The following is a 72,089-nucleotide window of genomic DNA, read 5'->3' as shown; positions in this document are numbered from 1 at the left end:
TATTTTCAACGGTGGAGTTTCTACACACCATAGATTAAGGTGTGGAGCTCTGCTGTACCTTGAGTATTAATGCAATTACTATTGTTCTTCTATTCAATTCAGCTTATTCTTGTTCTAAGATATTTATTCACACCCAAGAACATGATGAATGTGATGATTATGTGACGCTCATCTTTCATTCTCACTTATGAATGCGTGCTTGACAACCACCTCCGTTCTACATGCAAACAAGGCTTGAATGTTTATCTCTTGGATTCCTTAATCAGAATCTTCGTGGTATAAGCTAGAATTGATGGCGGCATTCTTGAGAATCCGGAAAGTCTAAACCTTGTCTGTGGTATTCCGAGTAGGATTCAAGGATTGAATGACTGTGACGAGCTTCAAACTCACAATTGTGGGGCGTTAGTGACAGACGCAAAAGAATCACTGGATTCTATTCCGACATGATCGAGAACCGACAGATGAATAGCCGTGCTGTGACAGAGCGCGTTGAACATTTTCACTGAGGGGACGGGACTGTAGCCATTAACAACGGTGATGCCCAACATACAGCTTGCCATGGAAAGGAGTAAGAAGGATTGGATGAAGACAGTAGGAAAGCAGAGAGACGGAAGGGACAAAGCATCTCCATACGCTTTATTTTATGTTTTATTCATCTTTTAATTATCAATCCTCCATAACCATTTGAATCCGCCTGACTGAGATTTACAAGATGACCATAGCTTGCTTCATACCAACAATCTCTGTGGGATCGACCCTTACTCGCGTAAGGTTTATTACTTGGACGACCCAGTGCACTTGCTGGTTAGTTGTGCGAAGTTGTGACAAAGAGTTGAGATTACAATTGAGCGTACCATGTTGATGGCACCATTGATGATCACAATTTCGTGCACCAAGTTTTTGGCGCCGTTGCCGGGGATTATTCGAGTTTGGACAACTGACGGTTCATCTTGTTGCTTAGATTAGGTATCTTTTCTTCAGAATTTTTAAGAATGAATTCTAGAATTTCAAGGTGATATTCTTATCATCACAAAAGCTGATTGATTCTGATCAATTTAGCTATTGAATGTAATGTCCTGCTGGAGCTTGGCCAGACATGTCTAATTCTTTTTAGACTGAAGCTTTAGACTAACATTGCATGATTTTTGGAATTCTTAATTAAAAGTTTTGATCCTCTTTATTTTCTTTTCCATATAATTTTTGAAAAATCCAAAAAAAAATTATAAAATCTTAAAATCAGAAAAAAATATTTTTATGTTTCTTATTTGAGTCTAGTGTCTAATTTTAAGTTTGGTGTCTATTGCATGTTTTTAGTCTTCTAATTTTCGAAAATTACATGCATTATGTTCTTCATTGATCTTCAAGTTGTTCTTGTTGATTTCCTTGCTCTGATCTTTAAATTCTCTTGTCTTGAGTGTTTTGTTGTTTCTCATATGCATTCTCAATTTGTTAGTGTCAATAGTATACAAACTTCTAAGTTTGGTGTGTTGCATGCATTGTTTATTTGATTTTAGTTGCATTTTGATTATTCCTCATCAATAAAAATTCAAAAAATTTTTTTAATTCGTGTCTTTTCAAGTCAATAATACAGAGAATTGAAGATTCAGAACATGCAGCAGAGAAATTACACAGAAAAAGCTGGGCGTTCAAAACGCCCAGTGAGGAAGGAAAACTGGCATTTAAACGCCAGCCAGGGTACCTGGCTGGGCGTTTAACGCCCAAAAGGGTAGCATTTTGGGCGTTAAACGCCAGAATGGATACCATTCTGGGCGTTTAACGCCAGGATGGCACAAGAGGGAAGATTTTGTTTTTAATTCAAGTTTTTTTTTTCAAGTTTTCATAATTTTCCAAAATCAAATCTTTTTCAAATCATATCTTTTCAATCATATATTTTCAAAATCAATTTCTTTCCATTTTTCAAAAATACTTGCTAACAATTAATGATTTGATTCAACATTTCAAGAATGTTGCCTTTTCTGTTCAGAAAGGTTCAATGTCTGAATCATATCTTTTCTTGTTAGCCAAGTCATTAATTTTAAAAATCAAATCTTTTCAAAATAGTTTTCAATCATATCTTTTTTATTTCTAATTTCAAAATCTTTTTCAAAAAAAAAACACTTTATTTCTTTCCAAACTTTAATTTTCGAAAATCATTATTCAGTTTTTCAAGATTTCTTCAAAATCTTTTACTTTATTTTCAAAATTCTTCCCCTCTTCTCACATCCTTCTATTTAAGGACTAACACTGCTCCACTATCAACAATTCGAACTCTATCCCTCTTGATAAGTTCGAATTCTTTTTCTTCTACCTCCTCCTTCTATTATTCTTTTCCTCTGACATCTCAAGGAATCTCTATACTGTGACATAGAGGATTCCATATTTTTTTGTTCTCTTCTCTTTCATATGAGCAGGAACAAAGACAAAAGCAATCTTGTTGAGGCTGACCCTGAACCTGAAAGGACCTTGAAGTGAAAGCTAAGACAAGCTAAAGCACTACTCTCTGTAGAAGACCTAACAGAAATCTTCAAACGAGAAGAAGACATGGCAGCCGAAAACAACAACAATGCCAACAATGCAAGGAAGGTGCTGGGTGACTTTACTGCACCTACTCCCGACTTCTATGGGAGAAGCATCTCTATCCCTGCCATTGGAGCAAACAACTTTGAGCTTAAGCCTCAATTAGTTTCTCTAATGAAATAGAATTGCAAGTTCCACAGACTTCCATTGGAAGATCCTCATCAGTTTTTAGCTGAATTCTTGCAAATCTGTGACACTGTCAAGACCAATGGGGTTGACCCTGAAGTCTATAGACTTATGCTATTCCCTTTTGCTGTAAAAGACAGAGCTAGGATATGGTTGGACTCACAACCTAAAGAAAGCCTGAACTCTTGAGAAAAGCTAGTCAACGCCTTCTTGGCAAAGTTCTTTCCACCTCAAAAATTGAGTAAGCTTAGAGTGGAAGTCTAAACCTTTAGACAGAAGGAAGGTGAATCCCTCTATAAAGCTTGGGAAAGACACAAACAATTGATCAGAAAATGTCCTTCTGACATGCTTTCTGAATGGAGCATCATAGGTATCTTCTATGATGGTCTGTCTGAACTGTCCAAGATGTCATTGGACAGCTCTGCTGGAGGATCTCTTCATCTGAAGAAGATGCCTGCAGAAGCTCAAGAACTCATTGAAATGGTTGCAAATAACCAACTCATGTAACTTCTGAAAGGAATCCTGTGAACAACGGGACAAATCAGAAGAAAGGAGTTCTTGAGATTGATACTCTGAATGCCGTATTGGCTCAGAATAAAATATTGACCCAACAAGTCAATATGATTTCTCAGAGTATGTCTGGAATGCAAGCAGCAACAGGCAGTACTAAGGAAGCTTCCTCTGAAGAAGAAGCTTATGACCCTGAGAACCTTGTAATAGAAGAGGTGAATTACATGGGAGAACCCTATGGAAACACCTATAACCCTTCATGGAGAAATCATCCAAATCTCTCATGGAAGGATCAACAGAGACCTCAACAAGGTTTCAACAACAATAATGGTGGAAGAAACAGGTTTAGCAATGGCAAGCCTTTTCCATCATCTTCTCAGCAACAGGCAGAGAATTCTAAGCAGAGCCACTCTGACTTAGCAACCATGGTCTCTGATCTAATCAAAACCACTCAAAGTTTCATGAATGAAACAAGGTCCTCCATTAGAAACTTGGAGGCACAAGTGGGTCAGCTGAGTAAGAAAGTTACTGAACTCCCTCCTAGTACTCTTCCAAGTCATACAGAAGAGAAGCCAAAAGGAGAGTGTAAGGCCATCAACATGGCCGAATTTGGAGAGGAGAAAGAGACAGTGATCGCCACTGAAGAAGACCTCAAGGGACGTCCACTGGCCTCCAATGAGTTCCCTAATGAGGAACCATGGGAATCTGAGGCTCACACTGAGACCATAGAGATTCCATTGGATTTACTTCTACCATTCATGAGCTCTAATGAGAATTCTTCCTCTGAAGAGGATGAAGATGTTACTGAAGAGCAAGTTGCTAAGTACCTAGGAGCAATCATGAAGCTAAATGACAAGTTATTTGGTAATGAGACTTGGGAGGATGAACCTCCTTTGCTCACCAAAGAACTAGATGACTTGACTAGGCAGAGATTACCTCAAAAGAGACAGGATCCTGGGAAGTTCTCAATACCTTGTACCATAGGCACCATGACCTTTGAGAAGGCTCTGTGTGACCTAGGGTCAAGTATAAACCTTATGTCTCTCTCTGTAATGGAGAAGCTAGGGATCCTTGAGGTATAAGCTGCAAGAATCTCACTAGAGATGGCAGACAATTCGAGAAAACAGGCTTATGGACTTGTAGAGGATGTCTTGGTAAAGGTTGAAGACCACTACATCCCTGCTGATTTCATAGTCCTAGAGACTGGGAAGTGCATGGATGAATCCATCATCCTTGGCAGACCCTTCCTAGCCACAGCAAAAGCTGTGATTGATGTTGACAGAGGAGAACTGATCATTCAAGTGAATGAAGAATCCTTTGTGTTTAAGGCTCAAGGATATCCCTCTGTAACCATGGAGAGGAAGCATGAAGAGCTTCTCTCAAAACAGAGCCCCCACAGTCAAACTCTAAGTTTGGTGTTGGGAGGTTCCAACATTGCTCTGAACATCTGTGAGGCTCCGTGAGAGCCCACTGTCAAGCTACTGACATTAAAGAAGTGCTTGTTGGGAGGCAACCCAATGTTATATTTATCTATTTTCCTTTGTTATTTTATGTTATCTGTAGGTTGATGATCATGTGAAGTCACAAAAACAATTGAAAAAGCAAAAATAGAAAGAAAAATAGCACACCCTGGAGGAAAACTTGCTGGCGTTTAAACGCCAGTAAGGGCAGCAAATGGGCGTTTAACGCCAGAAAGGGGCACCAGACTGGCGTTTAACGCCAGGAATGGGCAAGCAGCTGGCGTTAAACGCCAGAAAAGGGCAGCAGCCCCGCGTTTAACGCCAGGATTGGCAGAAAGGGCGTTTTGCACACCACTTGGTGCAGGGATGAGCTATCCTTGACACCTCAGGATCTGTGGACCCCACAGGATCCCCACCTACCCTACCACTCTCTCTCTTCTTCACTCATTCACCAATCACCTCAATACCTCTTCCCCAAAAACCCCTCACCTATCAAATCCCACCATTCTCTTCACCACTCACATCCATCCTTCATAAAATCCCACCTACCTCACCATTCAAATTCAAAGCACTTTCCCTCCCAAACCCACCCATAATGACCGAATCCTACCCCTCTCTCCACTCCTATATAAACCCTTCTTCACTCCTTCATTTTCACACAACCTAAACACTACTTCTCCCCCTCAGCCGAACCACAAAAGCCCCCTCCATCTCCTCTATTTCTTTTTCTTCTACTCTTTTCTTTCCTCTTTTGCTCGTCCTCGAGCAAACCTTCTAAGTTTGGTGTGGTAAAAGTGTTGCTTTTATTTTTCCATAACCATTTATGGCACCTAAGGCCGGAGAAACCTCTAGAAAGAGGAAAGGGAAGGCAAAAGCTTCCACCTCCGAGTCATGGGAGATGGAGAGATTCATCTCAAGGGTGCATCAAGACCACTTCTATGAAGTTGTGGCCATGAAGAAGGTGATCCCTGAGGTCCCTTTCAAACTCAAAAAGAGTGAATATCCGGAGATCCAACATGAGATCCGAAGAAGAGGTTGGGAAGTTCTTACCAACCCCATTCAACAAGTTGGAATCTTAATGGTTCAAGAGTTCTATGCCAATGCATGGATCACCAAGAACCATGATCAAAGTGTGAACCCAGACCCGAAGAATTGGCTTACAATGGTTCGGGGGAAATGCTTAGATTTTAGTCCGGAAAATGTAAGGTTGGCATTCAACTTGCCCGTGATGCAAGGAGATGAACACCCCTACACTAGAAGGGTCAACTTTGATCAAAGGTTGGACCAAGTCCTCATAGACATTTGTGAAGAGGGCGTTCAATGGAAGAGAGATTCAAGAGGGAAGCCGGTTCAACTGAGAAGGCATGACCTCAAGCCCGTGGATAGGGGATGGTTGGAGTTTATCCAACGTTCAATCATTCCCACTAGCAACCGGTTCGAAGTTACTATAGACCGGGCTATCATGATTCATAGCATCATGATTGGAGAGGAAGTAGAAGTTCATGAGGTTATATCCCAAGAACTTTATAAGGTGGCGGACAAGTCCTCCACCTTGGCAAGGTTAGCCTTCCCTCATCTCATTTGTCACCTCTGTAATTCAGTTGGAATTAACATAAAGGGAGACATCCTCATTGATGAGGACAAGCCCATCACTAAGAAGAGGATGGAGCACACAAGAGATCCCATTCATGGACATGAGGAAATTCCTCATCATGAAATCCCTGAGATGCCTCAAGGGATGCACTTTTCTCCACAAAACTATTGGGAGCAAATCAACACCTCCCTAGGAGAATTGAGTTCTAACATGGGACAACTAAGGGTGGAGCACCAAGAACATTCCATCCTCCTCTATGAAATTAGAGAAGATCAAAGAATCATGAGAGAGGAGCAACAAAGACAAGGAAGAGACATTGAGGAGCTCAAGCACTCCATAAGATCTTCAAGAGGAAGAACAAGCCACCATCATTAAGGTGGACCCGTTCTTTAATCTCATTGTTCTTTGTTTTTCTGTTTTTCGAAAATTATGCTTTATGTTTATCTATGTTTGTGTCTTTATTACATGATCATTAGTATCTTAGTGTCTATGCCTTAAAGTTATGAATGTCCTATGTATCCATCACCTTTCTTAAATGAAAAATGTTCTTAATTGAAAAAGAGAAGAATTACATGAATTTCGAATTTTATAACAGATTAATTATTTTGATGTGGTGGCAATACTTTTGTTTTCTGAATGTATGCTTGAACAGTGCATATGTCTTTTGAATTTGTTGTTCATGAATGTTAAAATTGTTGGCTCTTAAGAGAATGATGAAAAAGGAGACAGATTATTGAGGATCTAAAAAATCATAAAAATGATTCTTGAAGCAAGAAAAAGCAGTGAAAAGCTTGCAGGAAAAAAAGAGAGTATATGCGAAAAAAAAGAGAGAGAAAGAAAAAGAAAGAGCAAGAAGAAAAAGCCAATAGCCCTTTAAACCAAAAGGCAAGGGTAAAAATAAAAAGGATCCAAGGCTTTGAGTATCAGTGGATCGGAGGGCTCATATCCTGGCCTAAGCGGCAAAACAAAGCTGTCCCTAACCATGTGCTTGTGGCGTGAAGGTATCAAGTGAAAACTTGAGACTGAGCGGTTAAAGTCGTGATCCAAAGCAAAAAGAGTGTGCTTAAGAACCCTGGACACCTCTAATTGGGGACTCTAGCAAAGCTGAGTCACAATCTGAAAAGGTTCACCCAGTTATGTGCCTGTGGCATGGATGTATCCGGTGGTAATACTGGAAAACAGAGTGCTTTGGGCCACAGCCAAGACTCATAAAGTAGCTGTGTTCAAGAATCATCATACTTAACTAGGAGAATCAATAACATTATCCAGATTCTGAGTTCCTATAGAAGCCAATCATTATGAACTTCAAAGGATAAAGTGAGATGCCAAAACTGTTCAGAGGCAAAAAGCTAAAAGCCCCGGTCATCTAATTAATACTTATCTTCATAGATATTTTTGGAATTCATTGTATATTCTCTTCTTTTTATCCTATTTGATTTTCAGTTGCTTGAGGACAAGCAACAATTTAAGTTTGGTGTTGTGATGAGCGGATAATTTATACGCTTTTTGGCATTATTTTTAGTATTTTTTTATTATATTTTAGTTAGTTTTTATTATATTTTTATTAGTTTTTATTTAAAATTCACTTTTCTGGACTTTACTATGAGTTTGTGTGTTTTTCTGTGATTTCAGGTATTTTCTGGCTGAAATTGAGGGACCTGAGCAAAAATCTGATTCAGAGGCTGAAAAGGACTGCATATGCTGTTGGATTCTGACCTCCCTGCACTCGAAGTGGATTTCCTGGAGCTACAAAAGCCCAATTGGCGCGCTCTAAATTGCGTTGGAAATTAGAAATCCTGGGCTTTCCAGCAATATATAATAGTCCATACTTTGCCCGGGATTTGATGGCCCAAACCGGCGTTCCAAATCAGCTCAAGACTGCCCGGCGTTAAACGCCAGAACTGGCACAGAAGTGGGAGTTAAACGCCCAAACTGGCACAAAAGCTGGCATTTAACTCCAAGGAAAGTCTCTACAGGAAAATGCTTCAATGCTCAGCCCAAACACACACCAAGTGGGCCCGGAAGTGTGTTTTTACGTCATTTACTCATTTCTGTAAACCCTAGGCTACTAATTCTCTATAAATAAGACCTTTTGCTATTGTATTTTCATCTTGGTTCTTCTGGTTCCCTCTTTGGGGCCGAAGCCAATGATCACCATTATCACTTATGTATTTTCAACGGTGGAGTTTCTACACACCATAGATTAAGGTGTGGAGCTCTGCTGTACCTCGAGTATTAATGTAATTACTATTGTTCTTCTATTCAATTCAGCTTATTCTTGTTCTAAGATATTCATTCGCACCCAAGAACATGATGAATGTGATGATTATGTGACGCTCATCATCATTCTCACTTATGAACGCGTGCCTGATGATGAGCGGATAATTTATACGCTTTTTGGCATTGTTTTTAGGTAGTTTTTAGTAAGTTCAAGCTACTTTTAGGGATGTTTTCATTAGTTTTTATGTTAAATTCACATTTCTGGACTTTACTATGAGTTTGTGTGTTATTCTGTGATTTCAGGTAATTTCTGGCTGAAATTGAGGGACTTGAGCAAAACTCTGAAAAAGGCTGACAAAAGGACTGCTGATGCTGTTAGAATCTGACCTCCCTGCACTCGAAATGGATTTTCTGGAGCTAGAGAACTCCAATTGGCGCGCTCTCAACGGCGTTGGAAAGTAGACATCCAGAGCTTTCCAGCAATATATAAACATGAAAGATTTCTAAGTTTGGTGTCTTGCATGTTTTCTTTGCATCAAAATTTTTTCAAAAATATGTTCTTGATGTTTATCATGATCTTCAAAGTGTTCTTGGTGTTCATCTTGACATTCATAGTATTCTTGCATGCATCATTGGTTTTGATCCAAAAATTTTCATGTTTTGGGTCATTTTTATGTTTTTCCTCTCATCATTAAAAATTCAAAAGTAAAAAAAAAATATCTTTTCCTTTTTTCTCTCAAAATTTCGAAAAATTTGAGTTGACTTAGTCAAAAATTTTTAAAATTAGTTGTTTCTTGTAAGTCAAGTCAAATTTTCAATTTTTAAAAATCTTATCTTTTCAAAACTTTTTCAAAAATCAAATCTTTTTCATTTTTCTTACTATTTTCCGAAAATTTTTAATTTAATTTTCAAAATCTTTTTCTTATCTTTATTTCAAAATTTTGAAAACTTTACTATCAATTAATGTGATTAATTCAAAAATTTGAAGTTTGTTACTTTCTTGTTAAGAAAGGTTCAATCTTTAAATTCTAGAATCATATCTTTTAGTTTCTTATTAGTCAAGTAATCAAATTTTGATTTTAAAAATCAAATCTTTTTCAAAATATCTTTTCCATCATATCTTTTAATTAAATCTTTTTCATCATATCTTTTTATCTTTTTCAAAATTTTTGATTTCAAAATATCTTCCAACTTCTTATCTTTTCAAAATTAAATTTCAAATCTTTTTCAACTAACTAGTTGACTTTTTGTTTGTTTTAACTATATCTTATCTTTTTTTTTCAAAACCACTTAACTACTTTTCCATCTCTAATTTTCGAAAACTTCTCCCTCTTTTTCAAATTTCTTTTAATTAACTAATTGTTTTAAAATTTAATTTTTAAATTTTAATTCTTCTTTTATTTTCGAAAATTACTAACCCTTTTTCAAAATTAATTTTCGAATTCTCTCCCTCTCATCTCCTTCTATTTATTTATTTAGTTACTAACACTTCTCTTTATCTTAAGAATCTGAACCTATCTTCACCCTTGTGTTTGGATTCTTACATTTTCCTTCTTCTATTCCTTTCTTCCACTAACATAAAGGAATCTCTCTACTGTGGTAAAGAGGATCCCTATTATTATTTTCTGTTCCCTTCTTTTTCATATGAGCAGGAGCAAGGACAAGAATATTCTTGTTGAAGCAAATCCTGAACCTGAAAGAACTCTGAAGAGGAAACTAAGAGAAGCTAAATTACAACAACCCAGAGACAACCTTACAGAAATTTTCGAAAAGGAAGAGGAGATGGCAGCCGAAAATAATAATGCAAGGAGGATGCTTGGTGATTATACTACACCTACTTCCAAATTTGATGGAAGAATCATCTCAATCCCTACTATTGAAGCAAATAACTTTGAGCTGAAACCTCAACTAGTTGCTCTACTGCAACAGAACTACAAGTTCTATGGACTTCCATCAGAAGATCCCTACCAGTTTTTAACTGAGTTCTTACAAGCTCATGCTTTTCCCCTTTGCTGTAAGAGACAAAGCTAGAATATGGTTGGATTCACAACCTAAAGATAGCCTGGACTCATGGGATAAGCTGGTCGTGGCCTTCTTGGCTAAGTGATGAGCGGATAATTTATACGCTTTTTGGCATTATTTTTAGTATGTTTTTAGTATGTTTTAGTTAGTTTTTATTATATTTTTATTAGTTTTTAGTTAAAATTCACTTTTCTGGACTTTACTATGAGTTTGTGTGTTTTTCTGTGATTTCAGGTATTTTCTGGCTAAAATTGAGGGACCTGAGCAAAAATCTGATTCAGAGGCTAAAAAGGACTGCAGATGCTGTTGGATTCTGACCTCCCTGCACTCGAAGTAGATTTTCTTGAGCTACAGAAGCCCAATTAGCACACTCTTAACTGCGTTGGAAAGTAGACATCCTGGGCTTTCCAGCAATGTATAATAGTTTATACTTTGCCCGAGTTTTGACGGCCCAAACAGGCGTTCCAAGTCAGCTCAAGAAATCTGGCGTAAAACGCCGGAACTGGCACAAGAATGGGAGTTAAACGCCCAAACTGGCACAAAAGCTGGCGTTTAACTCCAAGAAGAGTCTCTACACGAAAATGCTTCAATGCTTCATTTACTCATTTTTGTAAACCCTAGGCTACTAGTTCTCTATAAATAGGACCTTTTGCTATTGTATTTTTATCTTTGGACGTATAGTTCTTAGATCATGGGGGCTGGCCTCTTAGCCATGCCTAGACCTTGTTCTTATGTATTTTCAACGGTGGAGTTTCTACACACCATAGATTAAGGTTTGGAGCTCTGTTGTACCTCGAGTATTAATGCAATTACTATTGTTCTTCTATTCAATTCAGCTTATTCTTGTTCTAAGATATCACTTGTTCCTCAACTTGATGAATGTGATGATCCGTGATACTCATCATCATTCTCACCTATGAACGTGTGCCTGACAACCACCTCCCCTCTACCTTAGATTGAGTGGATATCTCTTGGATTCCTTAATCAGAATCTTTGTGGTATAAGTTAGAATTGATGGCGGCATTCTTGAGAATCTGGAAGGTCTAAACCTTGTCTGTGGTATTTTGAGTAGGATTCAAGGATTGAATGACTGTGACGAGCTTCAAACTTGCGATAGTGGGGCGTTAGTGACAGACGCAAAAGAATCACTAGATTCTATTCCGACATGATCGAGAACTGACAGCTAAATAGCCGTGCTGTGACAGAGCGCGTTGAACATTTTCACTGAGAGGACGGGACTGTAGCCATTGACAACGGTGATGCCCAACATACAGCTTGCCATGAAAGGGAGTAAGAAGGATTAGATGAAGACAGTAGGAAAGCAGAGAGACGGAAGGGACAAAGCATCTCCATACGCTTATCTGAAATTCTCACCAATGAATTGCATAAGTATCTCTATCTTTACTTTATGTTTTATTTATCATTTAATCATTAATCCTCCATAACCATTTGAATCTACCTGAATGAGATTTACAAGATGATCATAGCTTGCTTCATACCAACAATCTCCGTGGGATCGACCCTTACTCGCGTAAGGTTTATTACTTGGACGACCCAGTGCACTTGCTGGTTAGTTGTGCGAAGTTGTGATAAAGAGTTGAGATTGCAATTGAGCGTACCATGTTGATGGCGCCATTGATGATCACAATTTCGTGCACCAAGTTTTTTGGCGCCGTTGCTGGGGATTGTTCGAGTTTGGACAACTGACGGTTCATCTTGTTGCTCAGATTAGGTAATTTTATTTTATGTTTAAGCCTTTTTACTTTTTATTTTCGAAAAACTCTAAAAAAAATTATTTGTTCTTCAGAGTTTTTAAGAATGAATTCTAGAGTTTCATGATGATTTGTTGAAGTCTGGCTGGTTGTGAAACCATGCCTAATCTTTTGGACCGAGGTTTTAACTTATCATCACAAGAGCTTGTTGATTTCTATCAATTTTGCTATTGAAAGCAATGATCTGCTAAAGCTTGGCTGGCCATTGGCCATGTCTAGTGTTTTGGACTGGAGCTTTCTTTAAAAGCTTGGCTGGCTAGTAAGCCATGTCTAATTCCTGGACCAGAGTCTTAGACTAGCATTGCATGATTCCTGGAATTCTTATTAAAAATTTTGATATCCTTATTTTCTTTTCGACATAAATTTCGAAAAAAAATTCAAAAAAATTACAAAATCATAAAAACCAAAAATATTTTATGTTTCTTGTTTGAGTCTAGTGTCTCATTTCAAGTTTGGTGTCAATTGCATGTTTCTATTCTTCTTGCATTTTTCGAATTCATTCATGTGTCTTCATTGATCTTCAAGTTGTTCTTGATGATTTCCTTGCTCTGATCTTTAAATTCCAATTGTTGTGTGTTTTGTTGTTTCTCATATGCATTCTCAATTTGTTAGTGTTAGTAGTATACAAACTTCTAAGTTTGGTGTCCTGCATGCATTGTTTATTTGATTTTAGTTGCATTTTGATTATTCCTCATTATTAAAAATCCAAAAAATTTTAATTTGTGTCTTTTCAAGTCAATAATACAGAGAATTGAAGATTCAGAACATATAGCAGAGGAATTACACAAAAAAAGCTGGGCGTTCAAAACGCCCAGTGAGGAAGGAAAACTGACGTTTAAACGCCAGCCAGGTTGCCTGGCTGGGCGTTTAACGCCCAAAAGGGTAGCATTTTGGGCGTTAAATGCCAGAATGTATACCATTCTGGGCGTTTAACGCCAGGATGGCACAAGAGGGAAGATTTTGTTTTTAATGCAAATTTTTTTCAAGTTTCCATAATTTTTCAAAATCAAATCTTTTTCAAATCATATCTTTTCAATCATATCTTCCTAATCACATCTTTTTCAAAATAGTTTTCAAATCATATCTTTTTGATTTCTAATTTCAAAGTCTTTTTCAAAAATCACTTTATTTTTTTTTCAATCTTAATTTTCGAAAATCATCAATCATATTTTCAAAATTTCTTTTAAAATCTTTTTAATTTATTTTCAAAAATTTCTTCCCCTCTTCTCACATCCTTTTTCTTTTGGACTAACACTCCTCCACTATCAACAATTCGAACTCCATCTTTCTTGATAAGTTCGGATTCTTCTACCTTTTCCTTCTATTCTTCTTTTCCTCTGACACCTCGAGGAATCTCTATACTGTGACATAGAGGATTCCGTACTTTCCTTTTTATTCTCTTTCATATGAGCAGGAGCAAAGACAAAAGCATTCTTGTTGAGGCTAACCCTGAACCTGAAAGGACCTTGAAGCGAAAGCTAAGAGAAGCTAAAGCACAACTCTCTGTAGAGGACCTAACAGAATTCTTCAAAGAAGAAGACATGGCAGCCAAAAACAACAACAATGCCAACAATGCAAGGAAGGTGCTGGGTGACTTTACTGCACCTACTCCCGACTTCTATGGGAGAAGCATCTCTATCCCTGCCATTGGAGCAAACAACTTTGAGCTTAAGCCTCAATTAGTTTCTCTAATACAACAGAATTGCAAGTTTCATGGACTTCCATTGGAAGATCCTCATCAGTTTTTAGCTGAATTCTTGCAAATATGTGACACTGTCAAGACCAATGGGGTTGACCCTGAGGTCTACAGACTTATGCTATTCCCTTTTGCTGTAAGAGACAGAGCTAGGATATGGTTAGACTCACAACCTAAAGAAAGCCTGAACTCTTGGAAAAAGCTAGTCAATGCCTTCTTGGCAAAGTTCTTTCCACCTCAAAAATTGAGTAAGCTTAGAGTGGAAGTCCAAACCTTCAGACAGAAGGAAGGTGAATCCCTCTATGAAGCTTGGAAAAGATACAAACAATTGATTAGAAAGTGTCCCTTTGACATGCTTTCTGAATGGAGCATCATAGGTATCTTCTATGATGGTCTGTCTGAACTGTCCAAGATGTCATTGGACAGCTCTACTAGAGGATCTCTTCATCTGAAGAAGACGCCTACAGAAGCTCAAGAACTCATTGAAATGGTTGCAAATAACCAATTAATGTACACTTCTGAAAGGAATCCTGTGAACAATGGGACGAATCAAAAGAAAGGAGTTCTTGAGATTGATACTCTGAATACCATATTGGCTCAGAACAACATATTGACTCAGCAAGTCGATATAATTTCTCAAAGTCTGTCTAGAATGCAAGCTGCACCAGGCAGTACTAAGGATGCTTCATCTGAAAAAGAAACTTATGATCCTGAGAACCCTTCAATGGAAGAGGTGAATTACATGGGAGAACCTTATGGAAACACCTATAATCCTTCATGGAGAAATCATCCAAATCTCTCATGGAAGGATCAACAGAGACTTCAACAAGGTTTCAACAACAACAATGGTGGAAGAAACAGGTTTAGCAATGGCAAGCCTTTTCCATCATCTTCTCAGCAACAGACAGAGAATTCTAAGCAGAGCCATTCTGACTTAGCAACCATGGTCTCTGATCTAATCAAAACCACCCAAAGTTTCATGACTGAAACAAGGTCCTCCATTAGAAACTTGGAGGCACAAGTGGGTCAGCTAAGTAAGAAAGTTACTGAACTCCCTCCTAGTACTCTTCCAAGCAATACAGAAGAGAATCCAAAAGGAGAGTGTAAGGCCATCAACATGGCCAAACTTGGAGAGGAGAAAGAGGTAGTGAGCGCCACTGAGGAAGGCCTCAATGGATGTCCACTGGCCTCCAATGAGTTCCCTAATGAGGAACCATGGGAATCTGAGGCTCACACTGAGACCATAGAGATTCCATTGGATTTAATTCTGCCATTCATGAGCTCTGATGAGTATTCTTCCTCTAAAGAGGACGAAGATGTCACTGAAGAGCAAGTTGCTAAATACCTTAGAGCAATCATGAAACTAAATGACAATTTACTTTGTAATGAGACTTGGAAGGATGAACCCCCTTTGCTCACCAAAGAACTGGATAACTTGACTAGGCAGAGATTACCTCAAAAGAGACAGAACCCTGGGAAATTCTCAATACCTTGTACAGTAGGCACCATGACCTTCAAGAAGGCTCTGTGTGACCTAGGGTCCAGCATAAACCTCATGCCTCTCTCTGTAATGGAGAAGCTAGGGATCTTTGAGGTACAAGCTGCAAGAATCTCACTAGAGATGGCAGACAATTCAAGAAAACAAGCTTATGGACTTGTAGAGGATGTTCTGGTAAAGATTGAAGACCATTACATCCCTGCTGATTTCATAGTCCTAGAGACTGGGAAGTGCATGGATGAATCCATCATCCTTGGCAGACCCTTCCTAGCCACAGCAAAGGCTGTGATTGATGTTGACAGAGGAGAATTAATCATTCAAGTGAATGAAGAATTCGTTATGTTTAAGGCTCAAGGATATCCCTTTGTAACCATGGAGAGGAAGCATGAAGAGCTTCTCTCAAAACAGAGTCAAACAGAGCCCCCACAGTCAAACTCTAAGTTTGGTTTTGGGTGGCCACAACCAACTTCTAAGTTTGGTGTTGAAACCCCACATTCAAACTCTAAGTTTGGTGTTGGGAGGTTCCAATGTTGCTCTGAGTATCTGTGAGGCTCCATGAGAGCCCACTGTCAAGCCACTAACATTAAAGAAGTGCTTGTTGGGAGGCAACCCAATGTTATATTTATCTATTTTCCTTTGTTATTTTATGTTTTCTATAGGTTGATGATCATGGGAAGTCATAAAATCAAATGAAAAAGCAAAAACAGAATGAAAACAGAAAGAAAAATAGCACATCCTGGAGGAAAACTTGCTGGCATTTAAACGCCAGTAAGGGCAGCAAATGGGCGTTTAACGCCCAGTCTGGCACCATTCTGGGCGTTTAACGCCAGAAAGGGGCACCAGACTGGCGTTAAACGCCAAGAAGGGGCAAGAAGTTGGCGTTAAACGCCAGAAATGGGCACCAGCCCGGCGTTTAATGCCAGAATTGGCAGAAGGAGCATTTTTGCTCGCCACTTGGTGCAGGGATGAATTTTTCTTGACACCTCAGGATCTGTGGACCCCACAGGATCCCCACCTAACCCACCACTCTCTCTCTTCTTCACCCATTCACCAATCACTTCAACACCTCTTCCCCAAAAGCCCCTCACCTATCAAATCCCACTACTCTCTTCACCACTCACATCCATCCTTCCTAAAACCCCACCTACCTCACCATTCAAATTCAAACTACTTTCCCTCCCAAAACCCACCCATTATGGCCGAACCATACACCCCCTCTCCACTCCTATATAAACCCATCTTCACTCCTTCATTTTCACATAACCTAAACACTACTTCTCCCCCTTGGCCGAACCACAAAGCCTCCTCCATCTCCTCTTTTTCTTCTTCTTCTACTCTCTTCTTTCTTTTTTTGCTCGAGGACGAGCAAACCTTCTAAGTTTGGTGTGGTAAAAGCATTGCTTTTTGTTTTTCCATAACCATTTATGGCATCTAAGGCCGGAGAAACCTCTAGAAAGAGGAAAGGGAAGGCAAAAGCTTCCACCTCTAAATCATGGGAGATGGAGAGATTCATCTCAAGGGTGCATCAAGACTACTTCTATGAAGTTGTGGCCATGAAAAAGGTGATCCCCGAGGTCCCTTTCAAACTCAAAAAGAGTGAATATCCGGAGATCCGACATGAGATCCGAAGGAGAGGTTGGGAAGTTCTTACCAACCCCATTCAATAAGTCAGAATCTTAATGGTTCAAGAGTTCTATGCCAATGCATGGATCACCAAGAACCATGATCAAAGTGTGAACCCGGACCCAAAGAATTGGCTTACAATGGTTCGGGGGAAATGCTTAGATTTTAGTCCGGAAAATGTAAGGTTGGCATTCAACTTGCCTATGATGCAAGGAGGTGAACACCCTTACACTAGAAGGGTCAACTTTGATCAAAGGTTGGACCAAGTCCTCATAGACATTTGTGAAGAGGGCACTCAATGGAAGAGAGATTCAAGAGGGAAGCCGGTTCAACTAAGAAGGCATGACCTCAAGCCCGTGGCTAGAGGATGGTTGGAGTTTATCCAACGCTCAATCATTCCCACTAGCAACCGGTCCGAAGTTACTATAGAGCGGGCTATCATGATTCAAAGCATCATGATTGGAGAGGAAGTAGAAGTTCATGAGGTTATATCCTAAGAACTTTATAAGGTGGTAGACAAGTCCTCTACCTTGGCAAGGTTAGCATTCCCTCATCTCATTTGTCACCTCTGTTATTCAGTCAGAATTGACATAGAGGGAGACACCCTCATTGATGAGGACAAGCCCATCACTAAGAAAAGGGTGGAGCAAACAAGAGATCTCACTCATCATGAAATCCCTGAGATGCCTCAAGGGATGCATTTTCCTCCATAAAACTATTGGAAGCAAATCAACACCTCCCTAGGAGAATTGAGTTCCAACATGGAACAACTAAGGGTGGAGCACCAAGAACATTCCATTCTCCTCCATGAAATTAGAGAAGATTAAAGAATCATGAGAGAGGAGCAACAAAGACAAGGAAGAGACATTGAGGAGCTCAAGCACTCCATAAGATCTTCAAGAGGAAGAACAAGCCGCCATCACTAAGTTGGACCCGTTCTTTAGTCTCCTTGTTCTTTATTTTCCTGTTTTTCAAAAGTTATGCTTATCTTTATCTATGTTTGTGTCTTATGATCATTAGTGTCTTAGTGTCTATGCCTTAAAGTTATGAATGTCCTATGAATCCATCACCTTTCTTAAATGAAAAATGTTTTTAATTGAAAAAGAGAAGAATTGCATGAATTTTGAATTTTATAATAGATTAATTATTTTGATGTGGTGGCAATATTTTGGCTTCTGAATGTATGCTTGAACAGTGCATATATCTTTTGAATTTGTTGTTCATGAATGTTGGCTCTTGAAAGAATGATGAAAAAGGAGACATGTTACTGAGGATCTGAAAAATCATAAAAATGATTCTTGAAGCAAGAAAAAGCAATGAATACAAAAAAAAAGAAAAAAAAGAAAAAAAAAGGGTCATGATCCAAGGCAAAAAGAGTGTGCTTAAGAACCCTGGACACCTCTAATTGGGGACTCTAGCAAAGCTGAGTCATAATCTGAAAAGGTTCACCCAGTTATGTGTTTGTGGCATGTATGTATCCAGTGGTAATACTGGAAGACAGAGTGCTTTGGGCCACGGCCAAGACTCATAAAGTAGCTATGTTCAAGAATCATCATAGTTAACTAGGAGAATCAATAACACTATCTAGATTCTGAGTTCTTAGAGAAGCCAATCATTCTGAAATTCAAAGGTTAAAGTGAGATGCCAAAACTGTTCAGAGGCAAAAAGCTAAAGCCCCGCTCATCTAATTAAAACTGATCTTTATAGATGTTTTTGGAATTAATTGCATATTTTCTTCTTTTTATCTTATTTTATTTTCAGTTGCTTGGGGACAAGCAACAATTTAAGTTTGGTGTTGTGAAGAGCGGATAATTTATACGCTTTTTGGCATTGTTTTTAGTATGTTTTTAGTATGTTTTAGTTAGTTTTTATTATATTTTTATTAGTTTTTAGTTAAAATTCACTTTTCTGGACTTTACTATGAGTTTGTGTGTTTTTCTGTGATTTCAGGTATTTTCTGGCTGAAATCGAGGGACCTGAGCAAAAATCTGATTCAAAGGCTGAAAAGGACTGCAGATGCTGTTGGATTCTGACCTCCCTAGACTCGAAGTAGATTTTCTGGAGCTAAAGAAGCCCAATTTGCGCCCTCTCAACTGCGTTGGAAAGTAGATATTCTGGGCTTTCCAGCAATGTATAATAGTTCATACTTTGCCCGAGATTTGACGGCCCAAACAGGCGTTCCAAGTCAGCTCAAGAAATCTGGCGTAAAACACCGGAACTGGCACAAGAATGGGAGTTAAACTTCCAAACTGGCACAAAAGCTGGCGTTTAACTCCAAGAAGAGTCTCTATACAAAAATGCTTTAATGCTCAGCCCAAGCACACACCAAGTGGACCCGGAAGTGGATTTATACGTCATTTACTCATTTCTGTAAACCCTAGGCTACTAGTTCTCTATAAATAGGACCTTTTGCTATTGTATTTTTATCTTTGGACGTCTAGTTCTTAGATCATGGGGGCTGGCCTCTCGGCCATGCCTAGACCTTGTTCTTATGTATTTTCAATGGTGGAGTTTCTACACACCATAGATTAAGGTGTGGAGCTCTGCTGTACCTCGAGTATTAATGCAATTACTATTGTTCTTCTATTCAATTCAGCTTATTCTTGTTCTAAGATATCACTTGTTCCTCAACTTGATGAATGTGATGATCCGTGACACTCATCATCATTCTCACCTATGAACGTGTGCCTGACAACCACCTCCGTTCTACCTTAGATTGAGTGGATATCTCTTGGATTCCTTAATCAGAATCTTCGTGGTATAAGCTAGAATTGATGGTGGCATTCTTGAGAATCCGGAAGGTCTAAACCTTGTCTGTGGTATTCTGAGTAGGAGTCAAGGATTGAATGACTGTGACGAGCTTCAAACTCGCGATTGTGGGGCGTTAGTGACAGATGCAAAAGAATCACTGGATTCTATTCCGACATGATCGAGAACCGACAGCTAAATAGCCGTGCTGTGACAGAGCGCGTTGAACATTTTCACTGAGAGGACGGGACTGTAGCCATTGACAACGGTGATGCCCAATATACAACTTGCCATGGAAGGGAGTAAGAAGGATTGGATGAAGACAGTAGGAAAGCAGAGAGACGGAAGGGACAAAGCATCTCCATACGCTTATCTGAAATTCTCACCAATGAATTGCATAAGTATCTCTATCTTTACTTTCTGTTTTATTTATCTTTTAATCATTAATCCTCCATAACCATTTGAATCTACCTGACTGAGATTTACAAGATGACCATAGCTTGATTCATACCAACAATCTCCGTGGGATCGACCCTTACTCGCGTAAGGTTTATTACTTGGACGACCCAGTACACTTGCTGGTTAGTTGTGCGAAGTTGTGATAAAGAGTTGAGATTGCAATTGAGCGTACCATGTTGATGGCGCCATTGATGATCACAATTTCGTGCACCACTAAGTTCTTTCCTCCTCAAAAGCTGAGCAAGCTTAGAGTGGATGTTCAGACTTTCAAACAAAAAGATGGTGAATCCCTCTGTGAAGCTTGGGAAAGATACAAACAGATGACCAAAAGGTGTCCTTCTGACATGCTTTCAGGGTGGACCATTCTAGATATATTCTATTATGGTCTATATGAGTTCTCTAAGGTGTCACTGGACCATTCTGCAGGTGGATCCATTCACCTAAAGAAAACACCTGCAGAAGCTCAAGAACTCATTAACATGGTTGCAAATAACCAATTCATGTACACTTCTGAGAGGAATTTCATGAATAATAGGATGCCTCAGAGGAAGGGAGTTCTTGAAATTGATTCTCTGAATGCCATATTAGCTCAGAACAAAATGTTGACTCAGCAAGTCAACATGATTTCTCAAAGTCTGAATGGATGGCAAAATGCATCCAACAGTACTAAAGAGGCATCTTCTGAAGAAGAAGCTTATGATCCTGAGAACCCTGCAATAGCAAAGGTAAATTATATGGGTGAACCTTATGGAAACACCTATAATTCATCATGGAGAAATCATCCAAATTTCTCATGGAAGGATCAACAAAAGCCTCAACAAGGCTTTAATAATGGAGGAGGAAATAGGCTCAGCAATAGCAAGCCTTATCCATCATCTTCTTAGCAACAGACAGAGAATTTTGAGCAGAGCACTTCTAATTTAGCAAACTTGGTCTCTGATCTGTCTAAGGCCACTTTATGTTTCATGAGTGAAACAAGACATGAAAAATTAAGATCAAAACACATAATGCATGCAAGAACACTATGAATGTCAAGATGAACACCAAGAACACTTTGAATGTCAAGATGAACATCAAAACTTATTTTTGAAAAATTTTCAAGAAAAGAAAACATGTAAGACACCAAACTTAAAAATTTTTTTATGCTTAGACACTATGAATGCAAAAATGCATATGAAAAACAAGAAAAGACACAAAACAAGAAAATATGAAGATCAAACAAGAAGACTTACCAAGAACAATTTGAAGATCATGAAGAACACATGCATGAGTTTTCAAAAAATGCATAAATTTTAAAAACATGCAATTGACACCAAACTTAAAGATTGACACTAGACTCAAACAAGAAACACAAAATTATTTTTTATTTTTATGATTTTATGATTTTTTTTGTATTTTTTTTCGAAAATAATCTTTAGAAAAACAAAAAAGAGAATAAATTTTTGAAAGATTTTTGAAAACTTTTTGAAAAGAAAATTAGCTAATCTGAGCAACAAGATGAACCGTCAGTTGTCCAAACTCGAACAATCCCCAGCAACGGCGCCAAAAACTTGGTGCACGAAATTGTGATCATCAACAATGGCGCCAAAAACTTGGTAGCGCTCTCAAACGTGAATCACACTTCGTTACAACTTCACACAACTAACCAGCAAGTGCACTAGGTCATCCAAGTAATACCTTACGTGAGTAAGGGTCGATCCCACGGAGATTGTTGGTATGAAGCAAGCTATGGTCACCTTGTAAATCTCAGTTAGATGGATTCATATGGTTATAATGGTTTTTGAAAATAATAATAAATAAACAGAAAATAAAGATAGAAATACTTATGTAAATCATTGGTGGGAATTTCAGATAAGTGTATGAAGATGTTGTGTTCCTTCTGAATCTCTGCTTTCCTGCTGCTTTCATCCAATCCCTCTTACTCCTTTCCATGACAAGCTGTATGAAGGCATCACCATTGTCAACGGCTACATCCCATCCTCTCAGTGAAAATGGTCCAAATGCTCTGTCACAGCACGGCTAATCATCTGTCGGTTCTCGATCATGTCAGAATAGAATCCATTGATTTTTTTGCGTCTGTAACTACGCCCAACAATCGTGAGTTTGAAGCTCGTCACAGTCATTCGATCCCTGAATCCTACTCGGAATACCACAGACAAAGTTTAGACCTTCCAGATTCTCAACAATGGCCGCCAATAATTCTAGCTTATACCACGAAGATTTTGATTAAGGAACCCAAGAGATATTCGTTCTGTCTAAGGTAGAACAAAAGTGGTTGTCAATCACGTGTTCATAGGTGAGAATGATGATGAGTGTCACGGATCATCATATTCATCATGTTGAAGTGCATCGAATATCTTAGAATAAGAATAAGCTGAATTGAATAGAAAATAGTAGTAATTGCATTAAAACTCGAGGTACAGTAGAGCTCCACACCCTTAATCTATGGTGTGTAGAAACTCCACCGTTGAAAATACATAAGTGATGGTCTAGGCATGGCCAAATGGTCAGCCCCCAAATGTGATCAAAAGACCGAATGATCAAAAGACTAGATAGTCAAAGACACCTAGTACAATAGTAAAAAGTTCTATTTATACTAAACTAGCTACTAGGGTTTACAGAAATAAGTCTAAGTGCAGAAATCCACTTCCGGGGCCCACTTTGGTGTGTTCTTGGGCTGAGCTTGAGTTTTACACATGCAGAGGCTTCTCTTGGAGTTAAACGCCAAGTTGTAACGTGTTTTTGGCATTTAACTCTGGTTTGTGACGTGTTTCTGGCGTTTGACTCTAGAATGCAGTATGAAACTGGCGTTAAACGCCAGTTTGCGTCATCTAATCTCGAATAAAGTATGGACTATTATATATTGCTGGAAAGCTCAGGATGTCTATTTTCCAACGCTGTAAAGAGGGCGCCATTTGGAGTTCTATAGCTCCAGAAAATTCATTTCGAGTGCAGGGAGGTCAGAATCCAACAGCATCAGTAGTCCTTTTTTCAGCCTGAATCAGATTTTTGCTCAAGTCCCTCAATTTCAGCCAGAAAATATCTGAAATCACAGAAAAACATACAAACTCATAGTAAAGTCTAGAAATGTGAATTTTACATAGAAACTAATAAAAACATCCATAAAAGTAGCTAGATCCTACTAAAAACTACCTAAAAATAATGCTAAAAAGCGTATAAATTATCCGCTTATCAATGGTATAAGGCTTGTGAGTATGGAAGAGGGCTATATTAAGGAGGGGGCTCATATGCATATGATGATTGTGGTTGACAACCATAATGAGGGTCATCACATACATTAGATTGGTATGCATCAAGATTTGAATTATACCCATAAGAAGCCGTAGGAGGTTGTTGCCAAGAAGGTTCTCCATAAGCTTGGGGCTCCTCCCACCTTTGATCTCCAAATCCTTGATGCATATTGTCATTGTAATTTCCATCTCCTACAACATAGTTAGAACTAAACTCATAGCCAAAGTCGTGAGAATTCATAGTGAAAGAGAAAATAAAAACAAAAGCGAACAAGGAACAAAGAGAACAAATCCTAAAACTAACAAAACTAACAAACAAACCAAAAATTAAGCTATTCACAATATATACGATAGCCAATAACATAGCACCATTGCACTCCCCGGGAATGGCACCATTTTTGATGAACGGATTGTTGACAGTTTAGAATTTATCTAATGGAGTCTCGTTGTAAAGTATAGTTTCCAAACCAATCAATAATTCTTTCATACAAAAATTTTGGTTGTCACAAAGAACAAACCCCAAATAAGAATTAACCAGAGTATTTGGACTCCGGATCATCTCACGAGGATTGCAATGAAGTGAATGCTTATTGACTATGAGGTATGTTTTGGGGTTTTTGGAATAAGAGACATGAAAAGTAAATGATAAGGAAATTCAAATAACAAAAAGGCATTGGCAAGGGTTGGTGGTCAAGGATCTCTATCCTTATCACTAACCACAACATGAGAATTGGCAAGGATCAACCCCATTAAGTCATCCTCTAACTAATAAAGGAGAGTCAAATGAGCTATGTCAATCCAAGTCCATAAGTCCTAGTTCTCCACCAATTCAATTAGTGAGATCTAAGGTCAATGGCTCCCAATCATAAATCACTTGGACTTTAGCAACTCAAGAGTTCCTAAGTTACCTTCCCAAGCCAAGAGCATAAAATTCTACTCTAAAACCCAACCAAGCATTTTGTTAAACACTTGGTGGGTACAAACGGAAAGCATAGTAAAAGTGCAAGAAATATAAATCTACCAACTACCAATTGCAAGAAAAGTAAAATCACAACTCAAATCAACAATAAAAGAACATCAAACATTAAATTGCATTAAAAATAAACCAAATCCATCATGAATGCATGATTACAAAAGAGAGCAAAGAGGAAAATTAACACTACAAACCATGAGAATGAAATAGTAGAAGCAAGAAATCATAAAGGAAATGAGATAGAAACATGAAATTGGACCTAGATCTAGAAGAGATTAACCTAACCTAACTTAATTCTAGAGAGAAGAGGAAGCTACTTGATAAACCCCAATTTGACGGTTTATCTTGTATTGAATTTAGAGTATTTTGATGACCTTTTCTCGCATTTAACCTATGAATTAGCATGGTTTTGTAATCTCTCCCATATTTGTGTTCAAGTGTAAAAACATGCTTTTTAAGCCTTATTTTGATGAATTCTAATTCCTCTTTGATTCCATAAGATGCCTTGATGTGTTTGCTAGTAATTCCAGGATTGAAATAGGCTAGGCATGGATCAAAGGGAGCAAGGAAGGAAGCATACAAGTGGAGAGAAGCATGAAAAGTCAAAGAAGTGAAATCAGCCAAGCACGCGCACACGCACAAGGCGCTCGCGCGCACATTACAGAATCGGCCAGGGGCGCGCACGCGTACCGTGCGTGCACGCGTCGCAGTCCGTACATGACTTCATTAAAGCAACACGTGCCTGGCGATTTGGAAGGGTTTCTGAACCCATTTTGGCGCCAATTACTGATAGAAAGGAATAAAAGGATCAAGGATTGAAGGGGGAAAGGGAGGAGTTCATTACCATTAGTCATAGTTTTAGTTTTAGAATAGTTTTTAGAGAGAGAAGCTCTCACTTCTCTCTAAAATTAGGATTAGGTTTAGGTTAATCTCTCTTCTTAGATCTAGGTTTAATTCATGCTTTGATTCACTTTTCTTTTATTAATTCTTAATCTTCCCCTCTTCCTCTTTCTAGTTATGTGCTTTAATAGTTGTAATTCTTCATTTTATTTTGGATAGATTGTTGTTTCTTTGTTTTCTTTCAATAATGCAATTTGAGGTAATTCATGATAATTGTGATTTCCTTGATTGTTGTTGTTAATTCTTTGCAATAATTGTTGTTAGATTCTATTCTTGTTCTCAATTTACTATGCTTTTCTTTTGTGCCTTCCAAGTGTTTGATGAAATGCTTGGTTGGATTTTAGTACAGATTTTGTTCCTTTTGGCCTAGGTAGAGTAATTAGTGACTCTTGAGTTATCTAATTACTTTGTTGATTGACAATTAGAAGTTGCTAATTGATTTGAATGCCTCTAAAGCTAGTCTTTCCTTTAGGAGTTGATTATGACTTGAGGAATCAAATTGATTCATCCACTTGACTTTCCTCCATGGTTAGAGGTTAACTAAGTGGGAGTAATGGACAATTTGTCATCACAATTGAAGAGGATAACTAGGATAGGACTTCTAATTCTCATATCTTGCCAAGAGCTTTGTTAGTTGTTAGTTTATTTCCTTTACCATTTATATTTCCTGTATAAAATCTCAAAAACCCCAAAATAACTCACAACCAATAATAGGACACTTTATTGTAAGTCCTAGGGAGAACGACCCGAGGTTCCAATACTTCGGTTTATAAATTTTAGGGGTTTGTACTAGTGACAAACAACTTTTTGTATGAAAGGATTATTGTTTGGTTTAGAAACTATACTTTGCAACGAGATTTCATTAGTGAAATTCTAAACCGTCAAAAATCCGTTCATCACTACTCTCTCTAGAAACTAAACTACATGATGCTAACACTTCAAACAATTGCTCCCCCTTGCTTGGGCTTCAATTCTGCATGAAATACACTCAGAAACAGGTTGGAATTGGGCCTGGACTACTCAGAAATCGCCCCCAGTATTTTGCCATTAAGTGAGTCACATGCGAGTATCGGCGCATACGCGCCATGTGCGCGTGCGCGTCGATTGGCTATTTCTTCATCCGCGCGGACGCGTCATATACGTGTACGCATCTCTATGCGAAATCACTTTTGCGCATGCGCGCCTTGTACGCGTACGCGCCCATCGATGCATTCCCAATTCTTGTTTTCTCATGTATTCTCCACTTTGCATGCTTTTCTCTTCATTTCTTCCATCCAATACTTGCCTTATGAACCTGAAATCACTCAACAAACACATCAAGGCATCGAATGGAATTAAAGTGAGTTAAAATCACAAATTTAAGGGTCTAAAAAGCATGTTTTTACACTTAAGCACAATTCAATGGAGAATTATAAAACCATGCTATTTTATTGAATAAATGCGGGAAAAGGTGATAAAATCCCTTATATTAAGCACAAAATAAACCACGAAATTGGGGTTTATCAGTGGCATCTCTTACAGCTTCAGCTTGCTAGGGTTCTGCATTCCTTGGTTGGGCTGCTTCATCTTCAGCCATGCCTTGTGCTTCATCTTCCTCTTCAACGTTCTCTACCTCAACTATGTCCTCAGCTGGGGGGTGTTCTAGCAGGCTTGGCTCCTCAGGATTCCTCTCTTGTAGTGTGGTTCTAGACCTCAAGGTGATGGCATTGATGCCACCCTTGGGGTTGGGTAATGGTTGAGGGGATTCTACTGGAGCTCAAAGGCTGGTTGTTGGAGTTATTTAGTGATCCAATCTGTGAGACAAGAGCTTGCAAGGTAGAGTTCAGACCATTTAGAGTAGAAACAAGGTTGTTTTCCATGGCCTGCTGTCTCTGATCAATAGATTGTAGTAACTCATCATTAGAAGATGAAGAGGGATAAGTGATCTGAGGGGTCTGTTGAGATGCTTGGGGCTGCCTTAGATGAGGTGCTCTGTAGGCCTGATTCTAATTCTCCTGTCTGATGTTGTTATTGTTATTCCACCTCTGGTTTCCATTGTTATCTCTGCCTCCTTTGTTATGATTGTCCCTCCAACCATGGTTAGAATTATCTCTCCAACCTTTGTTGGAATTGTCCTGCCATCCATGATTGTAGCTGCCACCTTGATTGTATCCTTGATTTGGGCGGTCATAGAAGTTATGAGTGGCTGCCATAGTGTTGTCTTCCTGTTGGAGCTACGGACATTCATCAGTATAATGACTATAATCAGCACAGATATTGTATACTCTTTGTGGAACCAACTGTTGGCTTTGTTCTGGTGGGGAAGGCTGAGCATGCTGAGCTTGTTGTTGACTCAACTGCATCTGCTTCAATAAGTTGGTCATTTCACATATACTCTGAGTTAGAGCAATAGTCTATCTGCTAGAGGATACCTCTGCAACAGCTTTTGAGTGGCTTTGCCTCTGCCTATGATTCCTAGTGGATTTAGCTAAGTCGCTGATCAATTGCCATGCTTCCTCAGTGGTCTTGTACTTTTTCATAGACCCATTGCTAGCACCTTCCAATGTGGTCTTATCTTGAGGCTTCATGCCCTGTGTGAAGTAGCCGAGCAACACCAACTTGTCAATTATGTAGTGGGGACATGCTTCCAGAAGATTGTTGAAGCGCTCCCAATATTCGTAGAGAGTCTCAGATTCGCCTTGAATAATCATGGAAATTTCTTTCCTCAATCTATCAGTAACTTCAGCTGGAAAGTATTTCTCCAAAAATTCTCTTCTAAGCATATCCCAGTTAGCAACAGTTGCTCCATGTTGAGTGTAGTACCACTTTCTCGCCTTTCCCTCAGGAGAGAATGGGAAGGCTTTCAATAGAATAGAAGTTTCATCTGCACCATCACGCTTAACAGTAGAACAGGCTGTCTGAAAATCCCTAAGGTGCTAGATACGCTCTTGAGTAGGTAAGCCACGAAATTTGGGCATCAAGTTGAGTAGCGCAGTCTTTAGTTTGAAATCTGTAGCCACCGCTGGGTGATGCGCTTGATACGGCTGCAGTGTAAAATCTGGGGCTCCAGCTTCCTGGATAGTAACTCTCCAAGGTGCTGCCATGCTACCTGCACGTGAATCAACCGAATCAGTAGTAGAGGAGCTTGTTTCTTCTTCAAATGGTGGTTCAGGTTCGCCCTCAGATGAGACTGGTGAATTGATGACAATCACTTCACCACCCTCAGAGGCTAACCGACGCCGAGCTCGCCTAATACATGAAATTGTTCTTTCAATTTCAGGATCAAAAGCGGCTAAGCTCGGATCAGGCAATGAACACGTCATTCAACAGAAGAAACACACAGCTCATGGTGACAAAGACAAAATAAAATAAAATGCAAATAAATAAATTCCAATCAATAAATTAGCACTCTATTGCAACTCCCCGGCAACGGCGCCAAAAATTGGCAGTGGTGGGAATTAGCAGATTAAGAATTATTAAGGAAAACAGCGTTGCAAGTACAGCTCTTAACCAGCAAAAATCCACTTGTTAATTTAGAAAAGAGTTGTCACAAATTTAAGAATAAGATTACTGGGAGTATGAGTCTAGGTCGTCTCCCAACGAGTTGTAGAAAGATGTGATATTTTATTAATCAGCGGTTTTCCAAAATGTTTTTGAGTTTGATAAAAAGGAAATTAAATCAGAGAATTTATGTAATTCAAATAAGAACCTTGACCGGGAGAAGATTAATCAGAAGTTCTATCTTTGTTGTAATTTTCTCAAGATCAATTAATAATTAGTAGTTGTTTCTACTTAGTTCACCCTCAGAGATTTAGGGAAAATTTAAGTAGTTGGGAGTCAACTTCTATTCACAATTCCTAATCCTCTCCCTTGGGAAGGATTAGAGTTAGTGACTAACCAGCCAACCAACAACGAACCAATTACAATTGAACTCTTGAGTATCCCAACTCAAGGTTCTCCTTTTAACCTGCTCCCAATCAAGTTAGGGAACTACTCCATTATCATAAATATAGACTTCACAAAATTAAGGAGAGAATAAAAAGAAGACATGATAAATAATAATCAAAAGATTAATTAAAAATAAAATAGTTCTTGCATTAATAAATCTCAACAAGTCATAAAAGCTTCCCAATTATAACTCTGAATAAGGATTAAAAATATAAAGGAGTAAATAAGGTAAAGAAAACAAACTAGAATAATCAGTTCCGGAGGTAGACTATCTCAATAACTAAAGCAAAACAACCAAATTCTAAACTATGAGTGTAAAAGAAAAACCTAGATGAAGAGATAGAATTCTCTCTCTAGATTCAAAAACTAAAACTAAAATTATGCGGAATGAGAATCGTCTCTAGTCTCTGCATGTTCCCTGGCTCTAATCTGCGTTTCTGGGCCAAAAACGGGGTTAAAATGCGGCCCAAAATCCACACCAGCGATTTTTGTAAATTCTGCAGATTGTGCACATCACGCGACCGCATCGTCCACGCGTTTGCGTCATCTAGCCTTTTTCCTTACCACGCGTGCGCGTCATCCACGCATTCGCATCACTCGTACAGATTCCAATCCACGCGCTCGCGTGAGGCACGCGTTTGCGTCGTCGTGATTTTCTCCATTTCGCGCGGACGCGTGAGTCATGCGTCCACGTCGCTTCTCGTTGGTCATCTTCTCAATTTCTTGTGTTCCTTCCATTTTTGCAAGTTTCCTCTCCATTTTCTAAGCCATTTTTGCCCTATGAAGCGTGAAACACTTAACACACTGATCACGGCATCGAATGGTATAATGGAGAATAAAAAATATATAATTAAAAGATCTTTAGGAAGCAAGTTTTCAATCATAGAATAATTTTGGGAAGGACTTGTAATATCATGTTAATCATATGAATAAGTGGGTGAAAGACTTGATAAAATCACTCAATTAAACACAATATAAATCATAAAATAATGGTTTATCAGTACACGTCTACCACGCGTGCGCGTCTACCAAGTGTGCGCATCTACCACGCGTGCGCGTCGTTCAGCATTTTGGCGCTTCCATGCATACGCGTTACCCACGCGTACGCGTCGCCTTCAACGCTCTTAAGGAGAGCGTAGCATTCGCACCAAGACCGCTCTCCCACGCGTACGCGTCACCCACGCGTACGCGTGGAGTTCAAAATGTCACTTCCACGTTGTAGCTTCATCCATGCGTGTGCGTGCTTGTTCACAAATGCCACTTCCAAGCGTACGCGTCAATCATGTGTACACGTCGATAGCCAAATTTCAAATCCCTCTTCGAAGGTTATCATAGGCGCTCTTTGATGGAGAATACAGCGCTCTTGGTTGAAGATCATTGCTCCTTTCCACGCAAACGTGTCATTCACGCATACGCGTGCCCTTTCGCAAACGTCACTTCCACGCGTACACGTCACTGGTCAAATTTTCTTGGGTGAAGAACGTAACGCTCTTTGAAAGGGAGAGCATAGCACCAAGGTTTGTGCTGCAGGAGAACGTAGCGCTCCTCAAGCAAGCGTAGCACTAAGGTATTGTGCTATTCACCCCTGTCAAAATAAAATAGTAATACATCAGAGCTTTGCCTTTCCCCTACTTCTTTTCCACCAAATATCAACCAAACAATTGCATCAAAGTTTGCTATAATTATAAGGTTTTTGCACCATTTATATCATTAAGTAAAATTTGTATAAAATCTTATGAAAAATCACACAAACAACCATGTTTAATTGAATCAGGGGATGCATGAAATTCCAATCAAATTACTTACTTATTTCCTAAGAAATGCATGAAAACTAAGTAAAAATGAATGAAAAAGGCTTGTGAAACTAGCGTACGATGACTTGTCATCAGGGAGTGGAGTCACCTCCACCCCTCGATGGTGTATGTAAAATGATGAATCTAATGCCCTATTTATAAGCTACCTAAATTACAAATTCAAATGAAATTACACTCAAATGCAAATTTCCTAACTACTTCTAGATGATTCTTGTGGCCTTGATTGATTGTTAATTGTGGCTTGACTTGGGTTTGTGAAATTTTAATTCTCATCATGGAAGCTTGAAACATTGAAGAATAAATTAAGGAATTGAGTTATTTGGAAGTGGCCCAATGTGGAGTGTCATTGAAGTGGCACTTTGGGCTTTTGAAGGCTTGGGAAGCCTTACACGTTGAAAGATTGATCTGATGTGTCTCCAAAATAAATGCCCACTATAAAACTATTATATATCATTGGAAAGCCCTGGATCTCAGCTTTCTAACGCCGCTGGAAGCGCATTATTTGGACCCTTCTAGCCCAAGTTATGATATTTTGAAAGTGAAGAGGTCAGTCTAGCGTGCTTTCAGGAAATTTGGCCCAGGCACGCCAATACAAGAAAAAAATGATGCCTTAGGCTAAGGCTACACTTTTTGGGCTATGGAGACGCTTTAGTGAGGGATGCCTATTTGGCCGTTGCGTATTCTCAAAGGCTACGCTTTTTTGCACCAAGGACTACGCTTTTGGCGTTTGGGAATAGGGTGCGCTTTTTAATTGATGCTGTCTAGGTCCAAAGACTACGCTTTTCAGCTTCCATTTTTACTAGAATAGGCTACGCTTTTCAATGCTATTGCATCACTTTTGAAGTGTAGCCACATTGTATACCATGGCTACCGTTTATAAATGTAGGCTTAGGTCCCTCTTTTTTTTGTATTCTATAGCTATTATATATAAGTGTAGCCGTAGGTCCCTTATTGTTTTTTTTATTTTCTATATATATATATATATATATATATTAATAATAAAGAGATTTAAAGGATGAATAATGCTTACAGAAATGGACTTGTATTATTATTGCTTGCAAAGTTGATACAATTCTTGAAGATGATTACAAGTATTTGGAGAATATATGAAGTAAGAAGATATAAGAGTAGAGAGGTTTCTTGAGCTTTCAAGTATTTGATGCCCTTGAATGAGTGAGGCCTTTGGTATTTATAGACCCCAAATGATTACTATTTGGGTACTATTTGCCGATAGTACTATTTGCTTTTACTGTTTGCCGACATTCACTGTTTGCTTTTACTGTTTGCCGACATTTACTGTTTACTTTTTACTTTTTTTTACAGAAATCATTTTTCTTTATGATTGGGCTTTTATATTGATTGCATATACAGTACTTATTACATCTCAAATGGGTCTTGAGAATCTTGATAGTAATGAGCTGGGCTGGACTGGACCTCTTCGTCTTCTCCAAGAGGTACGGTTTGTATTGCTTGTAGAGAGCTTTGAATATCTTCCTCTGAGGTTGCTGCTGCTAGGGCTGCCATAATTTGTCGCTTCTGTTCTAAGAATTGGGTTTCTTTTTTATAAGCTGTTTGTTCATTGGTGGTGCTTGAGGCTGTAATTGCTGGACGCTTTTGTGAAGTTGTTAACCATTGATCAATAGCTACTTTTCTTAGTAAATTTATATCATATTTGTTCCACCATTTTATTTTTATTACTCTTACTAAATATTGTATGCTTGGAGATTCTTCATATGCTGCTGAATCATATTCCCATGTCATAATCCAGCTTATTCCCATGGCTACTATGAATGAAATGAATTTATATTCTTGTAAGAATGATGACTTGCTTTTAAAATATTCATACGCCATACTGGCTTCTTTTGGGAAGAAAGCTTCCATTGGTCAAAAATTCTGGAACCATGCTTGGAACCATTTGGGAAATTGTAATGATATCCCCTTTCTAAACCAAATGAACCATGAATGGGGACTTGGTGATAGAAATAGCATATGATTCCAGGCTTCTTGGTAATCATAGTAGGTATAGTTCTGGGGTTCGAATTTTAGTGAGAAACTCTTTGACTGATATGGAGGTATTTCCCATTCTTGTAAAGATAATATTTTTATGATTTTTATCTTTGAATAAATAGGCTGTTTGGTGTTCGAATCCCTATAATGGGTTAATTCAATTGATCCGGTGTCTACTAATATGAATTCATAGAATTTTTGGGTTTTTTGTGGGTTAATAGGAATGTAATGGAAAGTGTTTGGAAAAATAGTCTTATATAGGGTTTTCTTATCTTTTTTGAACCACTCTTTTTCGATGGTTAATATTTTTATAGGATTGGATTTTTCATAGTAAGGAAATTGTTCTTTCAGAAGTTGAGTGTCATAGAAGTTAGATGGTTGTAATAATGTGAATTTATTATTGGTAGTAATTAAAGGGCTCTTAGAAGGTGATGACGATGATGGTGCGACTTTCAGAACCTGTGACATTGTCATAGGTCTTAATGATAATTGTTTTGCTGGTACAACAGTAATAGGTAATTTCGTTTCTTTTATTTGGTCAAAAGGTTGACTGTAATCTTCACTGGAGGCTGCTTTTTGTTCCATTCTTTCCCTGCAAAAATTCTCAAGTAAGAAAGTCAGGGAATGAATTTAGTTCTCCTTTTATATGTTCAATAGTAAAATCGAAACATGATAAAATAGCTTGCCATCTTGCAAATATTTGTTTTGAAACCAAATTTTTGACATCATTTCCTAAAACATTTGGGGCTGCTTTACAATCAGTTCTTATTAAGAAGGTTTTATTAAATAAATCTTTTTGAAATTTTGAAACACATAATACTATGGCAAGTATTTCTTTTTTGACTGTTGGGTAATTCTTTTGAGCTTGGTTCCAAATTCCTGAGTGATATTTTGGTAATGAATTATAGGGAATCTGGGTCCCAAACTGTGTTTGTAGTTTTTGTAATACTTTTTCAGAGAATAATTTTGGTAAGGCTGCTACGAATCTTTCTTTCCAGAAAGGTGCATGTGCATCATCTCTTATCATAACTTTTGACATAAAAACATCTTTATACTATCTATAATCAGACATAGTTGGACATCTTAAATTCATTAATTGAGTTTGTATCCTATCTTTAAAAATACTGGGATCTCCTACAAAATTTTTAATAATAGTATATATTAATGTGGATGTAGCGTCTGGTGACTGATCTTCTTGTTTAATATTATTAATAATTAATTCTTTTTCTTGGATGCTGAGAAAATTATCCCACCAACCTTTTAATTGTCCTGTAAATCCTTGGGTTATCATAATTGCTGCTTCTTTATCAGAAGCTTTTCTCATTTTATAAGCAGTTGCAGCCATAGTCATATTACACATTTGATCTAAAATGGCTTGCTCACTTAATCCATCTATATTTCATTCTACTAAGTCTGATCCTGAAAAACTATTTTGCACTAATTGTGTTCGCTCTTCTAGGCCTACATTTACTGGTGATGGTCTAGAATAATAATTTCTTGTTTTAGGATAATCTCTTTTATGGGATATTTTATTTAGTTCTAATTCTTCTTCCTTTTCCAATGTATTAATTGTTAATTTTCATAGACTAATACTTCTAAATTTTTCTTTTAGTTCTTCAACTTCTGTTTCTACTTTAGATTTTAGGCTAATATTATCTAAACTATATGTAATTTATATATAGGTTTTTCTATGGATTTTTCTACCTTAATGACTTTTTCCATATTTTCCATTCTCCCTAATTGATTTTTCATTATATCTAACATGGTATTAGTAAAGTTTAATTGTTGATGTAATTTCTTAATATCTTTTTTTTTATATTTCCTTCTGCATTACTATTTTTATAGGGTGTTGTTTCAACTTCTAGGTCTTTTCCAATTGGTATTTTAATAGTTTCTTTAGGAGGATATTCAGATTCTATTATTGATCCTGAGCTTGTTTTCCAAACAACAGTTGATTTTATTAAAGGACATAATTTCTTATCAGGTTTAGAGTAATAATTAACGTACCAATCAAAGAAGTATAAACTAATTCTATTTTCTTTCATAAAATCATAGAATAGTTCTCTTAGTCTAATAACCTCATTTTCTGATTGGTTGGTAAAATACCAATCTCTTAGTGGTTTATTATAATTAGCATTAAAATCTTATTTTATCCATTCTTTATCAATCTCAAATGGTTCTTCTTTTATAATTACTGATAAAACTTGTGATTCCATTGGATCAAATTCTGAAGGTGATTTGTATACAGCAGTGGCTATATGCGGCCTTCTTTTGTCAATTCCTACAATATTATCCATATTTCCTATTGATGAGTTATCTATAGAATTTCTATGACTAATAGTTTCAACATTATCAAGAATTCTTAATGATTGGGTTCTATTCATCCTAATCCTAATATCTGGTCCTTCTCATATTATTTCTCTTATTCTAGTGTTTTGTATCTGTGGTTCTTCAATACCATCAGGTATTACCCATTCTTCAGGCATTCTGCTTTTTAATTCTTCATGTCTTAATCTTCTAGGTGTTTGTATATTAAATCTTTTTAGGTTTGCATACATAATTATCGTTTCTTCTTTTGAGGATTGTCTTAATGCTTTAAAGTCATAATTAACCTTAGTAATTTTATAATATATTCTATAGATTATTTCGAATGAATCATATTTCTCATTTATAATTGTTTCATCAGATCTTACTTGCAACTTTAAGGCTTGCCATGTATATTCATTTTTTAAATTCATAGCATAATTTGGGTAACAATTAAAAAGACAGGTCCATCATGACAGTTACTTTCTAATATTCCTATTAATGAATCACTAAAATTTTGGAATCTGGTATCTCTTAAGGTTAATAATATAGGTAGATTAATTCCTATTCTAAAATTAGGTTTTATGGCTACTTGTATTAATCCTATATGGATAAAATTGTATCATTTACTACTATGTTCTTTCAACTTATCTTCTTCTAAGATGGTAATAATCTTATTACTGCTTGTTCCTGATTTACAATATTCTAACATATGAATTTCATAATTTTTTCCTTCCCAGAAGTTTCTCTTTTTATATACGTTATCTTTATCTATTGTAGGTATATTCCAATTATGAAAACTTTTTTCTAACTTAGCTATTTCTAATTCATTTTTAGTTCTAGAGGTAGATACTTCATCATTATCTATTTTTATTACTAAAGAATTATTTTTTTCCTATATTTAAACTACTCATCGTTCTCAATAAACTAGCCATTTTATGGTTAGAACTTTGTGAGTTACGGACCACCCTCGTTAACCAACGGATTCACTGTCTTACTATGACTTACAACCGGGACTACGATCCGGACTGACCAACGTATTAACAGTTCTCACTGCTACTTCAAAGTTGCAACTATAAATTTTGAGATTTTTCAAGAAGATTTGTAATAAAAATTCAGTTAAAAATAATTCTTTATAAATGGTATCAGAGTCTGCCCCTATATATATATGTATATATATAATTATAATAATTATTAATACAACATAATATTTAGTAATATGATTACATGTATAATAGTTACGCATTTTTAAATGAGTTAAATATTATAAAATAAAAATAAATACATAATTATACTAAATATTTTTTTAAATAATAAAAATTATCTTTAACCAAAATATATTTATAATAATGATCCAAAAGTACTAGAATAAAGTTAATTGTGAGTATTCATACATCTCACATAAAAGTAAGCATAGCCATATGAAAATAACCATGATACCACTTAGAATGTACTACTAATACTCTACGAAAAATATATCCTACATAAGTATCTTCTAATAAAAGTCGTTAATAGTCAACCATACATGTATCCATTTCCAACACTACTCTATCTTAGCCAATAAACCACAATAATAATCAGCTTAATATTCATTATCATCCTCAACATTATCCTGCATAATTATATAGAAAAATAATTATTAGAAAAATTTTACTTGCTATACTTGTGCTCTATCTATGTTTTCTTTATTTGATTTGTATATGTATGTATCTCTGAGAGACCCTCTTTTGGTGGAGGTGTGATGAGAGTTGTTTCACCGGCGATTAGGAGGTTGAGAAGGCAGAAAGTGAATAGTTAGGTTAGAGCTAGAATCCCTCAGATCGATTGCCAAACTTTCTGGTTTAGTATTAATCTTTAAATTTAATCTGAGTGGCGGAGTTCTAAGAATGCCTCTGACTTTTTTGGGACCTTACATATTACCTATGTTGGTACCATTACCATGCTAAGAATCATCGGTTCTCATTCCATACATATATTGTTGTTTTTCTGATGCAGGACGCGAGGCACCACGCTAAACATATTGGAGGCTTTGCTGAAGTGAATATTTACTTTTGGCTTTGTGATTTGTACTATGTAATTCTATATATGTATATAGATTCTCTACCATGTGTATATTTGTATTTTTTTCCTCTTAGAGGTTGACTTGGAGAAGCAGCTTTTATATTCTGTATTTTGGTAAATACATTTTGGGTTATATATATGTATATGTATACTCTGGCCTGCAAGTTGAATCTGGATCTTGGATATCTGTATCTTTTGAAATTCTGGTCTTTATATATATATATATATATGCTATCCTTTCCATTCGATCTTTGTTATCCTTTTCACACTTACCGGACGTGAGTGACGTGATTTACTGTTACACTTTTGTTTAGCTTCTCCTTCAAGACTCCTAGTTACAATTTCTTTCAAATATACTTATATACGTCTTTTGTTTTTAGAGGTCATAATATCTCACCACCTCTGATTTACGACTAAAGTGTAAAGCTCTGTGTGGTAGGGTATTACAATCAATACAAATACACCAAAAATTCTTAACAATACACATAAATGTCTTAGTTTTATACTGAAATTTGCTATAAATACACAAAAATATTTGTTTCAATGCTACATTTTTTAATTCTTCTTCTTTTTCTTATTTCTTTCTTTCTTTTAGTTGAATGAATGTAGATCATAGTTATTAAACTGGACCGGACCGACTGATTCGACCGAAAAACTAATAAATCAGACCCAATACTAGTCCGGTTCAAAATTAAGACCGCTTAAAGTAAAGAATCGCCATGAACCGGCCAAACCCAGAGTGAACCAGTCAAACCGATCAAATCTGGGGAAAATCGGGCCAGACCGAACCGCTCGGTCCAGTTGAAGATAAATCTACGATGCACCACGGTTCTGCAAGTCCACCGTGCTCATTAACCCAAGGTTGCAACAAGGACAATCTTACCACCAAGTTGGCAATGCTTCTTACCAATATATATACAAATTATAATATATATAGCAATCTTTTATTTTACTTATATTAAATTTATTTTAATTTTAAAGTAACTCATTTTTAAATTAATTATATTTTATTTAACTATAAATTTTATTATATATATGTAAATTAAAAAGATAAACAAAAAATTGTTAATCACAATTTATTTTTTCTTTTCATGATTATATAATATCTATTAATATTATTTTTTCAATAAATTCTTATAGTATATAATAATAGGTAAAAACTCACATGCAGTTACTTTTATATGAAGTTGATAGTTTAAAATTGTTAGATGATATTTAGTCAAACTTGTCAAATCATCTAACAGTTCTTAAATATCAACTTCACATGAAAATAACTGTATGTGAGTTTTTACCTATAATAATATAATAATACAATAAATATAAATAATTAGTAAAGTATTAAAATTAAAAAATGATAATTATTTTTATAAAAATAAAATAAAAGTACTTAAAATAAAGGAAAAATAATTAAAATTTATATAATTATTTAATTATACCTGGTTAATCGGTTTGACCAGTGACTCACCGGTTGAACCAGTAACTCAGTGAGTCAGTAACTTGATCGGTTCGATTATCAGTTCAATTTTGACAACTATGATGTAGATTCATCCTCGTTCAAGTAAATTTTGCAGCATTATGTATTTTTTTTTGTTTGATATTATTTTTGTTTTTATTTTTATTAATAGAGTTAAATAAGAAGAAATTTGAGAAAATTCTATTGCGAAAATTTTAGATTAGGCAACGTGATCAATATGGTAAAATTTCTACAATAACTATAACAAAAACGACTATACGTAGAAGAAGAAGACGACGATGACTATAACCATGATGATGATGAAGATGAAGATGAAGGATGAGAAGGAGAGAAAGGAAGAAGAAGAAGAAAATCTAATAAAAAAAAGAAGGAAGGGAGGGAGGAAATGACGGTGACCACGATAATGATAGAGAAAATTAACCAAAAAAAAGAAGATGAGAAGAAGTGTCCAAGAAGAAGAAGAAGAAGGAGGAGAAGAAAAAGAATGTCTAGCGAAGAGACATAAGTATAAATGACTTATTAGACTGATTTGATTAAATGATGTAGTGATTAATTCTATTAAAAAAAAAAGGGTCACTATCTTGTTATTAGCTTTACGCAAACCCCAAATTTAAAGAACTCTGCATGAAGCGGTCCATTAACTAAACGTGCCCTCTTTGAGTAGTTTCTCTATAGCTAGTCGCTACCCCGCTCCTCCTTCTCTTACTCCGCCATTTCCTGGTTCTTTCCGTCACTTTCCCGGGAAAATGTAACAAACACAAACACTGCTGGACTCTCCTTGAACTGCATTCAGTCTGAAATCAACCCATTATTTTATAATAATAATAATAATAATAATAATAATAATCAATGAAAGGAAGACAGGTTACATTGTAGCAGAGGGGAAGAGGCAGAGAGAGACAGACAGAAAGTGAAGAAGCAATCAAGCAACAGTGAAGACTTGCATAGTATTTAAGGGAAATTAAAATCCCTGAAATTTTGGAAAAAAGGCGATAGGTTTTGTTATCCTTCGCCGACCCGATCAACCGTTTTCTCTCTCTATCTTCTCACTCTCTGACAGTGCATCGTTCTTACTATCTGGTACTCTCTCTCTCTCTCTCTGTGAGCGCGCGTGTGTAAATTTTGAATTTCTCCTTGTTTTGCTGAATTTGACTAGGGTTTTAATTGCATTTTCCGTTGGCAATTGACGTCAATGTAGGATTGCATTTCTAGGTTTATTTTTCGGTTCATGTTCAGATGTTGTTATTCGATTGATTTTTATTTTTCAAATTCTTAATAGTCTTTCGCAGCCATGGCATTTGATCAAACCTCTGTTCCCTGCGATCTAAGATCACTAAATGTTACTCGAGCTGTCGCCGAAGAGCCACTCGTTCCTCCTGCTAGTAAACCGCTTCAAACTGCAGAATATTTCCCTCCAAATTCGGTTTGGGACCATGTTAGCTCTGGTGCGGTGCCGCTTGTCTACCCTGCGTCTGTCTCTGATGCTGGTTTGGTTAGAATAGCGTACGGAAATGTAACTTCGGCTATTGCTTCTCCTACCTGGTGTGTTCGTCCTGCTGTTCCGGTTCACCCCAGTGTAAACCCCGCTGTTGGGCTTAATTATGGTTCAGGTTTTACCAATCGGTTCATGAGAGCCAATGCCGTTGATCTTTCGGGTAGTGTGGTTGTGGCTTCCCATGGATATCCTATTAATTTGGGAAATTCGGTTTCTGGTAATGGCTTTGATAATGCCCTTCCTGGCAGCAGCAGGGTGGTTGGAAATGCTGTTCAACAGATAGGTGGTGCTGTTGTACCAGGCGGGATTGGTTTTGGTTCCTTTCTCAGAACTGATCAAGGCAGTAACGAGGGCATGAATGACTCAGTATCTGGACAAAAAATGAAGCTATTGTGCAGCTATGGTGGTAAGATTTTGCCTAGACCCTGTGATGGAAAATTGAGGTATGTTGGGGGGCAAACAAGGATCATTAGTGTTAGGAGAGGCACGAGCTTCAATGAATTGGCACAAAAGATGACTGATACATATGGGCAGCCTGTGGTTATCAAGTATCAGCTCCCTGATGAGGATCTTGATGCATTGGTTTCGGTTTCCTGCCCTGAGGATCTTGATAATATGATGGAGGAGTATGAAAAATTGATTGAAAGGTCTCCTGATGGCTCTGCTAAATTAAGGGTCTTTCTGTTTTCTGCTTCAGAACTTGATCCTTCTGGTGTGGTGCAGTTTGTAGACTTACAGGATAATGGGCAAAAATACGTTGAAGCTGTGAATGGAATAATAGATGGGATTAGTGGTAAACTGACAAGGAAAGAGAGTATTACAAGTGCAGCTTCCACCCAGAATTCTGATTTGAGTGTGATAGAAGCTCTTGATGGCTCGATTGCTGGTCAAGCCGATGTCAGTCAAGTGCCTTCATCTGGCATGCCTGCGGGAAATGGAACTGCTTCTCAGGATTCTACTTCAAACATGAAGGTTCCTGAAAGCATTGCATCAGTTTACTCAGATGCTTTTGTGATTCCATTGGGCACTTCTGCAACTAATTCTGGTCCAATGCACAATCCACCTTTTCATAATGAGGTCGAATTAGAAAAGTCTGTGCCTGTTACTTTATGCCAGGAGGAATTTGGGTTGCAGCATCCTGTAAAGGAAGCTCCACCACCTGCACCTAATTTGCAAGCTTCGGACATTACTGCAACTAACTCTGGTCCAAATCACCGACAACCTTTCCATAATGAGTTGCAGTTTGAAAAGTCTGTGCCTGTTACTTTATCCCAGCAGCATATTGGGTTGCAGCAACCTGGAATGGAAAATCCTCTGCCTGCACTTTATATGCACCCTCTGATTGATCCTTTCCCAGAAGTTATGAACAATGCAGATTTTTTTCGGCTGCCTCGTCAGATGGGGTTCTCAAATCCTGAGCTTTTCAGCAAGACTGGGTCCATATACTCGCAGCATCAATTACATGAAAATACTCATGGTCTTGTGTCCCATCAAGTGGTCCCTGCTGTGCAAATGACAATGGCTCAGTCATCTTCTCATGCAGGTGTACATTCAAATGCTATTCAACCACAACTATTGCTGCAGATGCAGCAAAATGTCTTGGATAAACATAGTGATGGAAATACATCAGGTGTAAGGATTTTTCAGCTTCCTGCTGAACACAGGTACGGTGCATACCCAGGTCAAGTCCCTTCTGTCATAGTTGGAGGTAGTTACAGCTGGGTTCGGGCTCCTCCACCAGAGCATGTTGTTTTCCCTAATGTATTATTACCCCAACAAACATTAGTGAATCCCGAAAAAACCCAAAGATCAGCGGATTGTTATATGTGTCAGAAAAAGCTACCCTATGCACATTCACATAATATTTGTGCAGGTCTGGTTCCTGATTCAAACCCAAGTTACCATAATCTCCCTATGAATGACAATTCAAAAGCGCAGGCAACAAATAAAGTTGTAGTAACTACAGCAACACCAGAAGGCATGGTTGAGCAAGTAGTTGGGACCAGACCCATGATTGTTAGCAAGTCTGAGCTTGGAGCAGTGCATTATAAAGAAGCAACTGTGCTGTCCTGTAATCTTGGGTCAGAGCCTGAAGGTGAGAGGTATTTCTCACAGAAGCCAGACAATTTGGATCACCAGAATATAATTGTCAAGGAAACAATTGTAGGAGCTGGTGAAAAACAGTTACTAAATGCTGGTCCCACAGGAACAGCACCACTGCCTTATCTAGATGATGTTGTCTGTCAACATGTGATTCCAGTTGAAAACTGGGCTAAAGAAGATGTAATTGTTAATAAACCTATTACTGCTGATATGCCTTTAGTTGGTTGCGCATCTGTTGAAACTTCTCAGTGTACAGTTCAAGAATCTGCAAAAGGTTATACCAATGAACTCACTAGCGTTGTTTCAAAAGCAGATATTGTGGAGAATTGGATTGCAAAGGACCATCTCAAACCTGTTGATTTAAGGGTGGAAGCCCTCAAGATAATCAATCCTGAAAGTTATGCAGACAAACCTGAAGTTCATGCAAGTTATGATAAAGTAGATCACAGTACTCAGTGTTCTGTAGAGAAGAAAGGGGCTTTGGATAACAACCTTAGTAGATCAAGGTTGGATGTCGACACAAATCAAATTAATACGATGGATGTACTTCCTAGTTTTATTATGGAAGTTCCGTATAGTAATAATTCCAGGCCAGCGGATTATAATGAGGTTGCCCAACCCCATGTTCCGGGCATTCCTGATTCAAATCCTCAATCGAAAGAAGGTAATCACAAGGGTGATGTATTCTCATCTTCGACTTCACCATCTGTCAGGTTTGGAGATGCACAGGATTCTTCAAACTCACTTTTTAGCAATCAGGATCCATGGAATATACACGGCTCGTACTTTCCACCACCTAGACCTAAAAAAATTGCATTAGAGAAAGAACATTATTCTTATAAGGACCAGTTTGGTGAGAATCCAGGCAACAGTGCTGAACAGAATGTAGCAGCTCCATTGGATAATGGCCTGGCATTCAAACAGAATTTAACTTTGGAAGATGCTCGATCTGCCAAGGGTATGTAAATTGTTATGTCCCACTATATATAAATTAGCCCTATTGATGATATATTATTTTGAAGCTTGTAGCACTAACTGAGTATGCTTTGGTTTCTTAATTCAAGGATCATCCCAGGACCAACAGCTTCAAGCAGTTGCTGAAGGCGTAGCTGCTTCTGTTCTGCACTCAAGCATTCCTTCAAATCCTGAATTGCATGCCAGAGATGTTTCCTTTCTTAGAGAGATAGAGGATGGATATGTTCAAAATAGTGAAATAGATGTACAGTGTAATAGTACAGCACAGGTGACTTTGTTTATACTTGCCTTGGAATTTCGGTTTTTTTTAACCTTTTTTTTTTTCGGTTTTTTTTGCTACTACTACTGTGCTGCTACTACATCATTGATCTTTTACTGTTTAGGATGTAGAGAGCAAGCTTCCAGAGAAGGCAAATTTTGGTTTTCCAATTACAGATCTTGGAGCATTGCAGGTTGAATGCTGTGCTGTCAATATGTTTACTCTTTTGTGTTTTCATGCGGCCAGCTTGGCTAAGCTCAAAACCTCGTGATATGTTGCTAGGTTATAAAGAATTGTGACCTTGAAGAGCTAGTAGAATTGGGCTCTGGGACCTTTGGTACCGTATATCATGGAAAATGGAGGGGCACGGATGTTGCAATAAAGCGGATTAATGATCGGTGTTTCGCTGGAAAGCCTTCAGAGGAAGAGCGTTTGGTATGTTTACATTAGTAATTGTTCTGATTTCTGTTGTACCCCTGATAACTAAACAATCTTAGTGTACCTTGTTCATGGTTATGCTACAAGCAGAGAGCTGACTTTTGGAATGAAGCAATCAAGCTAGCTGACTTGCACCATCCAAATGTGGTAGCTTTTTATGGTGTTGTGCTTGATGGTCCAGGAGGTTCTGTTGCTACAGTAACTGAATATATGGTTAATGGCTCTCTTAGAAATGCCTTGCAGAAGAATGAGAGGTAGTGACTTTGCATATTTTATAATTTATGTGTGCACTCTTTCTCGCTCACTTGCCCATCTATTAGTTGATTTTCCTTGATTTAGTATACGATCATTTCCAAAATGATAAGTGTTCAATGCTACTATGATTTTATCAGGAATCTTGACAAGCGCAAACGTCTTTTGATTGCTATGGACGTAGCTTTTGGTATGGAATACCTACACGGGAAAAACATAGTACACTTCGACTTGAAAAGTGACAACTTACTTGTGAATCTGCGAGATCCACACCGCCCAATATGCAAGGTTTGATTGTTTGATATTGATTTGGTTATTGTTGGTTTCATATTCTCTCATGTTGATATGTAGTAGGCATGTATTAGTTACTACAATATTTGCATTTGTGCAGGTAATGGTTAGTGAGGTAATTTCCATGTGTACCTGTGGTTTTTACCAATTCTGTGTAATGCTGTGATCAGAATGTGTCATCCCGTAACCACTGCTCTGTATTTTTTGCAAAGTTTTAAGTCTGGGGTATGATAGAGTGAGATGATGTTGGATTGCAGAGGCTTTGCTTGAAGGAGTTTGGTGGAATAGATTGTGATTTTGCTACTAGAGTCTGATTTGCGGAGTTTTGATTTCTAACATAAGGAGAGTGATATTTTATGTTGACTATGAGTATAATGATGACAGAAGACACATGACTGTGTGATGTTTTTAATTAGCTGCAACTATAGTGGGAAACTTGTTAGAGATCTACAGCTTTTTCCAACTATAGCTGCAACTATGGCTGTGATCTACAGTAGAGGAGTGACTTAATACCAAAAAATAAAGGGCATTGATTTTAGGTTGTAGTATACGTCATAGATTTGAATATGCTAGCACAACCTTACTAAGATATCTGAATATAAACCATTATCTTTTTGTGTAGGTTTGGATTTGTGGATGAGAATATCTATTAGGTAATAGTTAGCATGCACCAATGATTTGTTTTGAATTTGGATATATAGTTTAAAATTATTGAAATAGTTGTAAAGAGTTATAACTTCGTATGCAGCTTAGCTGTTAGTTAATCATCATTCAAATTGTATTTGGTAACGCAGTAATTTTGATACATAATTCCATGTCTTTTGTTCTTGTTATCCTCCTCATTTCATTTTCCTTTTTAAGCTTTGCAATCCAAGTTTGTCAAAATGAAGATATTAAAACTGTGAAGACACATTTAGTCGGTGCAAAAGCATTATGCTGGGAATCTTGAACATCAGAGCAAAACTTGATGGATGAAGTTTAGGTATTTTGATACTGCATTTGGAACATTTTGTGCCATTCTTAACAATTTGATCCCTCAGTGAAGTTAGGGTTAGGTAGTTAGCTTTCATTGCATACTAGATATAGGAGTGTTAAAAAAAACCAGTTTAACTGCACAGAAACTGAACTGAAACTGTTTTAAATAAACCATCTTTTTCAAGTAAACTAAAACTACAGTTTTTTTATAAAAACCAGTTTATTAGAAACCAGTTTTTATGGTTTAGTTTGGCTCTAAACCATGGCTCTAAACCAAATAAAACTGATTTCCACTCGTTTTTATGGTTGAGGAAAGTGGGAAAGTGGGAAGAACCACTCTCCTTATATACAACATCAAGCATCCCATACTACTCGATGTGGGACTTTGAGCACCCCATAATACCCAAGTCCCTAACAGATTCAAAAGAGCTTCCAACTTATTATTTTCATTTGTTTTTCTTCATCAATAAATCCTACAATTTCCATGATTTTAACCCTTCAAAAATAGCTTTTCTCCCCTAAGCAATCAGTTTTTAGAGGTCGGAGGAAAACAAGAGAGCTCAATTTGATAGGAGTGTTTCTTTTGAATTGGTTTTGACAGTTTTTAATATTTTCTTAAGAGGATGCTTTAAAAAAAATATATATTCTTAAGAGGAATGGGGGAACTTTCACTATCAATAGAATGTGTGACTTTCTTGAATGTCAATATTCAGTGATTTGTTCTACTAATTTTGACTTAATTGTTGGCGTGTTATTTCATTGTTTGGGCAGTTCCAATGGTGAAATTCTTGAGGCAATGCCTTGTAGAAGCTGGGGGTCCTGTGAAAGAGAGAGAGGGGGAGAGAGGGAGAGAGAGAAATGGGTTAAAACTAATTTAGCATATAAACCAGTTTAAACTAGTTTTTAAATTAAAGTTGGTTTTATTTTTATGAATTGGTTTAAACTGATGCACTACATTATAAACTGGTTTAACCAGTTTGCTTTATGAAAAAGCTGTTTGGTTCAGTTTCTAAACCATTTAACCATTTAAAATGGTTTATTGCAGTTCAGTTTATGAAAAAACTGAACTATCAACCCCCTAACTAGATGTAACATTGCCATTCTAAAACTTCTGACGTCCAGGTCACTCTACAACTTACCATTGGGTCAAGACTTTCCCTCATGAATGATATTAAAAATAAAGGCTGAAAAATGCAAAGAGGATTCAAGGTGGTTCTTCTGATGGTGGGTCTACATATATAGTATTGGAATCAAGTATATTTTATTCCTATAGTGCCAGGTTATTGATACGAATGAAGATCTTCAAAAAGACAAAACAAATTGGATTAACTTTTTCCTTTCTCTGCACCGTATTCTTATAACGTTGTGCTCATTCTCATTTGTAATTATATTTGTTTCTTCATGATGATGGAAATCAATTGTCATTAGGTATATGATATTAATTTTGATACACTGTTAATGTGCCAGTCTTACATTTTGAATGATATGGCATTGTATGTGAGACTTAGTTATGACAATTGGAGCCCTTGTGTTGATTTGACAATACTTGATTGCACATTAGTGTAAATGATTTTTCTACTGGTCATGCAATGATGGAATTAATCCTAAATTTATGGACAATGGCTTCATGGCAGTGGCAAATTAATACTTGGTCTTGCAAGTTCCATGTTCACATATAGAACAACTGACACCATGTTTACTGAGATTTGGGATTGCTCCATTCTGCAACACTAAGTTCCATTTTTCTTAATAGTTTTTAGTGTCTATAGTACTTGATTTCATCTTCAATGCAGCACTATTGGCCTGAGAATAGAATATAGAATATATGTTGTGTTCACTAGCTTATTATTTATACTTTCCATCATGATACCAGGTTGGTGACCTTGGTCTATCAAAAGTGAAATGTCAGACCCTGATATCTGGGGGTGTGAGAGGAACTCTACCCTGGATGGCCCCAGAACTCTTGAATGGAAGTAACAGCCTTGTCTCAGAGAAGGTATATGTTCTAAGTTGAACTATTTATGTATTTTGATACTTACTGAATATTCTATTCTCCTAACTAGTTTGCTGTTTTAATATTTGCTCTTTCAGGTTGATGTGTTTTCATTTGGTATTGTCCTGTGGGAACTTCTCACTGGAGAAGAGCCATATGCTGACTTGCACTATGGAGCTATCATAGGTAATCCAGTGGTTGAATCCATGCTTTAGTTTTGATTGGCCAGCTTTCAGTTATTGATTAGTGGGTTTGGAAAACATAATTCAGGGGGTATTGTGAGCAACACTTTAAGGCCTCCAGTTCCAGAAACCTGTGATCCGGAATGGCGATTACTGATGGAGCGGTGCTGGTCATCTGAGACATCAGAAAGACCAACCTTCACTGAGGTTGCCAATGAATTACGCCAGATGGCAGCCAAGGTCTCCCCCAAAGGACAAAATCAATAGCAACAACCTGGTTCATACCAGAGCCAAATGCAGAAATGATTTCTTACAATAGCAGGATGTTGAAATCCAGATTTGCATCTGATTTTCAGATCAGTGCATTGTGTAATATGTACAAGGTTTGTTAGCACTTAGTGTCAAATAGTACTTAGTGTAAGGCCTTTTAGCAGTACAGTACAGCACACTTAAACCTCAATGAGCTTTTTTGTAATGTGCCATTCTTCAGTAAAAAAAGAAAAGCGAAAGAAAAAATATTTTGAATTTTTTATTTTTTAATCTTTTTACAGTTCTTGAAAAAAATGATGGTGACAAAGAATATAGTAGTTTGAATGATATATGTTTTCAGATGTTTTCAGATGAATGTTATAGTTGAGTGTTGGTGCTAATTCATCACAATCTTTAGGCGTTAACCCATTCCCTTCAACTCATCCTACTCTGTTGTTTATCATGTGGTGGGAGCCACCGACAGCTTAAGATGACACAACATACGTGATACCCTACCTTCCAAGCCGGCTTTATCCAATCCATTCAGTGTAGATTAATATATCAAAATCATTGTATCATTTCTTATGTATGCTTAATCATATGATATTTAATACCACTTTCGTTTTCTTTCCCACCTCTTCTTAATTCTTATAATATTAATAGGATTATTAGGTCTTTGTGAGTGGCGGAGATGCTAATTGAATACCAATTGGCATGTACGTGACTGACACTCTAAGTGGCTTAGGCCTACTCCAGATAAGATTATTTCAATTAATTGTACTTCCACATTTTATTATCTTTTTTGGTTGCAGCTGTTTAATACAGCTGCAGCTTAATTTTCTGTGACATTTCCTTGGTTGCATCTATATATCTGTTTTCCTTATAATCATCACGTATATATTCTTTGCAAACAACTAAAGCCTGGTGGAACATATTTTTCATATATTTGTTTTTCCTTTCAAAATATGGCTTCTTTTGAGGTAAGGCCTTTGGTGGAACATGAGGAAGGATATTCCGAGGATCACCAAGAGCCTGGCAGCATGTGCGGTTCTGGATGCTTCCAGGTTTTCAAGTTGGGATGGTGGCAAAGCCACGGCGAAGGTAAAGGCTTGGCAGAGCAAAAGGAAGAGTCCTGGTTGAGATCCAGGTTGAGGAAGATGAAGGAGTTGTCAGAAGTGATTGCAGGTCCCAAGTGGAAGACATTCATTCGAAAGGTAAGTGGTTACGGCAAGAAGCAGCAGAGGAACAGGTTTCAGTATGATGAACACAGTTATGAGCTGAACTTCAACAGTGGAGTTCCGAGTGAAGACGAAGATATGCCTCCCAGTTTCTCAGCAAGGTATAGCGCTCCTTTTGCAGTTGTACGTGGCCAAACCGAACAATGACTGGAGCAGACCCGAAGTTTTATTAGATTTTATCGGTTGAACTTGTTCATTTGTTAGTCTTTTCAGCGGTAGAGTTATTCTTAATTAGTTTATTATGTAAAGACCATTCTTTTGCTCAAGATTCTTTGCTTTTCGCTTTTCTCCTTTCGCCTTGCCAATTTTCCTTTAGTAGAATGAAAGCAAAAGAAATAGGACTAGTAGCAGCGTGTCCGGGTAATCAATTTACAGACTAATCCTGCTGAACAATTTCAAATTCTTAACGATTTTGTTAATAATTTGACATTGTAACATAAAACAAATATTTGTGGTAAGATATAAGACTAGTGTATATCCATCGATAAGTAAGAACTAGTTTAATGACCTGTGAGTTGCACGGAATAGCTGAATAAAAAATTTGTGATCGAATATTAATAGAGGAAAACTCAAAGACCTATTCATTACAACTTAATCTAAATAAAACATGTAATATTAATTATATGTTTGTAGATTAAAGATATGTATGTTAGGTTTAAACAATATATATTACATCAACATGTAATCAAAATATACTTCTTTATTATAGACATTAAGCGCCACAAATTAAATATGACCCAAACAAATGAATATTATAAGGCTCTGGATTTTTGAAAATTTAATATGTTATGTTTAATTTATTATATTTATTTAAGATTATATTTTTAGTGATTTTTTTATATTAATTGAATATTTTTCTATTTATGATTTAAAGCTTTGGTATTTAAAAAGTAATGAGATTTTTTTACGCTTTAATTTGAATATTTTGATTTTGAATTTTATTTTATGACTTTAAAGGAAATTAATTTGATTTTCTCTAATTCTTGGATTAGGGTATTTATTTGAAAATAATTTTTAATTTGATGAATAAATAGTATTTTTTCTAAAGATAATTTTTCGAATTAAAATTAGTTTTCAATTACTATATTATCCCGATTTTTTTTATTAAAAATACCTATCCTTATCCCTTTTGATTCAAAAAGGAAACTCCAACCCTAAACTAACACTTAACCCTATCTCTTCTCCTCACTGTCGTCACCCTCATCACACAATACACAAACACACACAACTTTTCCCCCACTCGCCCATGAAAGAAAGTGAGAACAGAGAGAGCAGAGGAAGGGAGAAAAGAGATCAAGAAGAGAGAGGGAAACCGTGTAACACCCTATCACACTAAGCTTCACCCTATAGCTATGAAGCAAAGGCGATAAAGCATCACGACAGTTCTAAAGCTCCATATAATAGTATATAATCAAGAAATAGTATAACTAGAATCCCGATCAAAGGAATAAAGGATCAAAGACTCATAGAAATAGAGATACAGAGCGCGAAGCGTTCCCACATGATAACTAAATGCGTAGGCAAGATAAGAACAGAACGTGTAAATATACAACCTTGCATTATAGCTCTAGGATACAAGGTAGTAGCTAATAGACAAACAAAGTAATTATATATATGAGATACAAAAGATACTAGACATAGCCTGCGGAGTTTAGGCCGACTAGTCAAGAAATACAACAGAGTTTATAAGAGGCTTACTTCCTATCTCTCAAGGTTTAAAAAGCAAAATCCTCGAAGACATAATTGTGATATACAAAAGATGAGAGAAAAAATACGACAAAAGTAGAGCATAATAAAACAAAAGAGAAGCCATCCTCTGCTCTGTCACCCGCAACCTCACCGAGGTGGGTTGCGATCTGCATCTGAAAAATAACAACAATATATGATATAAGAATCGGAGGTTCTCAGTATGGTAACAGTACCCAATAGATAAGATATAAGGTTCTAGGACACCAAAGGCAATCGTAGAACTTCACATTGATACAGATATTCAAACTTAATGAGATAAATATAAATGAAACTATAAACAGGGTGAACTAACTTAAGGGATTTCTAACTAGAACTAGTCACTGCTGTCCCACAGCCTTCACCAACCTATCCTCCATGCAATCCCATTGCCACCGCCTATCGAGCCTCTTCACTCCCAGCAGAAAACACAAGTAATGCAAACAAGTAAAGCACAAGTAGTATTCATATATAGCAAGTAAAATAAATAGCAAGTAGACATATGATTCATTTAGGCATAACTAAAGTAATCAAAGCAAGGAAGCATGTAAAAGATGCATATGATGAATGTCTATCCTATTTGGCTTGTGATATCACTTGTCGATTCAATTGCCAACCCGACACATCATTTCGGATGTAGCCTTTCTTGCCACGTCCTTGGGATATAGTGCCCGACTCATTTTTTGGCGCTTCCTGGTGTATAATGTCCAGCACTTTTTCTTGTGCCCCATGTATATAGTGTCCGGCCCACACTTTTGGGTTATAGTGCCCGATTTCACTCTTATGGCAAGAGAGGTTATGTTAGCGGGAGACTGCCATAGTCCTCACATCTGAACGTAGGTGGAAGAATGCCACGGCCCATACGTCGCACCGCTATCTCGACAAGCGGGATTAACCATCGTTCTTGCCAGGCGCATAGCGACTTGCCAAATCTCAGCATATCAATTGTATATAAATCAGTCTCAGCGATCACTGCTCATAGCACAAGTCCATGGATTCTCATTATCATTAAACTCATCAACCATAATCATTTAATTCCCAAGTTTCCAAACTCATCATCAATCCGTAATTTCACAAGTTCATCATCAATACAGTACTCCGCTAATTCACCCAACTGGTCCATCCACGGTACTTCAGAAATCTAAGTTTTCGTCTTCTAAACATAACAGAAATATCTAATTCTTAAGTCATTTGACTCATCCTCATTGGCCTTAAAGTCTAATTACTAGTTAGGATTCTTAAACATCACTTAAAGAAGTTTAGAAAGATACAGAATGAGTTAAAATTGTAAGAAACAAATTTTCTGCAAAACAGGGGTTTTGCGTACGCAATCTTCCTATCTGCGTGCACATGTGTGTTATTTGGCCAAGGTCGCATACATAAGCTATGTCCGTATACGTGAGTACTGAAAACAACAAAGGAGACTAGCGTCGCGTACGCATGCCCTGACAAACTTAGAAAATTTTCAAAAGCTGCAGAATTTAGATTTTCGTACCAAACTTCAAATGCGCATAACTTTTTTGTTTTAAAATATTTTTCATCTGTTCTTTGAACTTCTTAAAGATCTTGGACCCAAATTTTAATTATAAATTTCATCAGAAACAAAGGTCCGGAGACCCAGTTATGCCTTGTCAAAGTTTGTTAAAAATAAGGTTTTACCAAAATTGCCAAAGTTCTCTAGTTTTCAAAACACTCAATTCACCATCAAACCAACCATTCTCAAAATCATATATACGTAGTCCCCAATTATCTTTCAATCATTTGAAAACCTAGACCATACACTTTTCACTATATCCATTCATTCATGATTTCCAAATTCAACCTACATAATACCTAAAACTTATAATTTCCATCATAATCATTATTTGCCAATGTCTCATTATCAATACTCATCAACGACAATAATAATCATTAACCCTCACCAATAACAACAATCATCAATATTCATCATCATTATTCAAGAACATTAATATTCATCATCAATATTCAACAACATCAATATTCATCATCAATATTCAACAACACCAATTTAATCCTATCCTAAGGTCCACTAGCCTAAGTTTCACGAAACATTACATATTACCTAAAGAAAACCGAAATCTTACCTTGACCGATTTTCAGCATGCACAAAACACTGAAGCAGGCACCAAGCTTAATCTGAAAGCTTCAAACTCAAGCTCCAAGTAACTAAAACAACTCCAATAACTACCAAACTTCAATCTAACATCATATAATATACCAACATCAACACTAGGGATAACCAAAACATCAAACCACAAGGGTTTCAAAGAGACTTATCTTACCCAATGGTATTAAGGGCAAAATCCAATAATATTCCATTGCTAGATCCCACTTAAACAAAGAAAATCACAAAATCTATTCAAAAACAAAACCTAAAATGCGAAAATGCATAGGGTAGAGAAATGGAGCTTGGATTTCGAGAACCTTGTTTGTCTAGAAATGACAGGCTCGATGAGAGCTATGCGTGGGCGCAAATGGCACACGCAAAGCTCCTTAGCTCAAGTTATGGCTCATAGAAGGTGATGATGAATAGTGTCATGGAGCTCTCCACCCCCTTTCTCATTTCAGCGTGCCCTCACTCCCTTTGGTAAGTGCATGAGCTGAAATGTTCATTACTAACATATATATATATATATATATATATATATATATATATATATGTATGTATATGTATATATGTGTGTGTGTGAGTGTGTGTGTGTGTGTTGGGCCTTGAGCCCAACTTGGGTCCGGTCTAACCTGCTAGCAATTTTTTGTTCGTTTGGCTTAACTTTGGGACAAAATCTTTAGAATTAATGCCCAGTTTTCAACTTTAAATATTTTTCTAAGTTTTTCTACAGTTTTTATTTTTCTCTCATGCAGTACCGGACAAACTTAAGCCACTACTGCTGGCTAATTTACCTGTACGTGTTTTTACGCAATTTTTCAAAGAAAATTACATTTTTCCACTCGGAAAAATCTACCGAATCAAAATCACCTTTATATTTTCTAATTATCACTTCTAAATTATCGAACATATTCAGGAAGTTAAATTATTATTTTATATTATCTAAACGGTCAATTTAATTAAGGTTTTTACATTCTCCCCTCCTAATTAGAAATTTTGTCCCCAAAATTTGAATCGCTTGTAAACCAATGACGATAGTCGATCTCCACCTCAGATTTGAGTTTCTACATGCCTTTCACTATGTCACTTTGATCATTTGTCATTAAAAATCCGAATTACTCCACTACATCAAACAGAAATTTTCTTTTCCCTCTTTTTTCTCAAATTATCTTCCTTTAAAACAAATACCGCTTCTGTAACATTTTCCAAAACCATCAAATCAAGTTCAATCTAAACCAGTTTAATGTTAAACCTTTTTCAAAAGACTCAAAATAATTTATTCTAAAAACAATCACTTTAAATCATGATTTATTAATAAAACACTACGACAAAATCTCAAGACTTTAGGGTAGAACAACCAATCTCATTTTCTTAAACTTATTAAAAATCCTTAAATCATATATTCTTAATTTGAATCATCCAAATAAATGAAAAAATCACTTTCGATAAGTTAAATTATAAACCAAATTCACAAATTAACAAAATTATAGAACTCACTGCTACATAGTCATGCCCTTTGGACTCAAGAACGCAGGGGCTACATACCAAAGATTGATGAACAATGTGTTTGCCAATCACATCGGGAAGCTGATGGAGGGTTATGTAGACGACATGCTGGTAAAGACACAGAGAGAGAGAGGAAATGTTGTTATCCGACCTTGTTGAAGTGTTCGACACCATAAGAAAGCATGGGATGAGACTTAATCCCGAAAAGTGAACTTTTGCGGTAGAAGCTGGCGAATTCTTGGGCTTCATGCTCACCAAAAGGTGGATCGAAGCAAACCCTGATAAATGCCAGGCCATACTTAGCATGAAAAGTCTGACCTGTGTCAAAGAGGTACAGCAGCTCAACGGAAGACTAGTGGCTCTGTCTAGATTCCTAGCTGGACTGGCCTTATGATCTCTCCTTTTCTATGCAACACTAAGGAAAGGAAAGAGGTTTGAATGGACCCCAGAATGTGAGCAAGCCTTCCAAGAATTTAAGACATTCTTGGGGCGACCACCTATCCTAACCTGACCCAGAGAAGGTGAAGAACTGATCCTATACCTCGCCATAGGAAGTTGGGCGATGGCCTCAGCACTAATAAGAGAAGACAAAAACGGACAACAACCTATCTACTTCATTAGTAAGGCTCTGCAAGGGGCTGAACTAAACAATCAAAAGATAGAAAAGTTAGCAGATGCCCTAATACTTACTTCTCGGCGACTCCGACCATACTTTTAGGCCCATACCATCAGAATACGGACCAATTAACCTATAAAAAGTATTCTACAGAAAATTGACTTTGTCAGAAAAATCCTACAATGGGCAGTCGAGTTGTCTGAGTTTGACCTCAAGTACGAAGCTCAAACAGCCATCAAGTCCCAATACCTGGCATACCTTATTGCAGAATACACCGACACCCAGACACCCCCACTAGCTGGAACCTCTACGTTGACGGTTCATCAAACAAAGCCGAAAGTGGAGCCGGAGTAATCCTAGAAATTAATCAAGGAACTCAACTGTAGCTCTCTTTAAAGTTCGAGTTTCCTGCCTCAAATAACCAAGCCGAGTACAAAGCGCTACTAGCGGGTTTAAAGCTGGCTAGGGAGGTCGGAGCTCAAAAGCTTACGATTTTCAGTGACTCACAGGTAGTCACCTTGCAAATAGAAGGGAGCTACCAGGCTAAGGATCCCACCATGAAGAAATACCTAGACAAGACCAGAGAACAGCTCGGGAAATTCATGGGATATGAGATCCGACATATACCGCGGGAACAAAATGCCCGAGCTGATGCACTTTCAAAACTAGCCAGCACCAAACCCGGGGGCAACAACAGAAGCCTCATCCAAGAAACACTACAAAATCTGTCAACCTCAGAAGAAAAGAAGGTCTTAAGCATATCAGACCAGGACCAAGGGTGGATAACTCCTATAATCAGCTATCTCAAGTCTAAAACACTCCCCACAGATAAAAAGGAGGCAAAAAGGCCAATGCGAGAAGCACAGTACTACACCATAGTGCATGACGTCTTATATAGGAGAGACATTTCTACACCCCTCCTAAAATGCGTCCCGACCTTCGCTACGAGGGAAGTTCTAGAGGAAGTCCACGGTGGCATGTACGGCAACCACCTCGGGGCATGAGCTCTTTCCAAAAAGGTACTCTGAGCTGGTTTTTCTGGCCGACCTTGCAAAAGGAAGCAACAGAGTTCGTCAAAACATGCCCCCCATGCCAGAAGCACACCAACTTTCATATCGCACCACCCGAGGAACTCATTTGTGTCACCTCACCCTGGCCATTCGCAAAGTGGGGGCTCAACCTCCTTGGACCATTCCCCCAGGGATCAGGGCAAGTCAAGTTCCTCATTGTAGGCTGAAGAGCTCCCGCAAATCCTATAGGCATACCAGACAACACCACACTCCACCACCGGGGAATCACCCTTCCAACTTGCTTACGGAATGGAGGCAATGATTCATCCTCTACAACGAAGATACAAACTCCCAAGCTTAAAGGGAAGAGCTCAACCTACTTCCAGAAGTCCGAGAAAGAGTTCAGATTAGAGAGGAAGCGCTAAAGCATCGAATGGCTTTAAGGTATATTCAGAAGGTAATTGATGAGCGGATAATTTATACGCTTTTTGGCATTGTTTTTAGGTAGTTTTTAGTAGGATCTAGTTACTTTTAGGGATGTTTTCATTAGTTTTTATGCTAAATTCACATTTCTGGACTTTACTATGAGTTTGTGTGTTTTTCTGTGATTTTAGGTAATTTCTGGCTGAAATTGAGAGACATGAGCAAAACTCTGATAAAAGGCTGACAAAGGACTGCTGATGCTGTTGGATTCTGACCTCCCTGCACTCGAAATGGATTTTCTGGAGCTACAGAACTCCATGCTACATTCTGGAGTCAAACGCCAGAAACACGTCACGAACCAGAGTTGAACGCCAAAAATACGTTACAACTTGGCGTTCAACTCTAAGATAAGCCTCAACTCGTGTAAAGATCAAGCTTAGCCCAAACATACACCAAGTGGGCCGCGGAAGTGGATTTATGCATCAATTACTTACTTCTGTAAACCCTAGTAGCTAGTTTAGTATAAATAGAACTTTTTACTAGTGTATTAGACATCTTTGGTCTCAGTTTTATTCTATTATTCATCTTAGGAGACTATTGATCACTTTTGGGGGCTGGCCATTCAGCCATACTTGGACCTTCATCACTTATGTATTTTTAACGGTGGAGTTTCTACACACCATAGATTAAGGGTGTGGAGCTTTGCTGTACCTCAAGTTTCAATGCAATTACTACTATTTTCTATTTAATTCCGCTTATTCTTATTCTAAGATATTCGTTGCACTTCAACATGATGAATGTGATGATCCGTGACAATCATCATCATTCTCACCTATGAACGTGTGACTAACAACCACTTCCGTTCTACCTTAGACCGGGCGCATATCTCTTGGATTCCTTAATCAGAATCTTCGTGGTATAAGCTAGAATTGATGGCAGCATTCATGATAATCCGAAAAGTCTAAACCTTGTCTGTGGTATTCCGAGTAGGATTCAGTGATTGAATGACTGTGATGAGCTTTGATGCGAGGGCATCTAGGCCAGTTTTACTAACCTTTTCTTTACTGTTTTAGGGTAGTTTAATGCATTTTCCTAGTGAATAAGGCAAGTTTTGGGTGAAAATACTCTTACACCTTCATTTAAGCAACTATTGTGAATTTTGCATGATTTCATAAGATTTTTGCCAGAATTGCATGAGAATTTGATGATGCATAATCTCATGACTTTGGCTAGAGTTTTGATGCACTTTAATTGCTTGATTTCAGGACAAATGAAGCATGGAAGAACCACGTTAGCATTCACGTTAACTTAGTTAACGTGACTACTAACGTGGGATGGCAAAGAGCTTGCAACGTTAATGAGAAAAGTGATCACCAATAACGCCTGCGAAGCCATTCATAGCTTACGTTAAGAGCCACGTTAACTAAGTTAACGTGATACTTAACGTAAAAGAAAAAGAGGAATCCACGTTAACGAGAAACATGAACTCCAATAACGTTTCTCCTCAACGTTAGTGGTAAAAGTGAACACCACTAACGTTGGGAAACTAGGCAATGCCCCACATTAAGAGTCACGTTAACTTAGTTAACGTGAACTCTAACGTGGAAGAGAATCAACAACGCCAACGTTAGTTACACGCACTTTTGTCACTAACGTTGGATCATTAGCATTGCCTACGTTAACTCTCACGTTAAGATTGTTAACGTGAGAGTTAACGTGGAGTTGAACTCAAAGAACCAACGTTAGTGACACTCACTTTTGTCACTAACGTTGGGAGATGGCTTTATTACTACGTTAAGAGCTACGTTAACTTAGTTAACGTGGGTTCTAACATAGAGATTTAAGGCAATAGGAGCATTAGTGACAAAGGTGAGTGTCACTAACGCTCTCGAAGGTGATAGAGACCCACGTTAAGAGCTACGTTAGCCAAGCTAAAGTGAGATCTAACGTAGGGGCAAGAGGCAAACAATGTTAATGGAAAAAGTGATTCCCATTAACATTTGCGAAAAGGGGCACAAGCCAACGTTAATGGGAAAAGTGATTCCCATTAACGTTGGGCAAGGATTGAGTAAGAAACGTTAGAAGTCACGTTAAGATTTCTAACGTTGGAATTAACGTGGGTATATAAGGGTGGAACGTTAGTCGAAAAGAATGCCACTAACGTTCTCGCACTCAAAATATTACCCAACGTTAATCTCACTAAATACCCAAGCCTAATTCTCATTTCTCTGCAAGCTGGGCCCACTAAAGATGAGAATTGCTTCAACTCAAAGTCCAGAGCCCACATCCAAGACTTGAAGAACTCACTAGAAGATCATGAGGAGTAGTATAAATAGGAGTAGTTTTGAACTAGAGAGAAGCTTAGCACTTTTGGGAACTACTTTTCTGCCATTTTTCATTCCTAGAGCTATGAACAACTAAACCCCTTTCATTGAGTTAGGGAGCTCTGTTGTAATTTGATGGATCAATTATAGTTTTCATTCTTCTTCTTCTTTCTTTTCTCTTGATCTTACTAGAAAGCTTTGAATCTTAATTCAATTGGTTAGTTGTCTTGGAAAAGAAACTCTCCATAATTGGATCTTATTTGAGCCTTGGAAAAGGGATGAGGAGATCATGCTAGAAATGCTTTCTCATGTTGGACCAAATTGGGGTTTGGATGGATATTGTGACATTTAATCCTCCTAATACTTTGATTTGGAAATACATGTGGTATAATCAGGACCACACTTTTATCTCTTCCCATTAGCAATTAAATCAAGGAATTGGGCAATTGTTCAAGCTTAGAGAGATTGGATTGCCAAGGAATTGGGATTCAATCACTTAAGATTGCCAAGGAGATTAATGAATGCATTGATTGAGGAAGAGATGAGAATGAACTTGATCCGGAGAATGCAACATCTCCTAAACCCAATGATCTCCCCATTTCTGATCTTACCTATTCTATTTACTTTCTGCCATTTAATTTCCTGCTCATTATCCCAACTCCCTATTTAAGATTCTGCACTTTAATTTCTGTTATTTACTTTCTAGTCATTTAAATTCCTGCATCTCAATCTCAATTCTGTTTAGCTTAACTAGCATATTCTTCTAACTAAAGTTGCGTGACCAATCAATCCCTGTGGGATTCGACCTCACTCTATTGTGAGTTTTACTTGATGACAATTCGGTATACTTGCCAAAGGGAAATTTGTTAAGAGACAAGTTTTCATGCATCAAGTTTATGGCGCCGTTGTCGGGGATTAATTTTGAATCAACAATGATTAAGTTTGAAGATCACTAGATTGAGCAATTTTTTTCCTTTTGTTTAGTCTATTCAGTCAATTTCTGTAGTTGTTTTGATTTCTTCCTCACCCCTGCACCCTCTTAATTTTGTTTCGTTCTTCATTTCTTTGTTTATTATAATTCAGCTCACTAACCCACTAACTGTTTGATAAATTGCATCACTCACACGAACAATTACTCTAACAAGAATAGTCTTCACTATACCTCCTGTTGTGCAACCTGTTTTATTGTATGACAGGGAGAAGAGAAGGAGCTTCAACATCCTTTGATTCAGAACCTGAAAGAACCCTTTGGAGACGACGAAGGGAAATAAGAGGAAAAAGGATTATTGGTGCTGAGGAAGCAGAGGAAGAGTATTTTGAACCCAACATGGAAGAGAATTTGGAGAGCAACCATGAAGAGGAGGTTTATAATCAAGGCCAAGCCAACCGTGCTGGGCAAGAAAGGAGGGTCTTAGGATCCTATATCAACCCTAATCCTGGAAGCTGTGGGAGCAGCATTCAGAAACCCACCATACATGCCAACAATTTCGAGCTAAAACTCCAGCTCATCACTTTGGTGCAAAATAATTGCTCATTTGGAGGAGGTGCTTAAGAAGACCCTAACCAACACTTGACCACCTTCTTGAGGATTTGTGACACGGTGAAGTCCAATGGAGTCCACCCCGATGTCTATAGGTTGCTCTTGTTCCCCTTTTCACTCAGGGACAAGGCATCCAAGTGGCTTGAATCCTTTCCAAAGAAGAGCTTGACCAATTAGGAAGAGGTAGTGAACATGTTTTTGGTAAGATTTTAGCCCCCCTCAAAGGATCAATAGACTGAGAACTGAAGTGCAGACGTTCAGACAGCAAGATGGGGAGACATTTTATAAAGCTTGGGAAAGGTTCAAGGATCTAACAAGGAGATGCCCACCAGAGATGTTTAATGAGTGGGTCCAACTTCACATCTTCTATGAAGGTCTTTCATATGAGTCAAAGAAGGCTGTGGATCATTCATCAGGAGGATCTTTAAACAAGAAGAAAACCATTGAAGAGGTCATAGATGTCATTGAAACAGTTGCTGAGAATGACTATTTCTATGCTTCTGAAAGAAGCAACACTAGAGGAGTAATGGAGCTGAACCACATGGATGCACTGTTAGCCCAAAATAAAATGTTCACCAAGTAGCTAGCAGATCTTACCAAGAAGGTGGAAGAGAACCAAGTTGCAGCAGCCATCACCTCATCACCAACTCAAGAAGGAGTAAACATAGGAGAAGAAGGTGACTGGGAGCAAGCCAACTATGTGGGAAACTCACCCAGACAAGTCCATGATCCATACTCCAAAACTTACAACTCTGGATGGAGGAATCACCCCAACTTTGGATGGGGAAATCAACAAGATCAAGGGCAAGATCAGAGACGCCACAACCTCAACTCCAACAACCATGCAACTCATCAAAACACCTCACAGAGACATTACCAACACCTATCCAACCAATCTTCACAACCACCTAATCTCAACCCCACATCAATCACCGAGGAGAGGCTCTCAAAAATTGAGGCTCTACTTGAAAGCCTATGCAAGGACATTCAAGATAGTAAAGCCTTCTGGGAAGAAGTGCAATCTAACATGCAGAATCAAGATGCTGCCATCAAAAAACTGGAAACACAGATTGAATTCTTATTCAAGCAAACCCCTGGACACAACAATTGCAGCAATATTGACTCAATACCAAAGGAGGAATGTCAGGCTATCACCCTTAGGAGTGGGAAGGAATTGAAGGAGACCCATAAGAAACCACCAGAAAAGGGATTGGATGAAGAAAACAAGGGACATGAGGAAGCTCAAACCTCAATCCCCAAGTCACATCAAGAAAGAGAAGCGCCCAAGCCATACCTCTCAAAGGCCCCATATCCACAGCAACTGCAATTAAAGAAGAGGGGAGAGGACAACCAATTCTCAAGATTCTTGGAAATCTTCAAGAAACTACAAATAAACATACCCTTTGCTGAAGCAATCAAGCAAATGCCACTCTATGCCAAGTTCTTGAAGGAGTTGATGACCAAAAAGAGAAGCTGGAAGAACAATGAGACTGTGGTACTTACGGAAGAATACAGTGCCATCATCCAACACAAATTGCCCCAAAAATTGAAGGATCCTGGGAGTTTCCAAATCCCTTGTATCATTGGAGAAATCACTGTGGAAAAGGCTTTATGTGATCTAGGAGCCAGCATAAATCTAATGTCTCTAGCAATGATGAAAGAAATGAAAATTGAGGAAGCTAAACCAACAAGAATGGGTTTACAATTAGCAGACAGATCATTCAAGTTTCACCATGGGATAGTAGAAGATTTGTTAGTGAAGGTAGGGGACTTCATCTTTCCAGCAGATTTTGTGGTATTAGACATGGAGGAAGCAGCTAATACTTCCATCATTCTGGGAAGGCCATTCTTGGCCACTGCCGGAGCCCTTATTGATGTCCAAAAGGGTGAACTTGTCCTTAGACTACATGATGAGAAATTGACATTCAGTGTGTTTAAAGCCATGAGCTACCCACATAACTCATTTGGAGAATGCATGAGGTTGGATTCCGTAGAGGCTTTGATACAAGAAACTCTCGAAGAAGAATTTGAAGCATCAACAGAAGAGGAATTAGCAGCAAGCGAAGAAGCTGCAACTGCTGAAACACATGTTCAAGGGATACTAGAAGAAAAGGGGGAAAGAAAAGAAGTACCCAACTTGGAGCTTAAACCACTGCCAACCACTCTCAATTTTGCTTTCTTGGGAGAGAACAAAAGTTATCCAGTAATCATAAATTTAGCCCTCAGCCAAGAACAAGAAGAAGAGTTGCTTCAAGTCTTACAAAAACATAAGGATGCCATATGATGGACAATTGCTGACCTGAAAGGAATCAGTTTAGCCATTTGCATGCGTAAGATACTCCTGGAAGAAGGTGCAAAACCTTCCATTCAGCCTCAAAGAAGGTTAAATCCAGCAATGAAAGAAGTGGTACAGAAAGAAGTTATGAAGTTGTGGCAGGGAGGAGTAATCTATCCAATTTCAGATAGCCAGTGGGTCAGTCCAGTTTAAGTAGTTCCCAAGAAAGGAGGAATCACTGTGGTGCCCAACGAAAGGAATGAGCTAATCCCTACAAGAACCATTACAGGCTGGAGAATGTGTATTGAATACAGGAAGCTCAATGAAGCCACAAGAAAGGATCATTTCCCACTTCCCTTCATGGATCAAATGCTGGAAAGACTTGCGGGACATGCATATTATTGTTTTCTAGATGGTTATTCAGGATATAACCAAATAGTGGTTGATCCAAGAGACCAAGAGAAAACATCCTTCACTTGCCCATATGGAGTGTTTGCTTACAGGCGCATGCCATTTGGGCTATGTAATGCGCCTGCAACTTTTCAATGCTGCATGCTCTCCATCTTCTCAGACATGATAGAGTAGTTCATTGAAGTTTTCATGGATGACTTCTCCGTATTTGGAGATTCCTTCCCTAGTTGCCTAAACCATCTTGCCTTGGTATTGAAAAGATGTCAAGAATCAAATTTAGTCTTGAACTGGGAAAAATGTCATTTCATGGTGGCAGAAGGAATAGTTCTTGGCCATAAGGTTTCTAATCAAGGCATTGAGGTAGACAAAGCTAAGGTGGAGCTAATTGAAAAGTTACCTCCACCAAGTGATGTCAAGGCAATTAGGAGCTTTTTGGGACATGCTGGCTTCTACAGAAGATTTATTAAAGATTTTTCAAAGATAGCCAAGCCCTTAAGCAATCTCCTAATGTCTGATGCACCATTCATTTTTAATGAGAAATGCATGCTAGCATTTGAAAACTTAAAAAAGAGGCTATCCTCTGCTCCCATCATCACCCCACCTGATTGGAATTTACCATTCGAACTGATGTGTGATGCATTTGGTTTTGCAGTTGGGGCAGTGTTGGGACAGAGAAAAGAAAATTTGGTGCATGTCATATACTATGCCAGCAAGGTCCTTAATGATACTCAAAGGAATTATACTACTACTGAAAAGGAATTGCTGGCAATAGTGTTTGCATTTGAGAAATTTAGATCATGTCTTATTGGCTCTAAAGTTATTGTTTTCACTGATCACATAGCACTCAAATATCTATTTGCTAAACAAGAGTCAAAACCAAGACTAATCAGATGGATTTTATTGTTGCAGGAGTTCAACATTGAGATTAGAGACAAAAAGGGCGTGGAGAACAAAGTGGCAGACCATTTATCCAGAATCCCTTGTGAGAAGGGTGATGCCCATGATACAAGTGTAAATGAATTTTTTCTAGATGAGCAGCTAATGATGATTCATAAAGCACCTTGGTTTGAGGATATTGCCAATTTTAAAGCAGCCGGGGACTTACCTCCTGGAATCAACAAATATCAAAGGAGGAAACTCATCAATGATGCCAAGTATTTCATATGGGATGAACCCTATCTCTTTAAGAAATGCTCAGATGGAATCCTTAGGAGGTGCATCTCAGAAGAAGAGGGACGAAAGGTCCTGTGGGGTTGCCATAGTGCTAGTTGTGGAGGTCACTTTGAAGGAGAAAGAACTGCCGCAAAGGTGCTGCAATGTGGGTTCTTTTGGCCCACTATTTTCAAGGATGCCAAGGAATTGGTGAGAAGCTGCAACGAATGCCAAAGGGCTGGGAACCTGCCAAAGAGAAATAAAATGCCACAGAAATATATTCTAGTGGCTGTAGACTATGTATCTAAGTGGGTGGAGACTATGTATCTAAGTGGGTGGAGGCAGTGGCAACTCCAACTAATGACAATAAGGTAGTCATGAACTTTCTTCGAAGGAATACCTTCACCAGGTTTGGAGTCCTATGAGCCCTCATCAGTGACGGAGGGAGTCATTTTTGCAATAGACCATTGGAAGCCCTACTCCTGCAATATGGGGTGAAGCATAAGGTTGCCACACCTTATCGTCCCCAAACAAGTGGGCAAACAGAGATATCCAACCGAGAGTTGAAAAGGATTCTAGAGAAGACTGTGGGGATATCAAGAAAAAATTGGGCAAATAAACTAGATGATACTCTTCGGGCATACAGGACAGCCTTCAAAACACCAATTGGAATGTCCCCATATCAACTGGTGTATGTAAGGCTTGTCACTTGCCATTAGAGTTGGAGCACAAGGCCTCCTGGGCCCTTAAAACACTGAACCTAGATAGCATTGCTGCTGGTGAAAAAAGGGTCCTACAGCTTCAAGAATTGGAAGAATTTAGGTCTCAAGCCTATGAAAATACCAAGATTTACAAAGAAAAAGCAAAAAGGAGACATGATCTCAACTTGGTACCCAGAAGTTTCGAAGAAGGGCAACATGTGCTTCTCTACAACTGTAGACTGAAACTCTTTCCTGGGAAACTCAAATCAAGATGGTCGGGACCCTTTCTAGTCACAAAAGTCTCACCTTATGGACACATAGAAATAATGGAAGAAAACTCAAGGAGAAGGTTCACGGTGAATGGGCAAAGACTCAAACCCTACTTGGGCAGTATGGGGGAGACCCCCAAACAGAAGTACAACCTCAACTGAGGAAGGAATCGTCGAGCTAGCGACGCTAAAAAAGCGCTTTGTTGGGAGGCAACCCGACCTGAGGTAATTTTCTTTTCATAGGTCTTTTGATAAAAATGTCAAAGTGAGTTCTCTATAGTATTGTTCATACCCTGGGTCGAGCTGTCCGACCCGGGATGTTCTACAGGCAAAGCGACCGACCTCTTCAGGTCAGGACAACCCGACCTCTTCTCAAAGAGCTCGGTCAGGTCACAGGAAAGCCCAAACAAAGGGCCTAAATAGAGGAACACGCCCCAAATCCTAAGGCGGCCCAAGCCTACGGAGAGAAGGGCGGTTTCCTTGAAAATAAAGATGACCTCACTTAAAGATAAGATAAGATAAGATAACTAACTTATCTTATCCACAGAAGGCTACATCTCACCATTATAAATATACTGGAGCACCCAGGTATAACTCATACTCTGATTCTACTCAATACCTGCTTAATACCCTTGCTAACTTAAGCATCGGAGTCCCTTGCAGGTACCCCCCACCCTCCGGGGACGAAGGATCAGCACCACCACCAAGTCCACACAAGTCGGACACAACAGCTCCGACCAGTACAGAAGATCTCATCCGAGATCGACCTACGGTTTCAGGTAACCCCCGGAACATTGGCGCCGTTGCCGGGGAACCTAGAAGTCATCCCATCAACATGGCGGATGACCATGACAACGACCACGATTCAGGTTTGGAAGACAGAACGCCGCATAAAAACGCGGACACGATACTCAAAAATACTCCAGAAACCAACGGAGACAAAAATTCATCAAATCCAGGAGTAATAGAAGCACTTCAAAATCGATTGGAGCAACCTGAGAAAGAAGCCCAACATCAACGTGAAAAAGAAGATCTACGCCGGGAAATAAGGCGACACCGAGAATTAGAAGATAAGCTCATAAAACTTGAAGCTGATCTCAAAACTAAAGCCACTCGACCATCCACGGAGGATAATTCTCAAAAAGATCAAGATCCATTTACCAGAGAAATTATGAAAACCAAAATTCCAAAAGATTTCAAGCTCCCGGATATGACTCCATATGACGGTACCTCCGACCCCAACCATCACCTCAGCAACTTCAGAAGTAGAATGTACCTCACCGATGCTTCAGATGCAGTTCGTTGCAAAGCCTTTCCAACAACTCTCACCAAGACAGCCATTAAATGGTTCGACAACCTACCTCCAAAATCCATCTCGAGTTTCGACGACCTAGCCAAGAAGTTCCTGGCCCGATTCTCCATACAAAAGGATAAAACCAAACACACGCCTAGCGTACTAGGGATCAAGCAAGGAGATCGAGAAAGTCTTCGCAACTACATGGAGAAATTCAACAAAACATGCATGGACATACAAAATCTGCCAACAGAAGCTGCCATTATGGGCCTCATAAATGGCCTGCGAGAAGGACCATTCAGCCAATCTATATCAAAAAGATACCCGACATCCCTAGATGAAGTATAAGAGCGAGCGCAGAAGTACATTAACATGGAGGAAAATTCTCGACTTGGCGAAGCCTCAAGGTCCGGTTCTGCCTACCGAGATAAAGAATCCAAGAAAAAGGAAGATCGCCCCGGAGAGAAAATCAAGAAATATCACAACTACACCCCTCTTAGGGTATCCTTGGTAGACGTTTACAAAGAAGTCTGCCATACGGAAAAAATCCCCCCAGCTCGGCCACTTAAAGGCAAAAGAGGAGGGGGAAATCGGAATGAGTACTGTGAATATCATCGACTCTGAGGGCATTCCACCAATGAATGTTTCGACTTGAAAAATGTCATAGAAAATTAGTTCGAGAAGGAAAGTTAGATCGGTTCTTGGCCAACCGGGACGAAGAACCAAGGAAAAGAAGGAGAGATGAGGACGTCGGACGACCTGAACGATCGCCTCGCACACCAGAAAGGCATGTCCATGTGATACATGGCGGATTTGCTGGGGCATGAATCTCCAAATCATCCCGCAAGCGACACCTCAAAGAGGTATACCATGTCGAAGGACAGAAGGAGACGCCAGACATCCCGGCAATCACGTTTACTAAAGAAGATGCGTCCAGAATCATCTCGGGACATGACGACCCCATGGTCATCACGATCATATTGGCAAACGCCAACCTCCACTGCACACTAATCGACCAGGGAAGCTTTGCCGATATCTTATTCAAAACTGCCTTCGACAAACTCAGCCTAGAAGACAAAGAGCTAAGAGCATACCCAAACAGTCTGTTCGGACTGGGAGATGTCCCAGTTCAACCACTGGGATACGTATCGCTGCATACAACCTTCGGAAAGGGGAACCAATCCAGAACACTCAAGATAGACTACATCGTGGTCGACGTAAGCTCAGCCTACAATGCCTTAATAGGTCGGACAACGTTAAATCAACTCGGTGCAATAGTTTCAACTCTACATCTATGTATGAAATTCCAAACTGCGGAAGGGATAGCTACGATAAAGGCAGATCAAAAGATGGCACGTCACTGTTATAACGAAAGCCTAAACCCCCGAGGTGAAGGAGGGGAGTTCCACACAATCGAGCTCGGTGGAGTTCAGAGGCGAGAAGAACTCCGACCACAACGCGAAGGAGAAGTAGAAAGAATCCAGATCGGAGATACCTCGGATAAAACAACTAATATTGGCACGATCCTAAAAGGAGACATAAAGGAATCACTAATATGGTTCCTACGAGATAATATTGATCTCTTCGCATGGAAAGCCACCGACATGCCAGGTATTGATCCCGAACTAATGAGCCACAAATTGGCAGTCTATCCGGGATCCCGGCCGGTAGAACAAAGACGGAGAAAACATGGACCAGAACGAGCTCAGGCTGTAGAAGAACAAGTACAAGCACTACTTGAGGCCGGGTTCATAAGGGAAGTCAAATATCCACTATGGTTAGCAAACGTCGTCTTGGTGAAAAAGTCAAATGGGAAGTGGCGAATGTGCACCGACTACACCGACCTCAACAAAGCCTGCCCGAAAGACCCCTAACCACTCCCAAGCATCGACGCTCTAGTAGATGCTTCATCGGGATACAAGTATCTCTCATTCATGGACGCATACTCAGGGTACAACCAGATACCAATTTATCCGCCAGATCAAGAAAAAACCTCATTTCTTACACCTAAGGCAAATTATTGCTACATTGTGATGCCTTTCGCCCTGAAAAACACAGGAGCCACTTATCAAAGGCTAATGAATAAAGTCTTCTCAGATCACATCGGAAAAATCATGGAGGTCTACGTGGATGATATGTTGATAAAGACGCAAAGCGAAGAGACATTGCTAACCGATTTGATTCAAGTATTCGATACCATAAGGAAGCACGGCATGCGGTTCAACCCGGCTAAATGCACCTTCGCAGTAGAAGCAGGTAAATTTTTAGGATTTATGCTCACACAAAAAGGAATCGAGGCAGATCCAGATAAATGCCAGGCCATACTCAACATGAAGAGCCCAACCTGCGTCAAAGAGGTACAACAGATCAATGGAAGGTTGGCAGCCTTGTCCAGATTCCTAGCAGGATCGGCGATAAGATCCCTCCCTTTCTACGCTACCTTAAAGAAGGGAAAGAACTTCGAATGGATAGCGGAATGTGAACAAGCCTTCAAAGACTTCAAAAGATTTTTAGGGCAACCACCTATCCTATCTCGACCACAAAAGGGAGAATCACTCATACTATACCTCGCAGTAGGAAGTCGGGCAATAGCCTCAGTGCTGATTCGAGAAGACGAAAGAGGACAGCAACCCGTCTACTTCATTAGTAAAGCACTACAGGGATCCGAGCTGAACTACCAGAAAATAGAAAAGTTTGCCTACGCTCTGATCCTCACATCCCGGTGGCTTCGCCTATATTTCCAAGCGCATACCATTAAAGTTCGAACCAACCAACCCATAAAAAGGATATGGCAGAAAACAGATCTAGCGGGAAGAATCCTGCAATGGGCAATCGAGTTGTCCGAATTCGACCTCCAATACGAGGCACGTACAACAATCAAATCGCAACACTTGGCCGACTTCATCGCGGAATTCACAAACATCCCGAAAATCCCTATAGAATGGAACATATATGTGGACGGATCCTCGAATAAAACAGGAAGCGGTGCGGGTGTGATAATTGAAAGCAATCAAGGAACTCAACTCGAGCTTTCCCTTAAATTCGGATTCCCGGCCTCAAACAACCAGGCAGAATACGAAGCACTACTAGCTGGTCTGAAGCTGGCTAGGGAGGTTGGAGCTCAGAAACTCAACATCTACAGTGACTCACAAGTCATCACCTCACAAATAACAGGAAGCTACCAAGCCAAAGATCCGACCATGAAAAAATATTTGGATAAAACCAAAGAACAGCTCGGGCAACTCGGGGAATATAGGATCCACCACATACCTCGTGAGCAAAATGCTCGAGCTGATGTCCTTTCAAAATTAGCCAGCACCAAACCAGGAAGCAACAACAGAAGCCTCATCCAGGAGGTACTACAGAACCCGTCAATAGCGGAAGAAGAAAGAATCCTAGCCATAATAGGTCGGGATCAAGGATGGATGACACCCATAATAAACTACCTCAAAATAGAAGAACTCCCTACGGATGAAAAGGAGGCAAAGAGGCTGAAAAGAGAGGCACAGTACTACACCATCATAAACAACACACTGTACAAAAGAGGGATATCGACACCTTTACTAAAATGTGTACCAACTTCCAACACAAAGGAAGTCTTGGAGGAAGTACACAACGGCATTTGTGGTAATCATCTCGGAGCGCAAGCTCTCACCAAAAAGATACTCCGGGCAGGATTCTATTGGCCAACTCTACAAAAGGAGGCTACAGAATTTGTAAAGACATGTCCACCATGCCAGAAGCGTGCCAACTTTCACATTGCCCCACCAGAAAAGCTTATCAGCGTGACCTCACCCTGGCCATTTGCGAAATGGGGACTCGACCTTCTCAGACCCTTCCCACAGGGATCGGGACAAGTAAAATTCCTCATAGTAGGAGTAGACTATTTCACAAAATGGATCGAGGCAGAACCCCTGGCCAACGCCACTGCTCAAATAAGTCGAAAATTCCTATATAGGAATATTATTACAAGGTTCGGGGTACCATACTCCATCACCACAGACAACGGTACCCAATTTACAGAAGCAGGCTTCAGAAAACTGGTGGCCGACTTGAACATAAAACACCAGTTCACCTCCGTCGAACATCCCCAAGCCAATGGACAAGCCGAAGCGGCCAACAAAGTTATATTGGCCGGATTAAAGCGGAGGCTACAAGAAGCAAAGGGAGCTTGGGCCGAGGAACTTCCACAGGTCCTATGGGCATATCGAACAACTCCTCATTCCACTACAAACGAATCACCATTCCGACTAGCATACGGAGCAGAGGCAATGATTCCAATAGAAATCGAAGAAGGATCTCCCCGAGTAGTCCACTACAATGAACAAGCAAACTCCCAACTTCAGAGAGAAGAGCTCGACTTGTTACCCGAAATCCAGGAAAGAGCTTGGATCAGGGAAGAAGCCCTAAAGCGACGAATGGCTTCCAGATATAATCAAAAGGTAGTGCCGAGAAGTTTTGCAGAGAATGATCTCATCTTAATCAGAAATGATATCAGAACAACTCGACCCGGAGAAGAAAAGCTGGCAGCAAACTGGAAAGGACCCTACCGAATCATTGAAGTACTGGGGAAGGGCTACTACAGACTGTCCGAGCTTGATGGACGAGAGTTTCCTCGATCATGGCACGCCTACAACCTAAGAAGGTACTATAGTAAGAATAGGTAAAAGATCTCACTAAATGGATGCGCTCTTTTTCCTGAAAAGGTTTTTTAATGAGGCACCATATCGAGACCTAGAATCATACCCGACTTAAAGGGACAACAAAACTCCCACATGTATATATTTGCATTTTTTCCTTTGAATAAAGATTATTTAGATATTCTACAAGATTCCAAGACGCATTAAATCTGAAGTATTCATCGTCCGATTATAAAGCAACAGGTCGGCAGAAAGTGAAAAACAAATTCACTGCGCGACCACGATAAAGACAAATTGTCCGATAAAGGTGAAAACGCAATTCACCCAAAAGACGATCTAAAGACGCCAACCATTTTCTACAAATCGGCAAAGATGAACATAGAATAATGTAAGAAGTTATCGAAAGCAATCCAAAAAAAGAACCTGACGAGGTCTTACGGGTAGCTAATATAATAACTTAAAAGACTGGCCGACATTCAGAAATCGGACCAAGTCAACCCAAGTTATAAGTAAACCCTGGAAAGAGGTCTGGCCAACCCTATTAAAGAGGATTACTTTAACTTAGAAGGGCCTGATAAAGTCAGCCCAAAATTAAAAAAGTTATCAAGT

At 38.5% G+C, this 72,089-nt stretch overlaps 2 protein-coding genes and 2 non-coding genes across 9 annotated transcripts; 2 read left to right on the top strand and 2 right to left on the bottom strand.

Moving 5' to 3' along the window:
* Nucleotides 1–2,946: 2,946 nt before the first annotated feature.
* Nucleotides 2,947–3,054, bottom strand: LOC112792826 (small nucleolar RNA R71). Its single transcript, XR_003197548.1, has one exon. It is a non-coding gene; the product is annotated as a small nucleolar RNA R71 (small nucleolar RNA).
* A 17,493-nt stretch (nt 3,055–20,547) lies between these two features.
* Nucleotides 20,548–20,655, bottom strand: LOC112793969 (small nucleolar RNA R71). Its single transcript, XR_003198653.1, has one exon. It is a non-coding gene; the product is annotated as a small nucleolar RNA R71 (small nucleolar RNA).
* A 19,000-nt stretch (nt 20,656–39,655) lies between these two features.
* LOC112790664 (RAF-like serine/threonine-protein kinase PRAF) lies at nt 39,656–49,752 on the top strand. Of its 6 annotated transcripts, none has more exons than XM_025833178.3 (11): nt 39,656–40,096; nt 40,296–43,572; nt 43,679–43,857; nt 43,973–44,041; nt 44,131–44,283; nt 44,377–44,540; nt 44,679–44,826; nt 44,930–44,944; nt 47,678–47,800; nt 47,896–47,983; nt 48,068–49,752. In XM_025833178.3, the coding sequence occupies exons 2-11, from the start codon at nt 40,308–40,310 to the stop codon at nt 48,244–48,246; spliced, it is 4,383 nt and encodes a 1,460-aa protein (XP_025688963.1). In that variant the 5' UTR covers nt 39,656–40,096; nt 40,296–40,307; the 3' UTR covers nt 48,247–49,752. The 6 variants fall into 6 exon arrangements, 5 of the variants coding, with proteins under 5 accessions (XP_025688963.1, XP_025688965.1, XP_029152905.1 ...); XM_025833179.3 differs by having other exon boundaries at nt 39,664–40,096; nt 40,306–43,572; XR_011880044.1 differs by lacking the exons at nt 44,930–44,944; nt 47,896–47,983; nt 48,068–49,752 and adding exons at nt 45,691–45,811; nt 46,927–47,028 and having other exon boundaries at nt 47,678–47,803.
* Nucleotides 49,194–49,613, top strand: LOC112790665 (uncharacterized). The gene has a single exon (XM_025833181.3). It carries the CDS (start codon nt 49,194–49,196, stop codon nt 49,611–49,613), a length of 420 nt encoding a protein of 139 aa, XP_025688966.1.
* Nucleotides 49,753–72,089: the final 22,337 nt, after the last annotated feature.

Source organism: Arachis hypogaea, chromosome 3 (genome assembly GCF_003086295.3).
Source record: "Arachis hypogaea cultivar Tifrunner chromosome 3, arahy.Tifrunner.gnm2.J5K5, whole genome shotgun sequence".
Lineage (NCBI taxonomy): Eukaryota > Viridiplantae > Streptophyta > Magnoliopsida > Fabales > Fabaceae > Arachis > Arachis hypogaea.
The sequence above is the reverse complement of the archived record's forward strand: the minus strand, read 5'-3'. Positions and strand labels throughout refer to the sequence as shown.

Coding starts and splice junctions, on each gene's coding strand:
- LOC112790665 (XM_025833181.3), top strand. CDS start 49,194: ATGGCTTCTTTTGAGGTAAGGCCTTTGGTGGAACATGAGGAAGGATAT.
- LOC112790664 (XM_025833178.3), top strand. CDS start 40,308: ATGGCATTTGATCAAACCTCTGTTCCCTGCGATCTAAGATCACTAAAT. Junction 44,284..44,376: donor CTTCAGAGGAAGAGCGTTTG/GTATGTTTACAT, acceptor TGCTACAAGCAG/AGAGCTGACTTTTGGAATGA. Junction 47,801..47,895: donor ACAGCCTTGTCTCAGAGAAG/GTATATGTTCTA, acceptor TTGCTCTTTCAG/GTTGATGTGTTTTCATTTGG.